The 69334-nt window shown below is 39.1% G+C and overlaps 7 protein-coding genes across 10 annotated transcripts; 4 read left to right on the forward strand and 3 right to left on the reverse strand.

Annotated features, from left to right (window-relative positions):
* Positions 1–2614: 2614 nt before the first annotated feature.
* Positions 2615–6107, reverse strand: LOC140268364 (serine/threonine-protein kinase NIM1-like). The gene is made up of 3 exons (XM_072363179.1): positions 5800–6107; positions 4587–4855; positions 2615–3388 (listed from the first exon to the last, which is right to left on the reverse strand). The coding sequence occupies exons 1-3, from the start codon at positions 6095–6097 to the stop codon at positions 2633–2635; spliced, it is 1323 nt and encodes a 440-aa protein (XP_072219280.1). The 5' UTR covers positions 6098–6107; the 3' UTR covers positions 2615–2632.
* A 2583-nt stretch (positions 6108–8690) lies between these two features.
* On the forward strand, positions 8691–14306 carry pnhd (pinhead). Its single transcript, XM_072364188.1, has 7 exons — positions 8691–8718; positions 10681–10776; positions 10888–11024; positions 11351–11627; positions 12145–12326; positions 13256–13314; positions 14021–14306. Exons 1-7 carry the CDS (start codon positions 8691–8693, stop codon positions 14169–14171), a joined length of 930 nt encoding a protein of 309 aa, XP_072220289.1. The 3' UTR covers positions 14172–14306.
* A 1567-nt stretch (positions 14307–15873) lies between these two features.
* Positions 15874–17623, forward strand: admp (anti-dorsalizing morphogenic protein). The gene is made up of 5 exons (XM_072364463.1): positions 15874–16168; positions 16259–16395; positions 16501–16623; positions 16713–16902; positions 17199–17623. The coding sequence occupies exons 1-5, from the start codon at positions 15874–15876 to the stop codon at positions 17621–17623; spliced, it is 1170 nt and encodes a 389-aa protein (XP_072220564.1).
* Positions 17624–21262: 3639 nt separating this feature from the next.
* cib3 (calcium and integrin binding family member 3) lies at positions 21263–25138 on the forward strand. Its single transcript, XM_072363896.1, has 6 exons — positions 21263–21363; positions 22157–22191; positions 22631–22742; positions 23192–23339; positions 24717–24912; positions 24987–25138. Exons 1-6 carry the CDS (start codon positions 21313–21315, stop codon positions 25006–25008), a joined length of 564 nt encoding a protein of 187 aa, XP_072219997.1. The 5' UTR covers positions 21263–21312; the 3' UTR covers positions 25009–25138.
* Positions 25139–25561: 423 nt separating this feature from the next.
* Positions 25562–31039, reverse strand: LOC140268562 (ras-related protein Rab-8A). The gene is made up of 8 exons (XM_072363473.1): positions 30863–31039; positions 30265–30325; positions 29885–29945; positions 29691–29768; positions 29489–29578; positions 29293–29358; positions 28402–28452; positions 25562–28285 (listed from the first exon to the last, which is right to left on the reverse strand). The coding sequence occupies exons 1-8, from the start codon at positions 30984–30986 to the stop codon at positions 28196–28198; spliced, it is 621 nt and encodes a 206-aa protein (XP_072219574.1). The 5' UTR covers positions 30987–31039; the 3' UTR covers positions 25562–28195.
* A 1152-nt stretch (positions 31040–32191) lies between these two features.
* On the reverse strand, positions 32192–42289 carry LOC140268354 (tropomyosin alpha-1 chain-like). 4 transcript variants are annotated; one of them, XM_072363167.1, is made up of 9 exons: positions 41970–42289; positions 39095–39220; positions 34750–34883; positions 33900–34017; positions 33716–33786; positions 33552–33627; positions 33283–33345; positions 33131–33200; positions 32192–32538 (listed from the first exon to the last, which is right to left on the reverse strand). In XM_072363167.1, exons 1-9 carry the CDS (start codon positions 42081–42083, stop codon positions 32456–32458), a joined length of 855 nt encoding a protein of 284 aa, XP_072219268.1. In that variant the 5' UTR covers positions 42084–42289; the 3' UTR covers positions 32192–32455. The 4 variants fall into 4 exon arrangements, with proteins under 4 accessions (XP_072219268.1, XP_072219270.1, XP_072219267.1 ...); XM_072363166.1 differs by lacking the exon at positions 32192–32538 and adding an exon at positions 32712–32941 and having other exon boundaries at positions 41970–42288; XM_072363169.1 differs by lacking the exons at positions 39095–39220; positions 41970–42289 and adding an exon at positions 36540–37079.
* A 3433-nt stretch (positions 42290–45722) lies between these two features.
* Positions 45723–60785, forward strand: ap1m1 (adaptor related protein complex 1 subunit mu 1). The gene is made up of 12 exons (XM_072363469.1): positions 45723–45915; positions 47020–47176; positions 47285–47352; positions 47469–47599; positions 49037–49184; positions 49387–49513; positions 49724–49866; positions 53701–53772; positions 54077–54235; positions 54431–54556; positions 59484–59559; positions 59963–60785. The coding sequence occupies exons 1-12, from the start codon at positions 45874–45876 to the stop codon at positions 59983–59985; spliced, it is 1272 nt and encodes a 423-aa protein (XP_072219570.1). The 5' UTR covers positions 45723–45873; the 3' UTR covers positions 59986–60785.
* The last annotated feature ends 8549 nt before the right edge of the window (positions 60786–69334 follow it).

Genomic DNA, 69334 nt, shown 5'->3' on the forward strand with positions numbered 1-69334 from the left:
TACAGGTACCGTTTTGCAAACAGCAAGATGGCGCAAAGATACAGTATTTTTCAATGGAAAAAAGTGAGGCCCTACAGGCCCGTGCTGTAATGTATTATAGTTGTAATGTTTGCCAACAAAAGGCAAGATAGGAACCCTTTTCAGCCCCTGCCAGCTCTTCTCTGCTTATGCTCACATGAGAAACAGGTTGGAGAAAAAGTTGTTTCTTTTAAAAACAGCTTAAATGTAGTCCAATTAAGATTTAAAAGCACAGAATCTTCGACACGCAGCTGAAATGTTTGTTTGAATATGTTGCCAACTTAGCTCAGAGGCAAAGGTGATGGATAGCCTAACAAATACAAGATAATTACCATTGCATTAACTGCTTATAGAATGTTGATGGACATCCAAAATTACATTGAGTATGACTAATAGATGTACCACCCTCGTAGGTTCAAGAATTAAGTTGCATCTTGAAAAGGATTGTGGTGCCAAGGCTTTGCTTGTTCTTGTTTAAATCGCAGTGATGTTGAAAAAGAATTTGCTGTCTGGCAACATGAGCAGAAATTTAACCCTTTTTTTTTTTAATCTGCGAAAGAAAAGTTTGAAAACAAAATCTAGAGATGCCTATTTACCCTAAAAGAAGTGTGGTGCATTATAACAAATGAGATATTTGAACACATACTGGAAACTGAAAAGCTGTGAACATGATGAAATCAATCATTACAGGCCTGAAAAATAGCAATAAAAAGTCAGAGTACACATTTGGCCTCTTTATTCTATAAAAATGCATGCTAGTTTGGTGCCAAGCATCAACATGTTTAATAGAGATATAAATCATGATTCCTTTGAAAGTTTAGCAAAGTGAAATGAGTAAAAACAAAGATGAAAGCAGCATAAAATATTGCACAACACAAAGTTATTTAGAAATGACGTCATATTTATTGGAATAATATTTTGTGTGAACACTAACATGTCATGACATCTACTGTCTTTCATTCTGTAAATCATATATACTGAGCTAATATGTGCTAATATTTATAGTCCTCATCTGTGAAGGTGGTCTAAAACTTGGGAGCAAAGTTAATACACTTTAGCTTTAGTTTCAGAAAGATGCTTGAGATAAAAATCAAAGTAGTATAAAGTGCACGGATATATCACACAGACAGCATACATTATGAGGGACAGACGGTCCTTGTCAGAATTATTGGCACCCCTTCATTTCAATACATTTTAAGCACATAACCGTAAATATCTTCAGACATAAATCAAAATGAACCAATTTTGTTCAATCATAATATATTTCAATTAAATATTCTAATTTACAGTACAAAAAAGCTTCCATTATTACCATGAAAGGTTTATTTACAGAACCATTAGCAAAGGTAGTGATGTTTCCATAAATGTTTGTAATTGCATTTTGAAATAGCAAATTCAAGAAACTCAAGAAAAAAAAGCTAAATTTGAGGGAACGTTTTACAAATGGAAATCCTTGGTGAAATATTCACAAAGAATGATGTTACTTACATGACTGATTATATTAAGAATCAGCTGTTTCTGCTTCGAGAAAATAAAGTCGCATTGACATAAAGGAAAAATAACTACACGTCCAACCGAAACTTATTTCTGAAGACCCCTCTCTCTTTTTGCTTTCGTATGGCCAAGGCAGCGGGATTTTATGTATAGTAACAAAATCTATTAATCTATGTAGGTACTTTTCTGGCAAAACCCATGTCTTACAGTCATGCAAAGTGGCCAATACCAGCCTCTTCTGACGACATTACAAAGCCTAATTCGTTCTCTTTAAACCAGGTAATAGGTAAAAAATTCCTTATGTGCATTCTTGACGTGATATTTCAAAAGTTATCTTCAAAATTCCCTTGACAATTGAATGGAAATGTTGCTAATAATGGTATTGCTTTAGCTGCTTGTTCGAAAGGCTATTTTCCCATATTAATTTTCTACAAATAATTGCTGTTCTAAATTAATCTCAAATAGTTATGGATCCATAAGGATATCTAGTTTCAAGAAAAGATTAATAGAAATAATAGTCTACAACAAAAGTTATCTAAACATTGTTTAGATTTTCTCCTGCATACATAGAATACAATAACCTTGTGCAAAACCAAACCAAAACAAAAAATACCACACTTTTGATTCCTTTTTCACATTTTTTGAGTAACTTTCACAGACTTATGAATAAAAAACCCTCACGTGGTTTGGATGTTCCTACATTCTTGTTACCGTGTGCTGAAGCGACTCAGTGGGTCACTGGTTGCTCTCAAGAAATTTCTGTTACGTTTTGTTGTTTTTTTACAGCTTACATTGCAAAAAATTAGGATGTTATTTCTGTGGCCAAAGAAGTGCCAAGTACGTTCATGGAGTTTGCCACTGTGTACACCTGCATACACAGAAGCCCCGTGAGAAAGGAGGACAACATTGTAAAAAATACCCCTCCCACTGGAGTCACAGGTTTGGTTTCTATACTTCTGTTTGTGTATGAATTAAACAATAGAATGCAGGTATGAAGTGCATCCTAAAGGTGATATAAAACCCACATTATACTGTATGCACAGAGATTCTGTCATTCATCTGTTAGAAATGAGGAACAAATACTTTTCAAATCTTTGGATGATTCTTGTGAGAAGTTAGCCTACATAATGTTACAGACCACAGAGTGGCGCTTGAGCAGCATGCCATCTGAGCCTGCTCTCCGTCTGAGTCTGTTCCGGGATTCTCTTGTGTATGCCTGACTGAAACCCACAGCCTCCACAGTTCTCCTCTTCTGGATTCGATGGAGCAAAATTCGATAGGTCCCAGTGATGGGGCTTCTCAAGTCATGGCTGTTGTTGAGAAGATGAGCCTTTGTGATGCCAAGATCCTCCAGGCTTGCCTTCATGTTCAGTTCATCTGTAGTGAGTGCATAGTTGGAATCGACAAGGTGGGAGGGAGTAGTTCTATAAGGTGTGTATGCCTGAGGGTATTCAATGCCCTTCATCCAGTTGCTAGCCATAACCTTTGCTATACTGAGGCGGTCCACCGGAACTGGCCTGAGGAGGCCCTTAATAGTATCCTGGCAAGATAGGGAAACATAGGTAGGGATGGCATATGAGCCCTGCAGGATACAACACTTCAGCCTGCTTGTGGTTGTAGCTTTGAATGGCATAGTGCCAGTCACCATAAAGTACAACAAAATACCCAATGCCCAAATATCTACATACTGTCCAATGTATCCTTTATCTTTAAAGAGTTCTGGGGCTGCGTAAGGTGGAGAGCCACAGAATGTGTGAAGTATATCAGTGGAGCAGCAAGACGTGCTAAAACCAAAGTCCCCCACTTTAATGCAGTATGTGTTGGTATAGAACACATTCTCAGCCTTCAGGTCCCTGTGGATAATATTATTATCATGCTGGAAAAGGAGAAAACAAAGACGTGTTATTGTAAGTATGAGAATTGTAAATATAAGTCACAAGTCATTTCATCCTTCATTCAAAAGCTCTAAAATGAACATATTAATCTAATAAAGGTTTAGCCAATCTGATCTCATGACAGAAGTGAAGTAGCTACATTGGTCCACAGCACAATGTTCTACAGTGTCACAAAAATTGCTCAAATATTTGTAGAATTACTATGTTTTCGTTAATCTGTTTACAACTCACTTAAGGCTGAGGTTTTGATTGACATCATATATCTCCATAAGTGTTCCTACATCTTGCTTGTATTCACTTGGTAACAAATTATCAAAAAGAGAAAGAAGGGGATGGGTGAAGGTACTAATCCAATGTAAGACTCTGTGTTTATTATTGTAAGACTCTGGTTTGAGAATACTGGTGTGAAGCTCACCTTGAACAACTTTTTTCAAAGTTATTGCTACTTGTTAGTTACCTTGAGCTTGTAATTCCTATCTTTTCTATCATGTACTTTGAAAGTATAGAGTTAGGATTATAATTTTTGTGCATGGTAGGTTTACATGTTTAAAAATATATAGGTAGCTAGTTATACAGTTACAAAAATCTACAGTTACAGCCCACACATTTTTTTATTCATACACTGCAGTTCTCAGTGTGGGGTTCTCAGTTCTCTCAGTTCTCGAATCATGTGAAAGCTGCCAGACAAAAACAGCAACGTGGAGATACTTTCTTGTCTTATAACTTACAAACATGAATTGTGACACTGCACCATATTAGACAAGTGGACAAATGTACCTCTTACATATTTTTTGGTTAGTCTTGGTTGGTTCAGAGAGTGTGGAATAGTGACATCGAGTGGCTTAGATGCAGATTGCATTGAAGTGATAGCCTCCTGCCTCAATCTTACCCCCAAGCAGGCGTGAGAAAACTACGGTGGCTGCGGAAAACATGAAAAACCTCCTTTCGAGAGTTTGGCTTGTCTCTTATGGGTTAATGTAGAAACATGGTGTTTCAACATGGGGGACTGTAAGGAGGAGCATCCACAACATTTGTAAATATGAAAGGATTCTTCTTATACAATAAAAAAATTAAAGGTTTTACAAACTCTAGTTGTCTTTGCTCAGGGTTTTATTCTTTGTGATTTTTTTCATCTAAATAATTCTGACATTATCAACCCTAAATCTGGTTTTCACTCACCATATGCTTGACTGCAGACAGGACCTGTGAAAACACAAGTTTGCTCTCCAGATCCGACAGGCGTCCCCTGGTGCTGATATGGGAAAAAAGCTCCCCTCCGCTTGCATACTCCATCATCAGGTAGAGCCGCTTGTATGTTTCCACCACTTCATACAAGCGCACTATATTGGGGTGAGCAAGCCTCTCCATGCAAGTGATTTCAGAGGTAAAAAGGGCTTGTGAGCATTTGTCCAGACGCTCTTTATCCAGGACTTTTACTGCCACTCTTTCTATTGGGTGAAGACAGAGAAAGGCAGTGGAGTTAACTTGGAGTTGAACCTTTCCTATTAATAAATCTTCCTTTTGTTATCATGTAATGTTTGTTTTGGCCTTCTTGTATGTGTTTATCTAGACCTGTATTCATACCACTGAAGGTCTGTGTATTAGCATCACTGCCAAGCTACACAAAAGCTGAGAAGGCTGAAAATATAAAGGATTAGTATGTGGCTGTCTGATGAGATTAGCCATGTCTTCTGACACCTGGAATTGTCCAGACAGACTGAGTTGTGTCCCATGAGCTGATGTGAGTACATTCATTTTAAAGCTGACATTTTACAATGAACTGGGCAAAAAAAACATCAGGCAAAAAAAATCTTCAGCACAAGCCACAGAGAGAAATAGAATAGCAATATGTTTTATGCTGTAAAATAAAATTTGCAAAAATATATTTGACAATCAAAACTTGAATGCATATAAAGTGGAACACCTGTTTAACAAATTAGCAAAATTGCATGTAGCCATACTACATCGTCAAGGCCTCATTTGGTATATTTGTATTATGCATCTTAATTTGTTTTCATTATACTTAAACAGAAAATGTGATTTAATATGAAGGCTTACGTCTCATATAAATTGTTTAACATATTCTAATATATTCAGCTTTAGCAAGTTATCTCAATCTGTTTTCATTGGCAGTGTTTGCAGTGGTGCCTCTAATGTTATACCTTTGAGAAGTGAAAAGGATCTGATCTTTTCAGTGCAATTTGTCATCACTCTTTTATGTCAATAAAATGCACTTAACTCCTCCTTTAAAGTAATGTATAACACTGATACTAATGAAGCAACATTAGCATCAGCATAAGTAACATTTAAAACCTTTCTTCATATGTCCTACCTGATCACCAAAGCAGTGAATATGAGGAGCTTACAAAAGGCAAAGCATCCAAAATCTCACCTTTGGTCAGGTCATGTATTCCCAATCTAACGTGGGAGAAGTTGCCAGAGCCAATCTCCCCTCTCAGCTCATAAAACCCCACTCGCCGTCCACATATCAAATCATTCATCACCCTCTCTGAATGGGTCAGATCATGCAAGGCCTTCCCGATAGCTGTGTGCTGTATCGCCTCCTCAACTTCTGTCGCCTTCTTGTTTGTGTCCACCTTTGTGTTCTCCTTTTGGAGCGTCAGGATGACCATTTCTTCCATGTTGGGATTTGTCTTTGAGTGAGCCCCTGACATGGAAAAAGAAATCATGTTAGTATTATGCTCTTGGATGTCTTATAATGCCAATTATTTGGAATGATTACTTTTCTGAATTAGACAGGGTTTAATCATGGTGTGCTCACGCAATAAAACTGCATAATTCAAATAATGTGGTGTATCTGTCCTTACATGTTTTCCCTTTTATGTTCCTCTTGCACTTCTCTGTGCTGATGGTATTCTTTCTGTTGTTTAAATACATAGTTTCTAGTCAGCACCACCAACAGTCACTTTGTTCTTCTGTCCTCTTGCAGGTTTTTAGAAAATTGAAGGTTTGGCAAACTTCCAACAAGAAGAATTTTCATCTAAAACTACAATATAAAACTATTTGCATGCATCAGAAAAAAATCCTCCTCAACGATGTTTCTTGAATCATCAGCTGCTTATCCAGATGCTGCTGTTGTACTGTTGCTCTCTCTGTGTGCAGCAGAGATGTCCCATGGTGTGTAATCCAGAACTACTACATAATGCCCTGTAATCCCAGAGTGTTGGACTCCTCCCATGCAGACAGACAAAAGACAAGCCTTAGAGGCTTCTTTAACCCCCAGACATAAACATACCACCTGATGCAGGTCCTTGAACAAGACATTGAAGGGATTATCTTTACAATGCTGTGCATGCTACATTTATTATAGTTTGTAGTCAGCAAGTTGGAGTAAGGATATAAAGTCTCCTGTGATTTAAACCTCTGATGAAGGTAAACATGGGCTGCATTTCTATGTTATAAATTAAACATGATTGCTGACTAAGTCTATGCGGAAATGCAAATGGCCAAAAGAAAAATGTTATTCTCTCCTCACTTTAGGTCTGCCAAAAGCTAAATGAAGTGATCAGGTGGGGGGCTAAGTGCCGCCTTGTAACTGGGTAACACAATGGCACAGTGACCCAGACACTGACCATGACACCAGACAGGCCATACAAACACACTCACACTGTTCCCCATCAGTCTCGCCAACCTCTGATACCCGGACTGGACACAGGGATTGTCTAACAGCCATAATGTATAAGCGGCTTGTTCAAGTCACAGATGAGTCATTATAAAGCAGGTCTTAATGAAAGTCTCAGCACGTGCATCGCAGAACAGAGACAACAGAATCTTTTCACAGGCCATTTTCAAAGACTGTTAACAGTACCACTGCTAGGAAATTCATGGTACATTATTCACCCATGCACAAGAATCTATGATTAAAGATTAGTTGTACAGTGTTAAATATTATATGCTCCCCACAGAGATATCAATGTAAAATATGCACAAAGTTGTTTGAACAAACCCGTAGTCAGTAGGTCCACTCTCATTAAGGGAAAAAAATGCATTGTGGTTCAGATTCATGTCTTAGCTAAAATTCAAATTAATTTAAAAAGTGGATGAAATACACAACAATAAAGACACTTTCTTGACCTTGAAAACAGCAGCTAGCAAAACAATCCCACTATAAGGTCCATAGCAGTTGTTCTATAGTTTTTTCCATGTGGCATTTTTTCCTCAAAATGGAAAAACAAAATAGATTGTTACATTTACATACATTTTTATAATAAGTAGGCAAAGGTGATCTGCTGTGAAAGCTCGAAACCTTTAAATTTAGTAGGAGACATCAGCAATGATCTAAGAGAAGAAATTACTGCACCTCGTCATAGAATGTGTCTCATCACTATGGTATCTAATCCTAAGGATGCATTTAAATTTGAGTGTCAATAACCTTGTAATAATAATAATAACTGACTTTTATTTCACTGCAGACAGAGCAAACTTTTTTTGTCATCAACTCTATTTAATTAGTTAATATAAATCACCTTTTGTTATTCAAATTAGGTAAACATTCCAAAAAAAGTTGGGACAATTAGGTAAAAGCAAGTAATTCATATCAACAGTCTGTGTAAACATGATTTGTCACAAAAGCAATATCCATCAGATGAGTCTTTGAGGAGCAAAGATGAACAGCAGATCCTCAGTTTTTCTTTAAACGAGTGAGAAAATCATTCAAATGTTTGAAAACAATATTCTTAAAAAAACTATTTTAAAAGATTTCTCACTCTACTGTTGCAACAGTTTTGGGATTATGGAAGGAATACTGTGTTTACAGTTTACAATCTAATGTTTTCCATATCAGGACAAAATAAAGACTTATCTGATCATCATCACAATTACATAAATCAAACCTCAGGTGATCAACAAAGCATGATGAGTCTATCTAACAAAAACTAAGCCAAAATACAGAAAAAACACACCCTTAAAAAGTGTGGCCTTTTTGTTTAAATAGACGTTAACAGTGTAAGTAGCAGCCAGGTGCTGCTAATCAAACACATTTGATTAACTGATCATCAGGAAGTGTGATCACCTCTGAAAAAGCAGAAGTTTTTTGTATTTTCGTGGTCTGGAGAATTAAAGTGTGTTTACACATTGTCAAGAAAAGCAGACATCAGCAACGATCTCAGAGAAGTTGCTCATGTCGCAACTTGTTGCAATTGTTGCTGCTCGTCCACCTAGGAAGGGTCAGAAGCCCATTTCCAAATAATTTCATAATAATTCCAGTGAGAAAGGTTGTTCACAAGGAGAAAAAAAATAAGATTGTTGCCAGTCTTCCCAGGAATGGCTGTCCCAGGAAGTTCACTCCAAGGTGAGACTATTTTATGCTCAGACAGACTGCAAAAAAATCTAATCTGTACAGTTAAAAAAGGCTTGACAAGTATGGCTGGTTCAAAAACGTTTTCCAGGAGAATCTATGTTAATGGCAGTATGGTTCAGCTCTGCAAAGTCACAACTGAACAAACCTCGTGTGGAAAAGACGTGTGGAACAGTGTCCTCAACTTCCCTGCCTGCAGTCCCCGTGTGTCCCCAACAGAGTATATGTGGAGAATTTTGAGAGTAAAAAATGCACCAGTAATAAAACAAACTGGGACAAACTAGCACCCGAGACGATTAATCACACAGCATCCTCAATGTCAGAATGTCTTCTCGGTGTTTTGAGAAAGATTTGCAGCATGAAAAACTGAAAGTCTGGCAGGCCTTCTAATCAAAATTGAGGGCATATTGATAGATTGATAGACATGGACTAAACATTGAATGTTTTCGGTTTATATTGCCTGCAATTACCTAAAAGTCAGAGTAAATTTAGGAATTTCCCATACCATCTCCATTTTCTCTGATTTGATCACAATTGGATTTAGCAGTTATTATGATTAACTGCGGGTTTTTACCAGAATCATTGGAGACTATAACATTTGTTGTAAAATTGCTGTAGGGTGTCGGATGTCACTTTAATCAAGGTGTCTGATGGGTCTCTGAACGATGATCCATTGATCCTGGTGAAAATGAGGAGATCACATCAGCACATCAAAGTAGGGCAACCTAATTAGACATGAAACATGCTTGGATTACAATGCTGCCACAAGTTTTTCCTTCTGTTAAAAAAATACTTTTTAGACCACAATGTCTGAAAAGAGAACATGACTGATGAACATTATCTTCTCAGATCATACTATGAGTGTGAGAATATAAGTTGGATTCTTGATTTATTTATTTTTTTTACTATTAAACTTTATTATTACTCTTGGTAAATGTAACATCAAACGATATGAATGACATGCTGGGAAACCTGAGTAATATCCAACATTTTACTCTGGTACTTAATCTTTTCTTTCTGTGAAGAGAAAAAGAGAGCAGAGATTTGAAGAGCAGGTCTGAGGGGGTCTGGCCATTTGGTGTCATGTTGAATAAACACAAAGGTGCTGGAGGGGAGGCTCGGAGCCCCCATGCTGATCCTGTTTATGTGTTTGGACCAGGTTTTGTTTTAAGTCAGAGGTGCTAAATACCACCCCCCTGAGATAAAAGATGATTAATGCCTTTGTGAGAGCGACACTTTAATGACTCAAGCCTACTTAAGCTCTTCATTAGTGTGAACACGGGTCCGCTCAACACATTTGAGCCACCGATTCCCTTTGCTGCAGATTCAGAGCCGCTAGGGAGATTTACTTTGAAGTGGCCCCTGCCAGTAAAGAATTCAACATGGAAATTTGATTAACTCTCCCTTTTTTTTTTACTCCACACCAGTTTGAGCCCTTGCTTTTGGGTGACATTTGGGAAGCTTGATCCTATATAAATATCTGAGGCATCAGTGAGCAGAGGGGTACTCAGGATCTGACGCTGAGGAGCAGATTCAGACAAAAGTCATGGATATACCCCAACATTTCCCCATCTTTCTGTGTATACTCATCCTGACCTGTAAGTACTGATCACTTATTTTGTTCTACTGAAGCTGTGACGTGTATTTGTTGGAGTGTCATAAATCTCTGCTAGTATATATAAGCTAACGCAAATTGGTAAATATATGTATTAGAATGCAGTGATGCTAAGATACCCATTCATTCTCTAAACTTCAAAGCAGAGTTAATTCACTTTCCATTCAACCAAACATTGAAAGTTTCAGGGCAAGTCATGAACTGATCAAGAGTGATTTTTTTTATGGGAAAATTAGTCACGCCACCTGTTTGGGGTTGCATGTCTTCTAATCACTGCTTCATTCACAAATGATCTGTGAGTCACTGATGGCACAGATGCATACTTGTCTGGTGTTTTCTAGTGTGTGGAGTGTTGAGCAAACACGTTGACCACAGAAACCTGTTCACACAGCGAGTGTGCTGCAGGAGGCAGAGCCACTTTGTGTACATTGGGCAAGGTAAGGCAACACATGTTCAAGAAGGATTCCTTCTTTAATAATAAAGTTAAAACATTTTTTGCTTGACTTATCGATTGATTTTATTTTATTTTTTTGTCTCTCCCTTCTCAGATATTTCTGGGAGTCCAGTCAGTGTAGATGTGGGACTGTGTAGGTCGCACTGTGGGGCAATAAGACCATCCCATGAAGCAAGCCAGCAGGAATACTCAAAACATTCCTCAATGCTGGAATTTCTCAGGAGCAAAAAGGTAGATTGAAGAGATGTTACAGTTTCCTACATTAGCCACAAGGGCGCGCTGTGACTTTGTGATTACTTCACAAGGCTTCCACAGTGAACACTGTATTATCATAAAAAACAACTACTTCAGTTTAATATATGAAACGATGTGAAAGTGAACTGATATAAAAATGTTATTTTGAAAGATTAGAAACGTTTATTTTCTATTTTGTATAAACGGTGAAATAAACGCTTCCAATCAAAAATAATTTCAACCATAGTTCTTAAACGCACAAGAACACGTTTTGAACTTTCTTAAAAGTAAAATAATAACCAATTGCTCTTGGATTGCCAAAGCTGAGGACGCGCGGAGCCGCTGCCACAGAGATCGCGGAGCCGCTGAACCAGCTGCCCTCCTGCGGGATGAACCAGGTGTGCCAGCCGACTGGGATGCGCGTGGACCGGATGCTTCTGTTCGAGGGACCCCGGGAGGTGGAGGTCATCGAGGAGTGCCATTGTGAGATAAAACTGACACAGTGCATCCGCGTCCCAGCATTGAAGACTTATTATTCTGAAACACCATATGAGACAGTCATAGACGTGGGAGGATGTTCACGGTCCAAAGGATCCCCAGGTGTGTGCATGTGTGTGTGTTCGTGTGTCATTTTTAAAATAAGAAATGGGGTAGAGGTGACTACGTGAGCATGGGTCAGCCAGTCAAATGCAAAACTATTTATTGGGGGGGCGGCATGTTCAGCTATATTTGGCCTGGACCAGCACTGATTTAAAAAAAACTTTATATTTTGATTAAATCTTTGTCCTAATGCACATTAAGGAGTGTCTATTTGTTGCATTATACAGGGAGGGTACTTCATTATTATTATGGGGAGTGAGCTTTCAAATGTGGGAGAAAACAGTTTTGTGAATGTTGAACCACTTCATTTAGATCAAATTTGACATTCATTAGGGTGCATTCTAGTACTCACTCATGTGTTTATATTTCACTAACTTAAAACAGCATTAAACTTAGTTTAGTCCACGGGGTGACTTGAGTCCTGTATTTTAAGCATGGCTGTTTGAAATTTTTGTTTCAAATTGGATCACAGGTTATAATTGAGTTATTGGTCTTTACCTTTTTCCATCATTCGCAGAGGGATTCTCCTGTGTCCCCACTAAGTTTGACTCAGCGTGGGTGGAAACTCCCAACAAAGTGGATTTGATCCAGACAGTGACAGCCTGTGAGCTAAAGGAAAGCTGCTACAGGGTCTCATATATAGAGTATTACTATGAAATAGTCCAACATGCAGAGGGCGTCAAAGAGGAGAGGCTCAAAGTAAGTGTAATCAAGAAGCTATTTCTCCAAACAGTTCTTCCACATGTTTTATTTTCAGACTTTTTTCGGTGAGATAATTTTTATTCGATTAGCATTGGACATTTAACATTAGAAGACTGATTAATTTGTGATGCACAACTCTTGTGATTCACACTCTTTTGTCATGAAGCTCAGAGGAAATTGGGCTTTAGCTGGGTGCCAGACATTAATGAAGTGCCTTTATTCATTAGAGACTTGTGGAAGACGGCACTCAATTAAACTATTCCAAAGGCTGGCACCGCACATCCTGGATGTGCAAAACTTCAAGATGTGTTGCATTCTTGTTCATACACAAGCACATGCTGATTTTAGTACAACAACATATACTTCTATGAAGTATAAGATAGGGGAAACAAGCCTCGGGAAGTCGAAACTTCTCCTTAATATATGTAATTTTATTCAACATTTGTAAGGACATTTTTTTTCTTTCCATTACTTAACAAATATCTATTTCCCAGATGTGCTCCTTTTTTGCTAAAAGACAATGTTTAACATAAATTAAAATAGCTTTTCCACTATATCTGAAGCAAAGAGGGATTTAAACTGAATAAAAATAATTTCTAATTTCTAAATACGCCCTTAAAATTAACGGCAAAACCAACTTCCCCAAACTACAAAAGAAAGCCTCCGTTTTTTAAATCTTAACATAAACCTTCAATTAAATCACTACGTGGAAATTAAAACTAAATCCCTCTGCTTCAGTCTAGGTTATCTGCTGTGTCGTAGCACCAAAAGTGCAGTTTAAGTGCAAACACAAATGGCCCCTGCAGTTGTTGAATCACAGCTGTTAACATGCTAAACAGAAGCTGACCCCCCCAACTCAACTGAGTCAATATTTGTGAGCAGCTGAAAGCTGATTTCCCTCCCTCTGTGTTGCTAATTTTCTCCAGGAAATAGATGTGGGCAGATGTTTGGGAGGTTGCACTGCAGGAAACCGATGCCTTCTCAGGTAAGTACGAACACAGCTGCTACACACATCTTCAGATACACCTCCTCTGCTCCCCACTTGTAACAATTGCCTGTGAGCTCTGACACCTTCTGTGCTCAAGGTGTTGACTTCATTTGAATGCCAGTACCAAATGTCCTTTTTATATTGCCAGCCTTAGTTTGACACTGCAGCATGGACAGAGCCTTATCTGTTTATCTAAATATCATGAAAAGCAGAGGATTTTCCACATTCAAAAACAATTGTTTTCTTATGCCATCATTGTATTGCAATTTATTGTCTGTAAAAGCAGAAATGCTTAACAGAGTTAAGTTAACCCAGTACTAAATCCATTCATGCACGTTTCCTTTGGATAACTTGTTTTATAAGACATTGGGCCATGCATATTGTATCGCATAAATGTGAAATATTTATTTTCTTGTTCACCAGCAACATGCTGTCATTTAGAGAAGTTATCCTAGTTGAAATTACGAGTAAAACATCCATAATTACACAGAAGAGTGATTAATAGCACTAAACAAAAAGAACTTCCACAATTGTTGCTGCAAATGGAATGAAAATTAGCGACATAAAATTCGATAGATTAAATATTTATTGTATATTTTCCAACCAAAATATTTATTTTAGGACATGCACAGCCCTAAAAGGTGGGCTCTTGTGGTGATAACGTGATTTTTTATATTCTTTTGTGTGTATGTCTCTACTCAAGAAGTTCAACTGATCCGGAAAACTGCCACTTGTGGTCTGAAAGACAGTCCAGCTCATGCGTTCCTCAAGGTTATGAGAGCCACAGCTTCCTCAACCAGCATGGGCAGATTCGCACCGTCCTCTCCATCACTTCCTGCCTCTGCCAGAACTAAAAGCAGCGCCCCCTTGTGGCAAACAACTCCAACGACCTCCGGTGGCCCTCCCAAAGATACAGATAGTTTACCCTGAACAAAATACTGTCAACAATTTGCTACCTTAAAGAATTATTGTATTATATGTAATATATGTAGAAATGATAATTTTGTAAATAAATTTAATACAACAATTACAGTAGTTGTTATATGAAACACGATGACAGGTTTACCAGATGGCCTGCATGTAAAATGTGTAAGAAGAACAAATTGTGTGCGTGTATGGCCCCTTTTCTTTTTCTGTATGAATATTACTCTCATCATTTGAGTTAAAAACATAAACCTTTTGTTGCATATAATAATTATTTAAAAAGCAAAGACGCCAGAGTAGCATAAAATCAGTCAGTTCTTACGTATCAGTTAAAAATCAAACATGACACTTGGACTTACTTAGTTGCGCCACAAATCAGTACATCTCTACAGCTTTAAGATGGTCTGAACGAAGCTTTGAAGAAATAATTGAGGGGGAGATCAAACGAAAATAATTGCTGTTTTAAGAAAACACACGTGCAAGTAGTTAATACCTCCTTATTTTGATATCGACGTGCGAAACAACACTTTTCTGTCATAGGTTTCTGTTTAATCTAAGGGGAAACGTTTTATGGCTTGTCTGCAAGGTGTCATGGAGTCAAAAAAAACTTTGATCTCTTAAACGTTTATTACAGTGGAAGAGACTGACTTTTTCAGGCTCTGTATGTCATTTTGCTCGTGCGTAATCGTGCGTAAAGATCAAAGGAGACAGATAGCGTAGAGTTTCCTTGTAAGTAACCTTGCTGACTTCCAAGAATCCTCGAAAATACGCGAATTTAAGTAATGAATTCCATCTAAGTCCACCATCTAGACGAGCAATTGGTAACATCAGAGATTTTAATAAATAGCACAGTGGTAATCTGAAATCACAATCGCCCAGTTTAAGACTGTGTTGTGGGATATTCTGAGTTTAAGAAAATTAATCTGACCGATCTGACTGTAACTTTAACAAGAACTCTGCCAGGGAAGTGGATTAGCTCAGCTGGGCTTTGGGAGCTCTTAAAAAAAACAGAGCCCCAAACTTAGCGATTATCCAGCTGCAACTGGATAAACAACTATGTAAATCACACGAAGTGCAGCGAGTGACACTCGTGACTTTCTCGAAGTAATTGGTTTCCACCTATAACAGTGTGCCCATTACCCCGAACGAATGGATTAATTTAGGCTCCACTGACCTCCCACTGCGAGTGCTTGTTCTCAAGATATCAAGCTTAAACTTTTTCCACAGGAAACAGGACATTTTATTTGCCTTTTACGATTTCATAAAGAAAATCTAAATATGTTTTCCATAGCAGCAGGCTGTGATTGATAAGAGCACCGCTTTTGAAAGGCCAGTTTTTGTTTATTTGAACATTTATTGCCAGACATGGAGACAATGGGCTTGAATAAAATCTCCAATCGGGGTCACACCTTCTTAACATCGCCATTAGTCTCCCTTTACATTCGCTGATTGGTGATTTACATTTGCGGCCAAATAGCATCTTTACTGCTGTTTACCAAAGGTTTGGGGGCACTGGAGAGGAAACAGGGGCATTTGATATAAAAAGTCGAGCTTCCAGGACTCAACCGTCACTCCAACACCAAGCTGCGTTCTAGGACACCGATGCACCAGGAGCCTATTCACACTTCAGGGATGATGATGTTTGTGATCAGCTTGGCCACTTATTTGTGCATCGCAACTGCACGGCCTTCAGTCAGCGACCAGGAGAATCATTTTATCGCTGAAAATGAGTCAGAGGAGGTCCGCTCAGCAGCCATCAAAAGACTTTTGGAAGTTTTTGGGATGGAGGACCCCCCTGCTATCCATGGTCACAAACAGCCACCTCAGTACATGCTTGATCTGTACAACACGGTAGCTGATGTGGACGGTGTAACCAAGGACCCGTATCTTCTGGAGGGGAATACAGTGCGCAGTTTCTTTGACAAATGTAAGATCTGGTTTGTGTCTGCATGCGTTTGAAAAGTGGATCATACTTAGTGTCTGTTCTGGTCTCTAATGGTGTAATTTTCAATTGCAGTGCACAGTGAGCAGGTGGAGTTCAGGTTCAATTTGTCTACAGTTGCAAGAACCGAGAAGATTCTCACAGCGGAGCTCCATCTTTTCAAGCTACGTCCTCAGGGGACGCACACATTAAGCAGACATCACTTCTGTCAGGTTTGTAAACTAAGAAAACTAGAGCAAACCGTTTTGGTTAATTGTTAAGATTATATGCACTCTTTGCCTTTATAACACTGACTACATTCATTCTGTGCCATTTAGGTCAGTGTCTATCAGCTGCTGGACAGCATCAAAACCAACAACACACAGGAGAAGAAGCTGTTATCTTCTCGACTCATTCCAGTCCACTCTACAGGTTGGGAAGTGTTCACAATCACACAAGCAGTAAGTGTTTCACTCTTTAAGAACCCTACACTAACTGCTTTCAGAACAGTTTTAAGAACAGTTTTAACTGACTGATGGATTTGCTGAAGGTTCGGTCCTGGATGTTAGATGAAGGCAGTAACCTGGGGCTCCAGGTGGTGGTCCGGACACTAGGAGGAAGCCTGATTGATCTCAAACTGATCCGCTTTGCTTCAGGGCGCCACCACCATCAGAGCAAGCAACCCATGTTGGTTCTCTTCACGGATGATGGCCGCCACTCTGCTACACTTGAGAGCACAGGTTAGATTTGTGTCATGACTGCTGAATTATATTATCATTGTTACTCAGTTATATACAATTCTTACACTCTGCAAAGATATTTCTAAACATATTTCTAAAGAAAACTTGTTCAAAATCTGGTTGGTGAATGGATAAATGTTCCAAACATTTCAGACATTTAGCCACTTTTGTCACAGCTCACCTCAAACCATTTAAAAGGACCTCTTATTCCCTGCCTTCACTTTGTGTACAGAAATGTTACTTATCACTTTAAACACTATAACTGCTAATACAGAAACTCTATTTTCTTCCACCAGATCCACAAGAGGCAACTGCCACCTTCCTCATGCCTCAGGCTCCTCTGCCAGACCCACCTTCCCGCACCGCTCGCTCCCTGGACTATAGTGACGAAGAAGGCATGTCTAAGCCCTGCCAGCGCCTGCCACTGTATGTAGACTTTGAAGAGATCGGCTGGTCAGGCTGGATTGTATCTCCCAGGGGTTACAATGCTTATCACTGCAAGGGGTCCTGCCCCTTCCCTCTGGGTCAGAACATGAGACCAACCAACCACGCCACCGTCCAGTCCATCATCAATGCCCTGAAGCTCATCAAAGGCATTGAGACACCATGTTGTGTGCCCGACAAGCTCTTTTCCATCAATTTGCTCTACTTTGATGATGATGAGAACGTGGTGTTGAAACAGTATAATGACATGGTGGCTGGAAGCTGTGGCTGCCACTGACAATCGTTTCTTGGGTGTTGGACTGCACAGATACTCAGATCCCAGTTAAAGATTCAGAATGTAAATTAGATGTTTATACTCACACAGCCAGCTGCCCTTTATCCCCTAACTAATGAGTAATGTGCCAAGTCTGACAAGAGACAATGTTACATATGTAAATATCCATAAATTATAATATATGATCGTGATAGAAGTGATATCCAATGAATTATGTAAATGTGTATATCTTCTGCTTTCTGTTGTGAATGATTACACAGTAAGAATAAATGGTGTACATAAAAGGAAATAAATGGAGTTTGTTTGATTATATCCCATACAAAACATGACATTATTCAAGGATTATACTTTGATAATGAAACCAAACAAAAACTCCTTCATCAATTTAATTTAGATAATTGCTCTAGTGCTGTAGTATTTCTGTATAGAAAATGTCAAATTGGGCTGCAAGGTGGTTCAGTGGTTAGCACTGTAAGAAGATTCCTGCAGCATGTGACGATACATGTGGGACTCCTCTCCTCCATCCAAAAACATGCGCGTTAGGTAAGTTGGTGATTCTAGGAGCGAATGTGAGTGTACATGGTTGTTTTGTGTTGGCTCTGTGATGGACTGACAGTCCTTCCAGATTATTCCCCACCTCTGGCTCCATGGCAGCACGGATAGGCTCCAGCCACCATGTAACCCCAAACTGGATTAAGTGGGTACAGAAAATGGATGAAAAATGTCAAAGTGTGGTCTTCTCAAATGACAATTTTCTGCTACCAACAACTTTCCATTTGAAAATGACGGATTATGTTGTACCAATGGATTTTAAAGGGAGTCAAGTTCACAGTAAGAAGCAATAAATGTTATTATTTCAATTTAGTCTAAAACATCTCTGAAAAAAACTCAACACTGTGCTGAGATTGAATAGTTAGAAATGAGTGACTAAATACAGCAACTCAGCATCACAACTGATCCTATACCAAAGGTTTGATTGTACAAACTCCTCATTAGAATAAGTTTTTTTTACTTTCCAAATGTATTTGCACAAAGCTGGTCTATTTCCTCTGTTTCTGTAACATCTGTGATGAAGGAGACAGCTAAACCATTTGAGGCACAGTAAAAACACAGTCCTCAAGTGTTATACGACAGTGAAAGATATTTCAATCAAACATGCTAAAGTCTGAAACCTTGACTTATTGTGGGAAGGTGTTAATAAGGCTGCACATTGGTTTCATCCCAACTAGACTCTCTATTTTACTCTACCAAGCATGCTTCTGCAGGAGAGACACTACACCCACACTTTTATGTTGCCCAGCGTGTTGGTGGGTGCTGGTACAATCCATTCCTGTCAACAAAGTTACATTAATCTCACCAGATCCCAGACACGTGTGAAATGAACGCTGAATTACATTTTGCACAAGCATGACATTACCATAACCTACACACTGAGAACATGCTTTAGATTATATGTTAGAGTTAGTGCCAGTTTGTTCAACATGGAAATAAAAGCAAAGAAGAAAAAAAAGATTCAATTAAAAACAAGATTAAAAGTTTATAAGATGAATGCATATATCAATAAGTTAAACCAACTTAAATTCATGAATAAATGGACAAAAAATAATTGAAACCCAAGTAGAAGCCCAAATCGGTTGCTCTTGAATATGCTTTTAGAAACACCATCTGTGCTGTCCTTTCATATGACTTGTTTTTATCTGACTGAACCAACGTATGTCACTCATGTTTCCAGTGGATTTATCGTCCAACCTGCATTGCATGTCTTTCACCACAAGATGGCACTGTTGTGTTCCATAGTGAATCTCCAGGTTTGACAACAACAATAACAGAGCTGGAAAAGGGGTGGTTGTGCAAAAAGATGGCGACTCTCATTTTATAAGAAAAGTTATGGCACTGTCATATTTGGATGTATATATCAATCCAATAGGCTCAAAACCTGACAACCAATTCAACTTTATGAAGTGTAATATATTTATGTTTAGGTCATTGATAATGTTAGTTTTTAACAATGTTTACAGCATTATGTTTTGAGAATTCATCTTATAATGCAACTTATGCAGGATTTACTCTAGCTATGAATAGTTTTAAAGCATTAAATTGGCAGGATAGTAAATAAGGATAGTAAATTTGACAAAAAAACTCTGAATCTGAATGTGGTTTTAAAAAAGGAAAGAAAACAGAAACAAGTCCAGAAGAATCTGATTTATTTTTATATTTAGCAAAACTCCAAAGCAAAAGTTTATTATTAATCATTTATAATACCAGCACAGTTATTCAACAAAGCTATTACTTGCTACTTCATTTGGATTAGTTGTTGATTTCTACTTTTCCTGTTGCTGTGTCCTGTCAACAGCCTCAGATGACCTTAGACAACATGGGGTTTCCAACCTGACTGTCTGTCATGATCATTAAAATGTTTTTTTTTTTCGCTACATTGAATGTTAGCCTTTAAAACTCTTGCTTCCCTCTGTATTTGTACAAGGCAAAACTGTATTTCTACTGGATACATTACAAAAGAACATATATAGACATATACATATACAAAAAAGGATATCACATTGATAGTAAATTCACATCTTATGGAAAGGTATTTTCAAATCTTAGAATGAAATCAAATTTGGGAAAATATTTTGTAAACTTCCATATTCAGTAAGTCTAAACAAAAACCACATGTGAATACCTGAATAACTACCTGAATAATATAAGCACCACTTTTCTATGGGCTGACATCTGTTAATAGTGAATCTGGAGAGACGCAAAAACACTGAATATGTGAAATACATGTGAAAATGTTTGAATATTCAGTTCAAACTGTATCATGTCAGCTCATGTTGGGCAAATTAAAAAGGCAAAAAGCAGGACATGACTGCTCCTTGGGTTCTCGAGTATCTCCCAAGTCAACTGAAACTTTTTTTTTTTATTCAAGAGTTGAAAAACCTGTGGAAAAATTCTAAATAGAAAAAGGAAATACACTTTTTTACTTCAGGTTTGTGATGGGAAACAAGCTCACATTTGTGCACCCACATTCACTGTTGCAGCCTTACATTTCAACTGCAGTTCGTTTGTCATGTCTGCTTTTCTTTCTTTTATAAAACATAAACTGAACATTTTATTGCATACTCTTTGTTTTTGTGTCTAAAATCATTGGTTCTCAGCTCAAATATGTATCCTAAGTGGAATAAACTGAGGTAAAGGTGCAACAAATGGAGATAAATGTTGCTACTGTGCATATGAAAGAATAAACAGTAAAGTTTCGTTTCAAGCCTTGGCTCAGGTATGCGACACGAAACTTACACACAACAACCGAGTCCTCAGTTGAAACACAACTTGTCTCCCATCAAAAACTCTTTTTGCACATTACAAAACCCAGTCTCTAAAGGATGTAACCTGAGCTGTGAACGAGGCGTTGGTCATAGAGTGGCACTAAAGGGGGTTGAAACCACTTGGCACGTTGCTGGATGACAGCCGTTATTCATTGTCAGAGGGGCTGCTATTCACAATGGAGAAAACGATGAAATGCTGCCATTATAGTGGCGACCAAAGGGCCCGGTTGTGGCCCGACACCTGATCTCCTCATTGGCTCTTGCCTCCTTTTGTCCCAGTATTTCATATCTGACTTACCCACCCTAAAAAAAAAGCACCCAATGCTGGAGCAGCGATGGACCTGAAGCTTGGAGCTTGTGCACTCAGACATGGGGAATAAACAGACCATCTTCACAGCGCAGCAGCTCGATGCCTATCAGGTTGGTGTCACCCCCGTTCCTGTCTGAATAGGACCATTCAGTTCTCGCTTGCAACAATTCTTAACATGGTTGATGGTGCTGTGGTGCAGCTCTTCATGTGCGGTGGTGTACTTGCTCAGTGCATCCCTGACGGCGTTTGTTGATTTGATTTTGTCTCATCCTCTAAAACCACAGTTTGCAGGAATCTGTCTTCAAGGATTTTAGAGTAAAACCAAAGTCAGCTTTAGGATACCTGGATGAAATGATTGTTCAGAACAAATGATTGAAGTTTTGACATATGCAGAATAAATCTTGAGATGATAGATAAATAAGTCAACTTACTCTGAAACTTGGAATGATTTGCCTGCTGTGTACTTAATGCTACTTTTAAAGTGAGACATTGATGGTCTGACATGGATATCTACACTCAAAACAAAGGTTAATCATTGACTATTTAAGGAATAATTCTAAATCACACTTGCATAGACACTTTCCAAAGGTACACTGTTTAAAGTAGATAAAATAAAGCTCACCCCGACAGACTACAACATAGTAGTTCAGAAATAATAATCAAATAACACAGTGCAGACAGATGACCTTAGGAGTAACAGAGTACGTTTACTTTTAATAACACTTTCAGTAAACTTCTGCACTTAAACACAACCTTTGCTGTTAGAACAGTACAGCATTACTATTACTAATTAAGGAAATGGTCTGAGTACTTCTTCTATAACAGTGCAACACAAGCTTAAGGACTGCGAGTGTAGCACAAAAACAACAGTTTCCCAACAGAATGATCTCTTTGTATTTGCAGGACTGCACATATTTCACGAGGAAGGAAATTCTCAGGTGAGCATCCAAATTTTTCGGCTGTGTGCCCTGTTTTATTGCTCTTTCCTCTGGTGCAGAATAACTATGTTGCACTACTCAAATCCCATTACTTTCTGCGCCATTTTTAAATGAAGCACAGCTTGATTTTGTTCAGTTCTGCACAATACCGAACTGTAACTCTAGACTACACGACCAGGAGACTTGTCCTGCTGTGGGGCGGCCAGGCTACCACTCAGATCGCAAGCTATTTTAACTCTTGCTTTTGAAAATTTTGAACATGAAAACCTTTTTCATGTTTGCAATATCTTATCATTGCTGGTGATTTAAGAAAAAAAAAGAAAAAGAAGCAACTTCTTTGTTTTTCGTTAGCAGCGGCCCTTTCAAAATGCAAATGCGCATGACATCAAATATATCTCGTAATTCAATATTGAAAGTGAATTTTTTAAAACGTTCCTAGACTGTTCTACCGCTACCGGGATTTGGCACCGCAGCTCGTTCCCCTCGACTACACCAACCACCCAGATGTGAAGTTACCATATGAGCTGATTGGCAGCATGCCAGAGCTGAAGGTAGACCCACTGCTCCACACACAGCCTGCAGACCCGCTCTCTCCCTCTGTTCCCAATCCATAATTAATGGCCAACTAATCGACAGAATTCTTAGAGAGGTTATATGTTACCTGACTCCTTTAAACTTGAAGAACACTGCTGGGTTCCAGAGTGCACACTTGTTGGAAATGGGTAATTATATGCCTCTTTACGCAATGACAGTAAGGTAAATAGGTGTGTCAGCCCGTTGTTTACTGACAGAGACCGGGACTGGGAGAGTTGGTTCTATGAATTTCTTTCTTCCAAACTGTGGCAATTTCATAGCTATTTTGGATTTTCAAAAATCAAAAAACGATATATGAGTCTAAGTTGACTGTCTGTGGCGCAGGACTCCAACAAGCACGAGGTTGCAGTTTCCTGCGTTTACCTTATGACATTTTATCAGACTGTCTGGTGTGTCCTCTGTTCAGGACAACCCCTTTCGCCAGAGGATCGCTGAGGTTTTCTCTGAGGATGGTGAGGGAAACATGACACTGGACGACTTCTTGGACATGTTTTCAGTCCTCAGTGAGATGGCCCCTCGTGACCTTAAGGCCTACTATGCTTTCAAAATTTATGGTAAATTTTCATATGAAACCAGGAGTTCTGCTTTTCAAAGCCTCGTTTTCAGTCAAGTTAGATTAAAGAAAAACAAACAAAATTAAATAAGAATAGCAGTCTGAACGTGGTTAAAAGCCAGATATCGTATGAAAGCACACACTCAATGATAATCCAAAAAGATACTGATAAAAATGATTTATTAAATAACTAAACAATACATGTTTGCAAAGATTTGCACAAATGTTGAAGTAAAATAAACCAAAATATTTCGTTCAGTCTGAGAATAAATTTGACTTTCAAAGTCTAGGTTGAACTGAAACTACCAAAGTTGGCACCCATTACATCACTGCCTCCTACAAACTGCTTCTGTCTTGTGCCTGTAAAACAAATTTTCCTCCAGAAGTGGTTTTAGTCATGTTTCAGAAAAGGAAACACTTTTAGCACATACACTTTCTAAAGATTCCAAAGAAACGTACATGCTTTCAGTTCACAGGAAATTCTCCTAAAATCTGGAAACGAGATATGCTGAGAAATCAATGGAATAATTTTAAAGAACTTTGAATTAGCCAAGAAGTAAACTCTCGATTTTTAATTACACATGTACTGTAACTACAGCCTTTCAAGTAGCACCTTGTTTTCAAAGTTGGCCACTAATGGCATGAAAACTTGGGAATCATTCATTTCAAAACCGAATGACCATGTGATTAAGGAGCATGAAAGAGAAAGGCTTTCGGAAATGTGTGCAGAACAGATGGAACGTTTTAATGATCAACCAGCTCATAGGAGAGGAGCCTGTTCAAGCTCAGCGTGTGATTTGCTCCTGCATCATCCCTAATGTGGTTAGGCAAAAAATGGCCAGTTATTGGTTAAGGAAACTTTTAGTTAATTATTCAAATTAAAACAGATGAAAAAGAGGGGAAGGTGAAAAAGCATCAGCATGGCTGCACCATGAATAGGACAGATGACTCTAACAAAGCCACAGAGTGTGTGTGTGTGTGTGTGTGTGTGTGTGTGTGTGTGTGTGTGTGTGTGTGTGTGTGTGTGTGTGTGTGTGTGTGTGTGTGTGTGTGTGTGTGTGTGTGTGTGTGTGTGTGTGTGTGTGTGTGTGTGTGTGTGTGTGTGTTGGGTGGACATGTTAAATCAGGTCTAAGATTTTCAATCGATCGCTAACACACTAACACTGTAGAATATCAGCAATTTGGACTGTCAATTTACCAGAATTATTGTTTGGCCATAAAACAACACAATTTTCCTTGTTTTTTTTCCAGCCACATGAGTCACAAACCAAAGTTCCACTGTCAAAAGACAAAAAAAAAATAGATAAAATCGCATCACATTTGACAAGCAGGAGGCAAAAACAGATGTTTATGTTTTGTTTGTTTTTTTTCTTCAAAGATTTCAACAATGACGATTTCATCTGCAAATCAGACCTGGAGAAGACACTGAACAAGCTGACCCGTAACGAGCTGACCGAAGACGAGGTGAGGATGGTGTGCGAGAAGGTTATGGATGAGGCTGACCTGGACAACGATGGCCGTCTGTCACTCGAGGATTTCCAACACATGATTGTCAGGGCTCCAGATTTCCTCAGGTAAAGCAGCTGTGACAAGACGTGTCAGTGACTGTATTCATACACGGTGACCGTTTGTTTCTGTTTGTTCGCAGTACCTTCCACATAAGGATATAAGGATTTTGATCAATAGTTTTCATTTCATACTTGGAAAAAGCCCGGCTGGATGAACTGAAACACAGCAGAACATCTGGAAAGATAAGAAATGAAATCTTCACCAACAACAACAAAAAAAAAAAACATATCTTGTGAATGTCTTATATTTTTTTAAACTATGTAAAAAAGAAAAAAATATTTTTTGTTAGTAATCTAAAACAAAATTTACTGTAAACAGCCTGAAAGCATATCAATAACGCCCACATCCAGCATTTTGTTTGTTATCGCAGCGACAGAAATAAAATCCATCCACGGTGTATCAGCAGGCGGAGCACGAGCAATCCATCAAGACAAGGCTCATTAATTATGACCATCAACAGTAGATTTGTTTTGTATCTGAAGGGGTTTGGTTACACTGAGCTATAAAAGAAGCACATGCCAGAATATTCCAGCGGCTCTCGGTGGGCCAATGAGGGGAGAGCCATTTGTCATGAAAGCAGTCAAGCTTCAGCATGGCGTCAGCCGATAGCTGCTCCCTTTGACATTTAAAAACACTCACACAAAAACAGAAGTAGACTTTTATCTTATTTTATTAAAACAAAAGTACACATATCTACAAATTGTAGATATATTTTTAGATGGGTATAGAAAGTACAGTACAATTTAAGTAGATCTCTTTTTTTCTTCTTCCATGTGATATTTACAATGTTCAAACCCCACTTTTTTTTTTCTTTTCCTTTTTCTAAATCCGTTATTCTCATCGTCAACTTCACAGCAGATGGAACGAAGATATGGCTGTTAAAAGGGATGTTCGGTTTATCAGGACACGTGATAGGAATCTTACGATAAAGAAAAGATATGATGATGAAATATCAAAAAGGATGCATCATTCCAGCAAAAAAAAAAAAAAAGGAAAAGGATACAGTTTGAGTCCCACACGCCTGCTCCCTGTGTTTCTGTCTCCGACTTAAAGCTACAGCATCGTTCGACCGAGAGAACAGCACCGACGACACATTCCAGACAACTCCTGCTCAACAAAGCCCCGTGAGGCTGGAAGTTGACCAGCGTTTTAAAAGGGTTTTTTTGGCTCAGTGAACGACACAAAACAAAAATAACAAAAAGCCCATACATTTAACTGCACAGGTCTGTAAGGATGTCTGAAAAGTACATTTCACAAATATGCACAGGTCCAAGATTCACAATGCATAGCTCACCTATGACACAACTGAGTACTAGCGGTTAAGACAAATGGTCAAGATGATCGTGAGGTCCCAAATTATTTGATATCAAAAAGGTGCAGGTAAGCAAAGATACTCCCTCTCAATATTTGTGCATACAGGAACCTGATTTTCAGACAAACAACGACTGTGGGGACACAAACATGAGGTAATATGGAAGAGAAGTGAGATTCGAGAGTAAATATTCAAATCACGCATTTCAAATGAGCCGTGGCTTGTGTTCTCAATAAAATACTGACTCAAATTTGAGTTTGGGAGGCCACCGAAGATGCATTTTGCACCTGTGGCGCCACCCACCTGTCAAACTAAGTGGCTATAGTTAAACATCAACATGGGAATACTTCAAACGAGCCGAGGTCAAGCCTGCTTTCATGTTAACCAAAGAAAATACCACTTTTAAACTACATATTTCAGGCAGTAGCTTGGACACAGAGGCTTAAAAGTTTTATATTCTATATCTAAATACTGTATATAGCGGTTTACATAAATTACAGATGAAGTAAGCATATGTTTCAAAGTCAACAGATATCAGGACAGTTGACATCTAGCAGTGAAAGAGCATTGGAGATCAAGTCATTTTCAAGAAGGTTGTGTAAAATGTTGATATCTTATGTCTGTTCTTTAACCAAGACTCCCAAGATCAAAACCGTAATGTTGGGTTGCAAACATATCACTTGGCACAGACTACACACAAAACACGATTTACTGTTAAAGTGCTGGGAGAGCTGCATGGATAGCAAGGGGGGGGGGGCTTACAGTGTGAACCTTCAGGTCAGCTTTAATTGCTTATCAAATAACCAGAGACATCATTTAGCTTGACAGTGAATCAGAGCTGATAGGAAAACTTTCAAAATGAAAGGCTTAAATGGCTAATCGGTGAACTCAATTAATGAATCTCCATCTTTAGGATAATCAATTGCTTTAAGCCTATTTTCAAGTGGGAAACGTACCAGCTTCCTCTCAAATCAGAGATTTTGCTGCTTTTGTCCCATGTGAATGTTTTTAAGACTTCAGGGCTTCTCCTTGGACGTATAGGAAATTCTAACTGGCATTTTTACCTTCAAATTACAGGAGTTATGCAGTAAAATGCTCCAAAACGGCACACTAAATGGGTCACTGCAATAGTCAAATGCTCGACCACTTCAGAGATCCTCAACTGAGACCTTCTAACATGGGTTAGAAGGGCTCCGACCTTTAGAAAGCAGCCCAGGCAAAAACAAAGAATGCAGTCCAAGGTGCCATATAGCAAAACTGCTTTTCAGCACATAAAGACCAGTGCAAAAAGAGTTAAGAGGCAGTGATCAGGGCATGATGAAACACATTTTTAGTCACATCAAATGATTGTCGAGGTCTACATACAAACCAAAGAGAAGAACTCAAGTAAAAAAAACCTTGCAATCAATCTCTGATCTGGACTACACAGTGACTGAGATATGATTCCCAGCTGCTGATGGACAAATGAGAGCCAACACAACTCTGTTTCACTCAAGCCAATCAGCCTCTGGTTGAGCTTGTCACATAAAAAGGGAAAGAGCACTATTAAAAATAGATCTTGATATCACATTTGTATTCCAATCCCAAAAAACTATTACAACAATCAGGCAATTTTTTTTCTCACCACTGGTTGTGCTACCAGCTGTGTGAAATATGAGTGCGTAATACAAAGTTAAGAGCCCATCTTTTGTGTGAAATGCAACATCTGGATCATGCTCTGGTGGGAGTTCTCCACCAGCCAAGCACTATGACCCATGAAGACAGCAGATCTCATGGAAGAGATGCACCCCTGGAAGATTTCAGAAGAGGAAGAGAGGTGGGGAAGGCCTCTGCTTACTGACAATAGTGGTTTACGTGGACCTGGAGAACTGGCCATGGTTGGGGGTGGAAAAAAGAGGAATGGGGAGGAAGTGCTAGGAGCAAGCACAGTCCATGTATGTCCACCAGCATGTAGCCAGTATGGAAGGCTTCAGGACTCAGAGAAGGCTACAGCGGAAGAAGCTGGTCTTCTTCTGAGGCTCAGAGATCTTGACTCCGTGACTGCTGCCCTGCGGCGTGTTGCCCTCCTGCACCAAAGCAGGTCATAAAACAATTAACTCTTGAGTGCTTTTGCACAATAGATATAACATTTTCATATACACATTTTCATGTGAAAAATGTATTACCAAATACTTTTTCTTACCAATTTTGTGTCCATCTTTGATTTGATGTCTCTGGCGAGTGTCAAAAATGCCTACGAGCCCGAACAAATAGACATGTTGTCAATTTTCTGATTGTACACGTTAGGTTAAAATACCCTGGGATTAAAGTCACAAAGTCAGAAATGCTGTCATGTTAAAGGAACAGGAAAAACTAGGGATGGGTATCGGTATTTTGTTGCAACAATCCATAGAAGGATAGCATTCATCCCTGGGCTGTGTAAAAAAATGGGGAAGTATGGGAGAAATCTGAAATTTGATTAAAATTTTGAGTGAGTGTGAAGAAGGACTCCTGTTTTCTTTACTCATGACAGTTTTGTGGCACTTATAAGTGTAGCTGGTTTAGGATAAAAACTTTATCTTTCACTTGTTCTGGACTCACTGTTTCCACTGCTATATTTGCTTTTTGTTGAGCATAATAAGGAAGAAGCTGCACAGTTTTGTTTTTTTTCCTCTCTCATTACCATGGCTCAGGTGCTGTTACAGATACTCGAGTTTTGCTCCTAATAATGGCAGGAAAACCCCCGAGTAGTTAAGTTTGGATGGCAATGTAACCGTTTCCAATTGTGTTAGGATGAACCACGGCGGGGCATGTTGCTACCTGAAAAAGCGCAGTAATGCAATAAACAACTGTCTGATGTCTGATGGTTTAAACATCCCCATAATAGATCCACCTCAAACCACTGACATTTTTGAGGATTGAGTTGTTTTAGATGGTGAAGAATTTACTCTTCTCTCTGGAGTAGCTTCTAGCTTTAATTTGTTCCTCAGAAATTCTTTTGATTCTCCAAGCTGAGAGCTCTCCAACTGCTGCAGGTAAGTCACAGACTACAACCCCACTGAAATATCCCTTTGAGGAGGAATTGGCTGCTTACATTTTCCACATTGATGTTGGACTTTGCACTGGTCTCCATGAACTTGATTCCATACTCTAGTGCGAGCTGAAAGAAAATGCGATTAAAAAAACAAAGGTTTATTTGATCGAGTCTGCTTCCATGTTTTACACCACTTTAAATTTGCTTCCATTACATTATTATCACATTTAATTTCCTCTTGAGTACAATTTCTCACCTTCTCTCCCCTATCTTTGGACACCTGCCTCTTGTCATTGATATCACATTTGTTGCCAAGGACCATCTTCTCAACATCAGATGATGCATGCTAGATTGACATTAGAGATATTCAATCAAAACTATTAAATGGTGCCATCGAAGCCTTTAAATAAGAACAGTTGCAAGTATCTAAATGAGGATATATTTAAATCAGTACACACCTCCTCTATGTTCCTTATCCAATTCTTGATATTTTCAAAAGACTTCTCGTTGGTAATGTCGTAGACGAGCATGATGCCCTGCAAGGAACAGCAAATCAAATGTTAAAATAATCATAATAATTGCTGTAGAGCCTCGGCTTCCTTAGTAAATTAAATGAAGGCACTTTTGACTGGTAATATGCGAAGACGCCCACCATTGCTCCTCTGTAGTAGGCTGTTGTGATTGTTCGGAAGCGCTCCTGACCAGCGGTATCCCTGGAAAAAAAAAAACAGTGGGACATAAGATTTAAAAAACAAATGCTCATATACAGAGTTTGGGCAACATATTGTAAGGTTTTCATCTATTTCTCATCACAGAAGAAAAATTATAAAGTTGGATTATCTTGACTAGACTTTATATACAGATCAAATTGAGATTAAAAAACCTGTGACACAAGCATACAGTGAATGCAGTTTATAGGTTAACCTGTGGCTTTAATCATAAATACTATGCATCGATGAAACTTGTACATGTGTTTCACGCCTTTTAAACCTCATCTCACATGCCTAGCATTAAAAATAACAATGACCTTACCATATCTGCAACTTTATCTTCTTTCCGTCAAGTTCTATTGTCCTAATCTTGAAATCAATGCCTGTAGGGATGAAGGGGGATCATGCATGTCAATCATAACGTTAGCTTTTAAGCTTCAGCATAGCCTGTCAATCAAAATATAAAATAACTATAGCATTTAACAACAAAAGACAATAAGACGTGTAGAAACGGAAAACAGCCTTGCCGCAATGCATGTAATTCACAACTATTAGTGGGTTTGCCAGCGCCTTAGAATATAAATGGGCCTAACGGCTAACACTAACGCTATGTGGCTAACCGCTAACATTAGCAAGAAAAAAAAACTCATCCTGCATGATGCTGTAAGGAAACATCTCCTTGCCCGCCCGTACATGCATCTCACGCAAAATGTAACGAGTTTCTTTCCCCTTACTTTACAGTTTTTCTGATTTAATCAAATCAACACAGTTCATACAAATAACAACTTTTTGAAAATTATGTTCAGTCTCCAACGTAGCATCGTCAGCATTCCAGCAAGTAGACGCACCCGCGGATGTAGACCATCTGCGTATTGTAAACACACAGAATGACACAGTCTACATTCTCCCCTAAAACGTACCTATTGTTGAGATAAACGTTGAATTGAAGGCGTCCTCTGAAAACCTGAACAGGACACATGTCTTCCCAACACCAGAATCACCTATTAACAGTAATTTAAACAAATAGTCGTACGTTTTCGCCATACTTGATATTATTGCGGAAATCCCGCCCGGCGAACAAGGGATGTAAAAGTATAGAAATGACGCCCCCTGTTGGCCCGGAATTCACATGCCGCTTAGGACCAGTGGGCGTTTACTGAACGACGGTGTTGGAGCACAGCTGGTGTAGTTTAAAATTTGACACAACTGAATGTTTGAATTTATGAGATATATATTGCAGTTCTTACTCCATAAAAGGTTTAATATGTAAGTTGTAAATCAAATGTTCAGGTATTATCAAAGATCTATTACTGGACATCGACTGCCACACAAAATTAGAAGACATCTGAGTACATAAGTATTTTGTCTTGTTCTTAAGTGAATTTGTACTGTTCATATACAGTCCTGCTCAGAAATACCGACATCCCAAAAAGTAAAATTTAGAAAATCTTCAGAAATAAATGCAAGCCAATTTTGTACAATAAAAATCTTTAATCAAATATATATAAAAAGCACTCTTTGAAGTATTTGGTTGCAGAAATGAGAAGTTTCTTACATCTCTCTGCCTATATACATTTCATTATCCAGGACTCATCTTTGGCCTGCTTAAAACAGCCAATCCTTTCTTTTTCAGCCATTTTTCTAAAACCTATTTATTCGTTTACTTACTCATTTATGTAGTTATTTGGTGCTGTTGGATGAGTACTTCAGGTCTTTTCTGACACTGCATAACACGGTTTGCTCTGTTATGCTTATCTTTTGCTTTAATTTTCTATTTGGTACATTCAGGGCCTCTGGCAAAGCAGCCCTACAAAATAATCCAACGTCCACAAATATTTAAAACAGATTTCAAAATGACACCTGCTTTGATTTCCTTGATTGATAAAGAACAAATCCTGGAAAGACATTCAAGAAAAACATGAGTGTCTACTTTTTGGGCTTTTCTTTACAGTTTTGTGACACGCTTTGCCTTCATCCATGGAATATTAGTCATGTGTAGTATACAGTAGGGGCTGAGTTTTTTAGGACATTACTGTCGTAGGAGCAGACTCCGCAGATAAGAAACACATCAAATTCACTGTCTTAGTGGAGCATACTTAAAACCCAGTGCATGTTCGCACTTGTAAACTGAAGGGTGAGCTCTTCTCATGTCAAGCTTTATAGGTGTGTGTTGAAATTACCCAAAGGACACACACAAACTGAGAACAGTACACTGAAACAAAAGCCACGAACACTCAGACATTTGAGACTAAAATCGTCTTCAGCTTTATTTGTTCCAAGAGTTTGGTCTACACAGCAATTTCTAGCACCAATACTGAAATTGTATGGACCCAAAACCATTTTTAAAAAGGAAAAGAAACATGAGAAACATAAATATATAAAAAGGGGTACATGTGTTTAACAGTCACGGATAAGAGTGAAATTACAAAGAATGGATGGCATGTAGAAAATATCTTTAAAAAAAACAACTTTTTTTAAAACAATTTTTACTGTTGGATGTTCATCTTGGGGGTTTACAAGCTACTGAGCTCCTGCAGTGTTTGGTCCATGACTTGGTGCATTCCTTTGTTTTCCTCTTTCGCATTCGATAGGCTCTCTGCAATAAAACGCAGCAAATATAAAATATACGGGCTAATCAAATTTATCACAAAGTAGCAGATACCCTAGGAAACTAGCACTTTTGTATGATATACGTGATATGTACCGACAAACCTTTGCCTTTTTAAAATTACTGGCCTAAAACAGAGTGAGTCAGTGAAAGACAGAAGACAGGGTAAAAGAGATAAATATCTTTATTGAGATTCAGTTTAATGTGAAACAAGAAAGGTGCAGAGACAGCAAAGATACTTAGAGAGAGCTTCTAAAAAGCCAAAGAGGGACAGAGAAAGTAAAAACATCATAGGCCAGATGCAAGCTTTACAAGGTGTTCATATCATTGAGGGCATGATCCAGCTCCTCACTGATAGCCTTGTATTTGAGCTTCTGAGTGTACAGCTCGTCTGCAGTTCAAAGGGCAGAGAGAAAGCAGGAGGAAGATGCAGAACCATGAAGACCAAGGAGGAGGAAAAAGAGAGAAATCATAGAGACAAGATTAAGGATCAAGTAAATTAAAGATTTAACCCAATGTTCAGTAAAGAGAAGGTGTCGTTTGTGACAAGACTGGAGAGGAGGACTAAAACGAAGCGTACCTTCTAAGTCATCTATGGTCTTTTCCAGCTTAGCCACTGTCCTCTCTGCAAATTCTGCACGGGTTTCCGCCTTTGTAAAACATACAGATATTAATCATCCAGACACAGGTCACCTATGAGAACGTAGGCAGCTCAGACAGATGAGAACTTACCTCCTTAAGTCTGTCATTCAGGACTTTAATCTCCTCTTCGTATTTGTCTTCTTTCACAGAGTACTACAAAAGAAAGAGTTTTGTTCATTTCATTCAGCAAATAAGATGGATGAAAGCAAATGTTTTGAAATGTTTATGATAAAACACATTATCACCCTTGAGCAAACCCAGTGTGCTGAAGCTCCAAAACAACTGCCAAGTGACTGATTTATATGTGTGAAAGTGTGAAGCTGTTTTGAGGTCAAGCAGCAAGCTTCAAGGAAACTCACCTTATCAGACTGAGCCTCCAGAGACTTGAGATTGTTGGTGACATTCTTAAGCTCTTCCTCCAACTCACCACACTTACTGAGGGAGCAGAAATATTTTAACATGTTATCTTAGTAACTTGGTGCCCTCATGAAACTCTTCTTTTATTCACTGAATTTTTGCTTACAGTTCTGCAATTTCTGCCCTCTCCTCCGCCCTCTCCAGCTCCCCCTCAAGGATTACCAGTTTACGGGCGACCTGTTATCAAAAAGAGGGAAAAAATAAAATAAAAATCACAGCTGAGCAAAAGCAGAGACAACGTGGGATCTATTTGATAAAGGGGAACAAATATCTGAGATTTTTGTCTTCACCTCCTCGTATTTGCGGTCGGCCTCCTCTGCAATGTGTTTGGCTTCTTTGAGCTGCATCTCTTGGATCTCCATCTTCTCCTCGTCTTTCATGGCTCTGTTCTCAATCACCTTCATGCCTCTAAAGATGAAGAAGATACTTAAGCATTAGCTCAACAAAGAGACTTCACAGCACAATGTCCCTCAAGTGATACCAGAAGTATAAGACTTGTATCAGCTAGATGTGACTTTCACTTTAAAAAAAAACAAAAAAAAACATGGAATTTTGAGTGGTTATGACTGTATATACTTTGGGTTGTGAATCTGCTTGCTCTTGTGAAGATGATTAAGAAAGTACAAACGAGCCATTGCAAAAGTCAAAATGACGTCTGAAATATTGAAAAGCTTTGATGATCTTGCAGCATTATCCAAGTAATTCTGCAACATTCATGGTCATTGCTAAGCTTTTAAGCTTTAACCTCACAAAAGAGAGTAAATATTTCCAGAACCAGCAGCCTTGAAAATTTGTTTTCTTTAGATGTTTAAGTAATGCTTCATTTTACAGATGTTTTTAATCTCTAAATTGGAAAAAAATCAACTTAAAACACGCAGAGAAACATTGAAAATGTATTTTAAGGACTCTTGGGTTTTTCTCAGCTTAAAGTAAAAGTGAGGGTGGCTAAACCGAGTCAGTTTAGCTCTATTTTCTCTGGTGTTGGTGCCATTTGCTAATTCAGAGTGGCCAACACCTACACACCAATAGCAGTGGATTGTGGCTGGAGTAGTACTTTGGCTCTTGGAATTAAACCCAACATTTTGAAACCTGCGTGATAATAAAAAAATCCTGGATACACAGATCTGTGTAGATCGTCACCTTTCACTCTCATCCGCAGCCTTCTCAGCCTCCTCCAGTTTCTGCAGGGCTGTGGCCAGTCTCTCCTGGGCTCGGTCCAACTCCTCCTCCACCAGCTGGATGCGGCGGTTCAGAGATGCCACATCTCCTTCAGCCTTTAGTCACACAGAGAGAGAGAGAGAGGTCAGAAGTCAGCCAGGAAACATGTAGCTCATTAAACAGGAAAGGATATTGCTTAGGAATAACATTGAAGACAGAGAATATTTTTGAAAATTCTTTATTTTCAAAATTAGCCATATATATCACACTCTTGTGATCAAATGTTCAGATTTTATAACCTATTCACAGATTGTTAGGGCTTGAGCACCAACCTGTGCAAGGAAACTTTTAGAGTTGAGAATTCCTCTTCTCCTATGAAAAGATCACGTTTTTGAAGAGCTAAATATGCCTAAATTCCTATCTGTACCCATCTATTCCTACCTAGAAGTATTGAGAAACATTTCATTGCTTTGGTGCGTGGGTGTGACTCAGCGGTTTCTCTGCCTATGCTCCCAGGCCCACCAAAATGTGATCCTCATGCTAAATTGCCAAACCTGTAAAATCCCAATATCAATACTCAGTGCAAAACAGAAAGTCTTCCAGTTAATATGCCCTAAATTATACAAGTCCATGAACCCGAATCTGACAGCATCTTCAAGTGAGTGTTGAGTCATAGTCATTGCACTGCTTGTTGGTAACAGGAAGTCTGCCTTAAGTGCCAAAAACACCATTGTCTACATCCATTTGGTGTTTTCTATACATGATGTACACAAACTTTACAATTAATGATTGGCTGCTTCCTAACTCTACACAGTGGACACAGGCAGTGAAATACAACTAATTTCTGCAACTTCTTTTCAGAGTACAGCCGTGAGATGTGCCTGCCAGAAAAAAGGCTCCCGTGAAATGTTGTGGTGTTCACAAAGGTGCGTGGGGCCTCATATCTGCTCCGGGAAGCCTTGACTAGTTTTAAACTCCCTCTGGATGAGCAGCCGTTACCGTTTTGTCGTTTCACCTGTGGCATCCGCAATGACTTGTGGACTTTGCAGTCTGACCAGAAACATGCTGACACAGGTTTTAACCCTGAAAATCTGAAACACCTACAGCTGGCTGGCTTCTTTACCGGCTGCTTCCTGTATGGCTGATATCACAGATAAACATGTCTGTTCTCTTCTTCCTGTGAAGAGGAGGAGGAAGGGTTACAGGCTCCTTATTTCTGACAGGCTTTGTGTCAACTGTTATTCAGTTAAAAGGCTCAAAGGGCGAGTGGAACAAAGACTTCTGAATGTCTGACCAAACCAGAGCAAACCGTTTCCTGGTGTCTTAAGCTCTCGCCGGGGAGGAAATCCATACAAACGCTGTAAACCTACAATCTCTTCATGTTTAAACAGCCATTAAGTTAATGTGATACCGAGGAAGGAAGCTCTGTGCATTTCTGGTTGTTTCAGTGGATCTGGGGCGGGTTGATGTTAGGTAACGCAGCCGAACAAAAGTCTGCGGGCGAACGTTGGCACAATAACGCCGCTCAACGACCAAATTGAACTTCAGCCAATAATAAAAAAAAGTAACAACTTTACAGCTAAAATAGTTTTGGATTTCTCTTTAACAAGAAATGTGTCTATGTGTGTCATTATCGCAACTTGCAGTCTAGCACAGACTTACAGAGAGCAGGTAAATGCTTTAGTCCTCAGTAAAAAGATGCTTCACAGGCATGTGCGCGTAACAGAGCAAACTAATGCGTTTGAAGCTGGTCAAAATTATCATTATCTCACTTTTTCGCGCAGTTCCCGTTCTGTGTCCAACTCCCTTTGTACTGCCAGTGCTCGGTCTTCTGCCTCATCAACTTGCAGCTGAAGAGTTTGGATTTTCTTCTTCACCGTCTCCATGATCTCGATTATTTGGTTTCCTCGATCGCAGTGGAAAAAGAGCCCGAAGGACAGCAAGTAATCTCTAACAGCGAGTTATTGATTTGCGCTGAAGCGTCAGGATCCGAGGAAAAGTTTTTTTCTTCTTCTTCTCTCCGGGCAGGAAATCAGGGACGTGCAGGGCTGGGATGGGATGGGTAGAAAAAAAGAGGGTTGGGAGTTTTCAGGAAATTTATGACGAGATCCTCCAATCCTGTGAAGAAGCCTGACTGAGATGACATCACAGGATCCAGGAGGGGAAGGGACTGAGCTTTTCCTCCACAAAAGAGGTGTGTTATGTCACTATTTGTGCGAGTGGAGTTCTGGGTTTTTCTGTTGTGGACTTATATGGCAAACGTAAGGTGTTGCACATTCTGCGTTTTCCTGCTCTGATCAGAGGGAGGGTTCTGTGTGACTCATCTGTTGCTTGAATCATACATTGTCTAACATGTCTAATCAGATTTTTTTGCGTTAAGCATGAAATTGCGAAAAGTGAAAACAGGAGGAACGAGGTACAGCAATCAGAGTTTTTAAGATTTAACTCTAGAGGGAGAGGGTCCACGGTGGGGAGGGGCTGTAATAATCCTGTTCAACTGGGGCTGTTGAGCCCAATGGCTTGGAATGTAAATTGATTTGTTTGCAGACATGACCCCTCGGCGCCTCCTCCTCCTCCTCCTTTCTTCTTCAGCCTGGGTTTATTCTCTCTGTCTGACCTCTTGCATGCGTCAGCATTCCACATAACCAATGAAACACGTCAGAGGAAGAAATAATGGTGGTTATAACCAGAAAAATGCCTTTTATTCTTTGAGGTCTCATCTCGCTTGCTTTCTGTGGGAGCAGAGCTGTACTGGGAGACTTTCACATGCTTTGTCTGCAGTTCAACCGTATCAAACTATTATTGACCATTCAGATTTATACATTTTAAAAAAGAATAATTAAAACATGGGATTTCAGAATCTGCCTGTACCAGTCAAAGGTGAATGATAACGAATGACTTGATCGATTATGTGTCAGAATACAAAATAGACCAGAATTAGTCCAGGTTTCTTTTTTTTTTATTAAAGTGCAATTTGATCACCACCAATAATTACTTTGTTTAACTTTTACTATATCTTTGAAATGAGTTGATTTGATAATTTAGTATCAAATACCAAGTCTGTGACTAGGTATTCATGTGTTTTTTTTCAATGATGATTTGCAGATATTGGAAGAGTTTATAAGCCTACATTTGATACAGAGAATTTGATCTGACCAGCTGTAAATGCTCACTATGATATTTACACAGCAAATGTTAGTTCTTAAAAGGATGTAGTTTTTAAAGGGATAAAGGGGAATACTCTTCATTGTTTATTTTTTTAAGTAATCCAAAGGCATCAGGAAAAGAAAACCTTTTTTCCCTGTAATATAGTTGAACGACTTATACATTGCATAAATGATCATGCACTTTATGTTCAGACACTGACTACATTCCAAATAATCTGGTCTCGCCCTGTCAAAACCTCTACCACAACCAAAGCTTTCTATTTTGGTATCTTATATTGTTCAAATGCATTAAACTATTCTGTCTCCATTTTATTTTATTGACCCTTTTAGACTGATGATAACACCTAGTCAAATCTCACATTTTTATCTAGCTACTTTTTTGTCACTTGAAAAATATGTTTGTATTTTTTATAATCACATCAGTTAGATGTAGGTGCTATTTAAAGGCCACCATTGCACATGGTCTGCGTATGCACTGTAAGCCCAAACAGAGGAGAGTATAATATCTCTGTTCCAAAAAAGGCCAAAGCATTGATTTCATTAGACACTGCAGTGTGGGGTTCTCTGTTTGCTTTAGCTGCATTCCTGGGATTCCTGGTCGGCTACAGGCCGGCCAAGTTTTGTCTGTGCTTGAGAAAAAGTTCAGTTACAGACCTCAATGAGCAACCGGTAACTTCGTGAGTCTCAACACTGTCTCGGTTAAAGGATATAAGTTAGTCTTTCTGTGATTCATTTCGGGTTTATTAGTTATTTAGGGGATGAATAGCAGCGCAAAAGACAAATTCTTCATAACTATAATTCTGATTGCATTCTTTTGATAATTTGTTGTATTGTAAATTCAGTTAAGTGGACAATCTTGCTACCCCCGTCACTTTAAACAACCAAACGTTGCGAGTCCAGACATTTCCGTTTTGGTTTGTATAAGCAGGAGAAGTAACGTTAAGTGAGTGCAGCCAGCATTTCATTCAGTGATTTTGTTTAAACTAATTTTGTTAGAGAAGAGCCTCTGTTACGCATCTTCTTCCTGTCGTGGACAGATATCTAGTTAAGTCCGTCTGTAAGAGAGGACATTGATACTCTATAGGAGAGAAGCATAAAAGTTGTGGTGGCACTGTAATGTGAATAATGTGTTTCAGATGACATCTTTGTGGTTAACTCACATCTGTGGCCTTCTTCTCCGACAGTTCCAGTTTCTCCTGAGCATCCTTCAGGGCCTCGGAGTACTTGTCTAGCTCGTCTTCTGTTCCCTTCAGTTTCTTCTGCAGAGCGAGCAGCTCATCCTCCAGCTGACAGACAACAAAACAGACAGAAAGTCAGTAACCATAGTTATGAATGAAAATTGGCTTGAGAAACTCGATAATATACTTTCTCGTGCACTTGTTGATGATTTTGAATATTCTCAGTTTGTGTTTTATTCAGCAAAAAATGATATATCGCTCAATAGTATTAGGAGGATCTGGGAAAAGAAAATCAATTTTGTGTTGTCTGATAGACTTTGGCAATGTGCTCTTTCCATTAGACATAAATGAAACGTAGATCAATTCAAAGATTCAGATTTTCATCTTGGTTTATAGCATGAGATTCTTGTTTCTGATAAATAGTAAGCTCTTTTTGAACGCTCTGAAGGGTCTTCAACCCTTTTCTCACATATCCAAACAGCTGTTTTCACAGGTACAGCGCTTGCAAAGAAACTGAATCTGATTCAGTTGAAACTCAAACGCATCAAGTTTGTAAAGAAATGTCTGTAAGACCTTATCTCTGTTGTTTATATGAAGACGGTCTGATTATATGATTCAAAAAGAATGTTGAGTCCATTTTTACAAAGTTTGAATTAATAATTAATTAAATTAACTAAATTAATTATTTGTTTGCTGCCTTTTTTTTGTTTCTGCCTCTTGTTGCTTGTTTTTTTTTATCCTTCTAGTCTTGCTATGCTGGGTTTCTTGGAAAACTTATGTGGATGAATTCCATAACTAGGTGCTATTTGTGCTTAAGATTAGATGAGGCGTAATGGTGTTCACCCCTATCAGAAATGCAGGGGTGGGTGGTTGGCTTTGAGAGTGTCTATGTTGTTGTATTGTGTTTGCTGTGCTATTAAAACAAAGAAAGACAACAGTAAAACATGCTTTCCAACTATAGATAACTAGTCATTTTCATCTGTGATGCTCAAATGTAAGCTTCATATTATGGATATAATGACTCCAAGTAGTCCCTGTGATGGACTGTCGACCTGTTCAGGGTGTACCTCGCCTCTCACACGATGACTGCTGGGATAGGCTCCAGCCCCCCCACGACCCAACCAACGGATTAACGGATGTATGAATGACTCCAAGTATATTAGTTTGTACTAAGTGAATAATAAATGCAAATAAAAAGCTTTTTTGTTTAGCTCTCATTGAGTTAATTTGATTAGTTGGTTCCTCTGTATATGAAAGGTCTGTGTTTAATTTGGACTCATCCTCTGATATCTATAAATATCTTTATAAATTTTGATGTCTCTCAAGGTGTTGTTTATGGTGCCTGGAAAAAAATTCAAAGATTTACCACAGCTTCCTTTTATGATCTATCATTCTTCGAAGAGTTTTAATCAACACTTCATCAGTAGAAACTAGCTTATGTAAAGTATGTAAAGTATTCACTACAAAGTCTGTGAATTATTAGGAGTAAATGGGACATTCCTTCTGAAAACAGCCCCTGAATTTTTGGAATTCTTTTGTAATTTGAGCGACTTGGTCCCCTAATTGCTGCTGAAGCCCGAGCCTGATGTTCTGTTATAGATTTTGAAATTGTATATTGGTCTTTTGTGTATTTTCAGAGCCTCCCGTCAGCCTAACTGCACTCTGGTGTTCAACTGTTCTTGCCAAGAATAGCAAAGAAAGCGTCTCTTAGCACTGCTTGCTCTGCCATCCTAACAAACTAAACAGCGCTGTGTGATCGTCTAGGATTTCATGCTGACTGCTTACTGATGTGGGAGACATGCTGGGGTGCAGCCCATGTGTGCAGTGTCAGTGATGACTGTCACTCCTTGTGCTCTCTGAGGGTTTTAGGACATTAGCCACAAGTAGGATGATTCTTTCCACTTGCTTCTATGTAGATCCTGGCTTTGTTTTCAATTCCCTGCTCTATAGCATTCCTCCAGTACCACCACAAAGATGACACCACCTCCTACTGTGCAATAATCGCCTCCATTAACAAACCTCAAATGTCATATTGTATTTCCAGATTCTATTTGGTTTGTCTCAAGAGGGATAAGTAAGCTATCATTAAGTTAAGATTAGAAATATCAAGCTGTGAGAAGCTCGAGCACTCCAACACCAAATATGGATGTTCTGGATTTGTCATGTTTTCTTTTCAGATGTTAGTTCAGATATGGATGCTTTGCAGCTTAGTTCAAAGAGAACAAAGCAATAACCATTGTAAATTGTGTGTCTGATGCTCATGTGGCTTTATATAATCCCTCTGATTCACAGTCAAGTTTTGTAGCACTTATTTTGTGCTTCTCTGTGGACGTGCCCCACTTTCTCTTGCCTACAACATACCAAGAGACTCAGTATCAGCTGCTCCCTGTAATTTAGCAGTAGGAAAATACTTGACATTTTATGCTCTCCACAATCTGCACATGCATTTTGGAGATGCTGTTTTTTTGTATGTGACCAAATCATATATTAGATTTATTCTAATACACTAATACATATTTCTATATATACATTCTATATACACTAATATCTCAGTTTAATTGCGTTGAATAATCAATTTAAACTATAAAATGTATTATTTAAATGTATTTAATGATAAAAATAAAAAGAATCATACTAATATTCTTTGTGACACCTCAGATTTCAGATCACAAAATTAAGTAAAATTACATGTGGCTGAGACAAGATTAGTTTTTGCAGTAACCCATTCATTTATAGTATACACAGTATTTAGTTTGTTCTTTCTTTGGTATGTAAATAGTAAATTCTCATTAAAGTCAATCCTTTTTCAACTTTTAAAGCGCATTCTCTGTCTCTGATGTTATCGGCTACGTCTCACCTGCTTGCATTTATCTTCCGCTGCCTTCTGGTCGGACTCTGCCTGCTCTGCCCTGTCGATGGCGTTTTCCTTGTCCAGCTTCAGCATCTGCATCTTCTTCTTGATGGCCTCCATGGTGACTGTTGGCTTTTAGTGTCTCAATAAATAAAATAAGTTTTGTTTCTTCTTCTTGCTCGGTGGAAGACGTCTCACAGGAGCACTCGTGGAGCAGATGGAGAGTCGAGGAGAGACTCTGTGGGGAGCTCAGAGTGGAGGAGAGTACAGGAGGATGCAAACTGAGAGTCAGTGGAGCTCTGTGTGATTTAAACTTGACTGGAAGTTTGGAGACAGCCCTTTCCCACCCATTCACCCCTCCTAACACTCCCCGCCTTGACTACTTTAGAATTTACTGTGCCCCCCCCCCCCCCCCCCCCCCCCCCCCCCAATTCTCTAATCTAAAATTCACCTCTCATGGACTCCTTGGAGGGACAGCATGATTGTACTTGTTTGTCTTATTTTGTTTGTTTTGAGGGAGCTGGAGAGGAATATCAGACAAGAGGCAGGCGAAAGATCCAGAACCATGGCATCAAAAGGACATTGTTCACATTATTAAAATAAGATCTTTTTTCCCCCTCTTTTTGTACAATCTATATGCCTGTGCTTTTACTTAGGAATGTTCAAATTGATGTTAATACCAGAGTTGGTTAGAAAGGACATAGTTTTCATTCTACCACTGAATGAAAAAGAGCTGGATGGAAAATGATCCAGCCAAAGAAAATTTTGGGGGAAGAGCTGTCTGCTTGGATCTACAGCATGCAGGCGGAGCGCTACAGTCGAGCCACCCAGACACAAACCACAGGTCCACTGCAATTAAGCTCCTCTTAATTACCATTGGTTTGACAGACTTTTATTTAAATCATTTTTCTGACGATTTGTGAGATGAACCATATGAAAAGAGACTGAGAGATTGAACAAAAGAGTAATGCATTGATCTTTGCCACTCTTTAATGGCTGAGTATTGAGTCAGAACCTGAGCTCATATCATTAAAAGATGAAAAGTAAATAGTTAATAGGGGGATCATTTCTGTTTCTGTTTTGCAATTCAGGATTAATGTTGATGTAAGAAGCTCTACGCCTAAACTGATTTGGCAACAAGTCGGAAGTGCTTGTGACTGTGCGTTTGCTGGTGACATGTCGATGATGAACATGTCTGCTTGCCTTCAGCTCTTCTGTGCCAGCTGCCCTAGTTATAAATAAAGATGACAGGGGAACCCAGGGAAGAGTCTGTCGAGTCCTGGCCATTCAAGTCTCTTTTTCATGTTACTTTAACATTAATGAAGTATGTTTCTTCTTATACAGACACCATCCTAACTCTGCTTTGGTGCAGAGGACGCTGTTCAGGCTGGTCAACTTTGAATCAAACCTGACAAATTTGTGCAACTAAATGTACCTTTTAAAAGCTATTTGGATTGTCAGGATAAATGTATTGTCAAAAATCCAAAAGGTTGTTTTCTTTAGTTTAGTCTTAACTGTTTAAGTGAAGATTTTTATTAGGACAACTTTCAAATCACATCAACAGAAAGCTAAAGAAGTACAGTATTATATATACACAGGCACACAAACTCTTGAAAACCTCTTTGTATCTGTGTTATCAATTTGACCTCCCAGAAGTCTCCCTGAAGAAAAATATCAAGTTGAATCTGAAGGAAAAGCTAGATGCAAAAATCTTTCATTCCCCCGAAAGTAAGAGCCTGCCAATACTGTGCGTTGAAGAGGGAACTCTCCTCAGCAAAAGAAGGAGATTCTGGCCTTTTTTGGCAGAAGTTTATGAGAGTAGAGGCTTTGAAATCGCAGGGTTAAAACAAGGTTACATCATGGCATTGAATGATAAGAGTGGGACAGTGGACCTTATTTGGTCAGGATGTTGGCCACACTTTGGGATTTCGAATTTCATGGAGAAGACACAGCCTTTTTTTTTTCCTGGAAGGGTCATTATATGGTGAAATTTTGTTCAGGTTTTGCAGTGAAGAAAAAGGCTGGGGGGTTAGCATAAGCAAAAGAAGAAGGCAAGAGAGGAGTTGAGGCAACAGAGACGAACAGACAGAGGGAATAAGGAGAGGAGTGAGAGAAATCAGAACCCTCCCACAGGAAACCAAGCTGAACTCCTCTTCTCCTTGTATGGTAAAAACTCCCCCAAACACCACAGTATCGCCTTGGGAGTACAGTCAAAGACCTGCTAAGTATAAATCACAAACCTGTGAGAATGGAACAACAGACTGGAGTTTATATGAGCACTACCACGAAGAATACAAACTTGAGTTGGGGTTTTGAATGATAGCAGGAGCGTACATTTTACTTACTGGAAGAGTTCCTCTCAATGTATGTCAGGAGACAATAATGTACATCTAATATTCTAAAAGTCTGCTGTTGCAACAGCTCCACATGTGAGTAACCCAATGTAACACCTGTGTGATGCACTGACTCACCGAGGCAAGCATATTTGTCAACCAAATTAAACATGCCAGCCCTTCTCATTCCCGAGGCTTCTGTATCAACACGTCCATTAAGTGCACAACAACCAAAGTGCAAATGTTGTGTATGGAAGTGTTTTAGGAAAGGGGCAATCTGTTATATTTGGTTCTTTAACTCAGTTGCAGTAATTGACACCTTCCAACAATGTCTTGACCCCTCTTGCCAGCCAAGGGAACAGAGTGGGTCTGTTAAACTGAAATGCAGATTTGCCCATTCACATATCAGATCCCTTAAAGCTGTCACAAAACACACAAGTTGTGTGGGTTAATCTACTTGAGCAGGGACTTTTAAAGTTATTTTAATGATAAGCCTGTACCAACTCAATAATCACTCCAGTGGCTTTGTGTATTATGATACACTGATATATTAATGATGGTTATATTTTTAGATGAATGAAGCAGCATTACTTCTACTTATAACTCAACTCCACTGGGTTTAATGGATGCCGACAGGAATTAGAGCCGGCTCAACATCAGAATCCATGGCTATGAGCGACTACAGATCTAAATAATTGAAATGAAACGATCAGCTTTAGAAATAAAAAATCTATCTAATAGATTTTGAAGGGCAACCACTATGATAGAAATACATCACATTTATTTATTGCATAATTTCACATTTAATCATAACCACTTATACCATTTTAATGTGTAATAATTCTCAATTAATGAAATGGTTCTAGCTTGTGATGGTCATCAAGTGGTAAGAGCAATGATGTCCACAGAAAATCGATGAGTGTAAAACACCCATTTCTCCAGCAGGGAGAGCTACACATTAAAAAATTAAAACAGCGGGTCAGAACTGAAACCATGAGTTATCTCTTCATTTGAACATGTTGATCATTCTAACATCTAAACATACACCAAAATAATAACAGACTTTTATTACATAAGACTGACTTTCAAACTTGACTGAGTAAAAACTCATATGAGTATCACAGAACCCTTTGTTTTGAGCAGGTTTATACTCGGTTTTACAATTCAAACTCTTCACTGAACTTTAACCAGCTTAAAGTTTACATATCATATAATAAAATACATTTGATGCTGTTATGCCCTTTTGATTTGACAGTCTATTGACTATTTTATTCAACACGATACTAATGTAGATTATTTTGATCTCATAAAGTTCCTGTTATATTTGATTGATTCTCCAATGTAAAAACAGCCAGCAAGATATGTAAAACAAAGGCGTCTCCTGTAATACTTCCTCCTGATTCACAGGCGGCGCTCGTTAGAGATACGAATGGTGTAACAAAAAGGGAAGAGTCATTTTCTTCTTTACAGTATTATGAATGAATGTTCTTTGATGTTTTTCCTTGAACGTGCGATCATTGAACATTATCAGTGAAATTCATAACGAGCTAAACTAAGCTCATGTAAACTCAGTCAAGATGTCTGCTAGCGCTGTATATGTCTTGGATTTAAAAGGAAAGGTAAGGTAACGGGGCATCGTTGCTAAGCTAATGGTAGCCTTGCTAGCATCCTAGCTAACATATTTTTCGTTGACAGATTATGATGTGGCTTAAACTGCTGCCCAAGACATAACGTGTCCAATTTGTTGCGGAATCACATGTTTGCCTTGTGACTTTAGTCAGTTATTTGCACTTACACATGAAGTTCAAATCCACGTAATTTACTCAGCTAAAGAATATTTAGCAATATAGAAAAGCCAAAGATAGCTGACTAAGAATCAGGTGACCAACTGTTAGCCGCAGGGAATTTAATGAGGGTTCCAAATCTCTACAAAATGTACAGACTTAGGTTTTCCTCCTATAAACAAGTAATTCACTGCTTATTGCCGTGCACAGACGGCCTAATGTGTAATCAAGACTAACATCTGGCTGAAAGTTATCCATCGTCAGGCTTTAAATTCAACCTGTATAGCAGGAAATTCTGCATCCGCCTACAGATTCGTAGCAGGTGCATGTTGCTCACATGAACTCTGCACACAATGAAATATTGCATTGTTATATGCCAAGTTATCGTGTCTATTTTTTTCCAAAAATATAGAGTAACATATTTTGATGATACTTTGCCATTTGGCAGCATTGTGCTATAAGAGAAAAGGATTACTTAAAATTCCTAGGATTACTTAAAATCTTTGTGCCTGATTTGCCAAAGATGTTTCAATATGGTGATGAAGGAATCCTCTGAGTAGCAGTCAATGGGATTCAAATGTCAGTGTGACCTTGCCATAAGTGTGTAACTGATTCAGGCAATACACAAGTATCAACTGAAATGCCAAACACTGTTTCAGCAACCATATCAGTAGTCTTTAAACTGTGTGTTGTTGGTGCCTTGTATTCTGCAGGAAATGATCTAGATCGATGTTTAAAGTGTAAGGAAAGTATAAGTGAACACACATGCAAATACACTTGGTTTTGGCTCAGTTGGTAACTTGCAGTAAGGTAGAATTTTAAGTGTAATATCAAAGTAAGCGATCACGATGGGCCTCGGTTTTTCAGCAGCTCTGCACCAAAGTTTTTCGCTTACATTCTGATATTGCAACCTGCTGATGTGCTTTCTGCTCCTCTCAGGTCCTGGTGTGCCGAAATTATCGGGGAGATGTGGACATGTCAGAGATCGAGCATTTCATGACCCTTCTGATGGACAAAGAGGAGGAGGGAACGCTCTCTCCAATCCTGGCTCACGGAGGAGTCCGTTTCATGTGGATCAAACACAATAATCTTTACTGTATCCTTACTGGTCCCTGCATTGTATTTGTGCTCAAGCATGTTGTCAACACACGGTGTTATACATTTTTTTCTTTTGCTGGATGGGTTTCTTAACTCAACACATCAGTGGTTGCAACATCCAAGAAGAATGCCAGCGTCTCCCTGGTTTTCTCCTTCTTGTACAAAATTGTCCAAGTAAGAATGACAGCGTGACTGACTTTGACTTGAAATAGTTTCAGTTCATCACACTAAGCTGCATATTTATAGCAGCGCGTTAAAAATATTTATAAAGCTATATTTGTGCTCTTCAGGTGTTTTCTGAATATTTCAAAGAGCTGGAGGAAGAGAGCATTAGAGATAACTTTGTTATCATATATGAGCTCATGGATGAGCTGATGGACTTTGGTTATCCTCAGACCACCGACAGCAAGATTCTGCAAGAGTGAGTATGTTTAAGTTATTTTTTTTTATTGTTTTGGACACCAAACCATAAGATCAGGTAAACGAACTGCCAGTAGAAAAGAGCCTTTTAGGATACATTTAGATTCAACTCTGCAGTTGTCTGCAGTCACACTGCACAAATGTTAGATGCATTCATTGGAGATGGATTTGATGAAGAGGTGTTCCATTTTTTTTGTTTTCTCATAAAATCTTCAAAGAAAAAAAGAAAAGAGAATCAAACAGAACTGCTTTTCCATTCCCTATTTTTCTATGTGAATGGCTCATTGAGATAAACAGTAGATGGTGCTATTTATCCTGACTGAACTGCAGAAAAAGAGATGTAGTTAAAAGCGTCAGTCAAACCTCAAACTGATTTGAAAACTGAGTGAAGGTGAGCACACTGGAAATTAAACCGCTAATACTACAGCTTTTCGCTCTGGTATTTGGTCTGTGACCATTTATAGTCATATGATTTCTATATATTACGATTTATTCTTTAAACCTTTTACCAGTTTGCTTAATCACATTTCCCTCAATATACAGAATTTTCCACCTCTACCACAAACTTTTGTGATATTTACGTTTTTTGTTTTTTTTTAAATGTTGTGTTTCTACAGTAGACATGTAAAAGGCACAGGTGGATATGCACACCAAAGAAGTCCAAATAGGGTTTTCTTTGCTGTCATGTTACTGCTTGTGCACTTTACCCTTCTTCAGACTTTCCCTGAGTACAATGCCTGGCCAAGAAAATAAAGAGTCACCACCTGCATATGTCAAAGCAAATGATCAGCGTTTGCTTCAGTTGGTCAGGTCAGCAACAATACGTGCCCAAAAAACACAATAAACAGCGACAGTGCTGTTTACAGTGCACTAGAAACGCCACATGACAGTAAATACAGTCCTGAACTGGAGCTTTTTGGTGTGTGTTTTTCCGATGCCTTACTGTCATCGGATTCAGAACCCAACCCAGTGGATTTGTGGATCTGCTCGTCCTATTTCACACCACCTGTGTGTATGGAAAAACTTCCTTCACACATGGAGGGGGAATGTGATGAAAATTATTGCAAAAGTGCAACTTTGCCGCCAGATGTCCCTTAAACCTAAACAGTGATTCCTTAAGCCAGTCCTTTTCTCTTCCTGTGGTATTCTCCTGTTATTTCTGTGTGTCCTCAAGTCAAACAGAGCTTATTGTCTCCATCATTAAGAACTTTAAATGACCGTTTAACCTTGCAGGACTGTGGTTGAAGCAGATGTGTTTTGCAGGATTCTGGATTTCCCCCCAGTGTTCTCTGAGTACAGCAATAAGTCAGACAATCCTCCCTTGTAACTATGGCAGTCTCGGTTCTTCTTTGATGCTTTCTGGGAACACACCACTGCAGACAGTTAATTTCCTCCTTTCTCAGTTTTGCCTCTGTGTTTACATTTTTTTCCCTCTCAGATACATAACCCAGGAGGGACACAAGCTAGACACTGGTGCCCCGAGACCCCCAGCCACAGTCACCAACGCTGTCTCCTGGAGGTCAGAGGGTATCAAGTACAGGAAAAACGAGGTCTTCCTGGACGTCATTGAGTCAGTCAACCTCCTGGTAGGAACTCCTTGTTTGAAAGGCCTGTGTTGCTTAAGGAATGTCAGTAACAGTGGTTGTAAACTTCCTCCCTGTGTGCGTCACAAGACAGTCAGAGTGTCAAGCTAGTTGATCTTGCAGTTTTCTATACTATGATTTCTCTAAGTGGCTCTGTAAAAGCTTAATCTGTCTCCCTCTGACTCACGATGCCCACGTTTTTCAGGTTAGTGCCAATGGGAACGTTCTGCGGAGTGAGATTGTTGGCTCCATTAAGATGCGCGTTTTCCTGTCTGGAATGCCCGAGTTGCGGCTGGGTCTAAACGACAAGGTTCTGTTTGAAAACACTGGACGTGAGTTCATTTTTCTTCATGAATTACATTAGTTTGGTGATTAACAAATACTGTTTGCAAAGTGTACAAAACACCATTCAGTGGTTACCATTCAAGTGTCGTAACGGCTTCACATTACACTTCAAACCATCCGTAAATATTATTAGAGTTCTTTGTTTTTGTCTGATTTAAGATGATTGAAGCAATTGTCTCTGTGTATGTCTGATGCAGGAGGAAAGAGTAAATCGGTCGAGCTGGAGGATGTAAAGTTTCATCAGTGTGTCCGTCTGTCTCGCTTTGAGAACGACCGCACCATCTCCTTCATTCCTCCTGATGGAGAGTTTGAGCTCATGTCCTATCGCCTCAACACTCATGTGAGTAAAATGATCTAACTACCAGTCGAGTAGGAGAACCCGAGTCCAGACCAGAGAGATGGTCAGATATGATCTGACACTCCCATCTCCAATATATATGGTCATTCATATTTTCAACTTTAAGCGTTTTTCTCACAGACCACTGGTATACTTTAAAAACATACTGCTAACATAGTTGGAAAATAAAACACAGGTTATTTTCACGAGTCCGGCCTGTAACACGTGAGCCTGTTTGCTGCTTTAAAGATTCAGTGTATAGGATGTCTTTCTATCGGTAATGCAGCAACACGAAGTCTCCATCTCTGTGCCTGAAGCAGAGAAGAGCAGCGTGAGGGACAGATAGTCTTGGATAGAAAGCATTTCAGGTTAGTTTTTGACTGGGTGCTTTTTTTGCAAATATTTACTCCCAAGATTCTGAAAAGTGATCTCAAAGTTGCTAAACCATTGTGTCTGGACCCTAATCTGAGCCACACTAGAGATTGGATCACCCAGTGTCCTCCTCAGCCTAATTTTCTTTACATTTTTTTTATTGATTGAATTCCTTTTAGAGTTGAATCACATTCAAACATTTAAGGAAACCTACTATAAGTTGTTTAAGTTTATTAAATGCATACTGTGAAGTAGTATTTACCATAATAATCACGATTAAAACTTTAACCGTAATCGAAACAATTTAGTTTATTTAGGTCTTTCCAAAAAGTGGAATAAAATGCTTTATATGTGTTAGAATATTGGACTTTTGGCTGAAAATGATAGTTAAAAAAAAACATTGTTACGATGTTGTGGAAAATGAATAAGTGTTTAATAATACTGCTGCAGAATCGGTCACTTGTTTTTCAGAAGGTTCATCAGCAACAGCCAGCGGCTTAATCCCGTTCATCATCATTGTTTTAGATAATTATGATAATAGCAAGTGAACCATGACCACACTCTCTAGCACTGGGTCTGTAATCGTGACTCATGGGCACATTGTAGCCAATGTGTTTTTTATATTCGATCACAGCAGCTTACCAGATAAACACAGACTAATATTTTCCAGAAATGGTCAGTGCATCAACAGTGTATTCAAAAAAAAAAAAAAAAAACTGGTCTAAACCGGCCATTGGTCCAACCATGGAGAACAGCGTTCATCAGCATTCAGGCCAGGAGAGTAAACAGCAAAATCAGCCCCTTTCCTGACATGTTGTATGTCACATTTCTGTCTTCAGCAATCTTCTGATATGTCGAGATCCACATAGTATCCATGTAAGAGATGCAGAGCCATGACGATACACATGCCATATTTGCCATTCACAGGATATTGAGCAAAGGTTTTGCTCTCCAACTGTTGTGGTACACATAAGAGTCCTTGGACAAAATACTGACCGTAACATTAGCACCGACGTGTTCCTCAGTCGAAAGTGGCCATGGGTAAAAGTATCCGCTAAATGGTCTACAATGCAGCAGGCCACTTTCTTACTGCAGTATGTCAGGTAGGTATGTAAGAAAATATTAGCCTAACAAGTGTGTGATTGTATAAAAGGTTCCAGTAGTCCACCGGAGCGGTTGACGTGTCCTCTGATCAACTGATGCATGAACGCATCTTTAAAGTTACTGGATAGGAGTTGTGATGGAGGACTATTTGCATTTTTTCTCACAAAGTGAACAGAAGCCTCTCTGTTGTCATCTGTGTGTGTGTGTGTGTGTGTGTGTCAAAGAGGAGTGACTACAGCATTACCAGAAGAGACCAGAATAGGGTAGAAAATATTAACTTAGTTTTTATTTCTGTTTGTTTAACTTGTTTAAACTTGGTAGGGAAGCCATGATTGAGGACGTTTGGACAGTCGTTGAGATTGCATGCTCCTCAGGTTTGTGCTGTGTTGAGAGTGACTCCTGAACATTACTAGCTCTGAAACAGTAAGGTTTCACTGGGTCTGTCAGACACAAAGACGACAGGTTTATATATCTCCGTCCTAATTATTTGTGCTTATCGCAGTCATTCTGCTTAATTCTTTGCATAGTTTTCATTCACTTCTATAAAAAAACATTCAAAATAAGGTAACAAAAACGTCATATTTGATCACTATTGCCACACCAAACTCCTTCCAGTCAACCAATTCAAGCATTTTGTCAGATTTTCAGGAAAATGTGCTGCCAATGGCGACAACGTCACAGATCTTAAATACAAAAGTGGCCCAAAACAAGTGGCAGAAATGATTTGTAATTTCACATCCAGTTGTTGTCAGATCAGTGGAAAGGAAGGCACGTCAGAAAGTGACTACAGTCATGAGAAGAAGTCAAAAATAACATATATGATGAGTGATACTGTCTCAATGCATTCTTGATGCCTGTAGGTGTTCTGGAAGGGAAGTAGGGGTATGGAGCAAAGGTCTTTCATGTGTTGCTACGTGCAACTACACTGTACAATGTTGACAGTGACTTATCAACACATACAGTCAGAAACTTATAATCCAAGAAATGACTCCGTAAAACTAGTCACACATTAACCAGTCAGATGTTGACTCATGTAACTGGTGGGGAAATGTTCTTTTCTTTATAAGTCTTTAAGGAAGACTTTCTGGTTACTTTATTGAACTTTTAGCTTTTTTATTCTGCATTTATACATTTATTTTGAATTAGATGTATCAACTTTCTTCCCCCCTGCATAATATTAAAAATAGAATAAAAGATGAACATTGAGTCCTTTGGGAGTGTCGGGTAGCTCAACTGGTTGAGCAGGTGCTGCATGTGCAGAGGTTGAAGGACTGTGGTGCCACGCTGCATGTCATAGCCTCTCTGCCCACTTCCATCTCTCAGAAATAAAACGTTTAGCCAGTTAAACACTTTTTTTAGTGTATGTATTGATATTTTGAAAATGTGCTGACAATCCTATAAAAGCTTGAATTTTGATGTGTATTCAGGATGTGAAAAGTGTTTGAATTCGGGACATAGTGTCTGAAAACGGCTTGAAACTGTAGCTGCAGCGCTTTCATAATATATCGCTATTTGATCGCTATTTAGAGGAAGAAATGGAATCAAGCCCGAATGTATTGCCCCAGTCAGCTTGTGTTAACTGGGGGAATTTAAGCCACTGTAAGTACAGTGGAGGCAGCCACTGGCGTAGTGACAGACATCGCCTCTGCTGCCACCCCCTGTCGTTTTGGCCCTTTTTGTAATCTGTTAGGTGCAGTGTATTTGTTGTTTTGTTTTTTTTTTGTTAAAAAAAGGCAACACCTCTTGTAGAATGAACCTTTGTTATGTTTATCTTTCATTCGTTACCCTTCCGTGGAATGCTATCACACAACGGATTTTTGATTCCTTGTAACATCACAGTATCTGATTTACTGTTAACGAACAAGAGAAACGATCATTTCGACTATATTTACACTACTTCAGCATTTGCAATCTATCACCTTGTCGGGGTGCTGGAAGATCTTGAAAATTTACCTTGAAAATGCGTGAAAAGTGAAAGGTGTAAGTACCTTGTGCCTTTTGAATGGATAAATTAAGAATCATGTTACATAATCACATTGTGTCAAGTGCCTCCCACATTTTGTGCAATGTGTGCATTTCCCTGAATTTCTGCTGCAACACTGAGTTTACTCAACACAGATTCCACTCTGTTCAAATGGCAGCCTTTCACTGTTTTCTTTGTTGTTTGCTGTTGGACATAAAGCTAATTTATGTGCTTTCCATAGGTGTTTCTGTTGCTGTTTTATGTTGTAGTCTTAGGTGTTACCCACTAGGTGGTGACAGTGGCATGTTTTCTTGTTTAAATGTGGCATGTTCTCACAAATGGAAAAAAGTGGAATCTCTGGGCTCATTGTTGAATGCCATGTCTTCTTTGTGTCATAGGTAAAGCCCTTGATCTGGATTGAGTCGGTTATTGAGAAGCACTCTCACAGTCGGATCGAGTACATGATTAAGGTAGGTCGCTTTTTTCAGAAGGGACATTCGTTACTGTGTCACGTGTAGCCAGACTGCTCCTGTCTAATCCTGGTCCCATGGCTCCTATTAAGAAAACAAAAAGATGACAAATGAGTTGGCCGGTGTGGCTTAAAGTGTTCTCATTGTCATAGCAAAGCATACTGTAACAATTATGTTATTTATCTTATGAAGCATGCCAATCCTGACAGCCCAACACTTGTATAAAACGTTCATTAAATCCTGGTTATTAACCTGTTGAGGCTGCACATCATGTCGAACTTGACCTGCTCGTCTTGTTTCCTAGGCAAAGAGCCAGTTCAAGAGGCGGTCCACAGCCAACAACGTGGAAATTCACATTCCTGTGCCAACGGATGCTGACTCGCCCAAATTCAAGACCACAGTGGGCAGCGTGAAATGGGTGCCTGAGAACAGTGAGATCGTCTGGTCAATCAAGTCTTTCCCTGTGAGCACAAAGAGTGACTCATGAGTTATAAATTGACAGTTGCAAATTACTTTGTAATCTTATGACTTGGCTGTCCGAACTTTTGCCATGCACTAAATTAACTTTGTATTATTTATTTTTAGCTTTAAGAAGGAAGTTAAAACAATAACTCTATAATTACCTATATCAAAAAGTGTGTGTTTGAACTTGTCACAGGGAGGGAAGGAGTATTTAATGCGAGCCCACTTCGGACTGCCGAGTGTGGAGGCTGAAGACAAAGAGGGGAAGCCACCAATCAGTGTAAAGTTTGAGATCCCGTACTTCACCACCTCAGGGATCCAGGTATGTCCCTCACAACATGAGCTCTGTCAAACAGCAATTCCACAAATAGTTTTGTAAACCTAAACAGAAACGTGTTTACTGCAGGAATATTTACTAAATCTGTTCCACCACTTGAAGTGTATTTAGCATTCCTCCAGTATAAACCATCTGGAAGCTGATGTAAACTAATGCTGCTTATTTTCAGCTGCTGTTTGATCATTATTCAGAATTTAGAGTTGTTGGTATGTACCAATGACCACCATCTATCCTCTCTCTCCAGAGCAGGAATTTGAACAATTTTCATTGCACTTGTATTTGGCCAGAGGGGGCAGTAAGGGAGCACTGTTAAACTTCTTCTGTGGTGAGATAAATTTCTGTTGCTGAACCAGCCAGAAAGCAACTGCTCATCAACTTGAACTTGGCCCTCTGCATTTATTCTAATCACAGTGATAGAAAATGTCATACCCGGGTAACAGGTTAGTGGATTAATTTGATTTTGATTGCAATTCCTATGCAGTAGAGAGCTAAGCTAATGGTTATATTTCATCCATCTCACATGCTGACCACAGACTTACACAGATGCGCTACACTGCATAATCACAGTTGTCCTGTGATTATATGTGTAGCACCACAACATAAAATTACGTTTCCCCGTGTCTTGGTGAGTGGAAACAATGCTAACCTGATTTGAAAATATCATATTATTGCCTCAAAGGAAAACAGTCTTTTTCTCCGCTACACTTATGTAATTAGATTCCCAGTTTTACCTTCATCAAAGGCAATTATATGTTGTAGTTCTTTTTTCCCTTCTTTGTTTGTTGTGGTGCCACACTGCATGTCATAGCCTTGACATGCATTGTTTTGCCTGACATTAGAACTTATACATAATGAATAATGATGTACAGACCAAAGTGATCGTTGTAGTTAAGCTAAAAACTTCTTTCTTTCTTCTTTAGGAATGATTTTTGTCCCTTATCTTATTTTGAAATAATTTGTTAATGTCAGCTTAAGGGGCACTCCCTCAATGATTTCCCTCAAAATTGGAAATAAATGGTGTCCTTTTAAGATAGTGGTGAAGTGTAACCACACGCTGAAATTACAGAGTAATCAGTATAGTCCATTACATCAAATACCCCACATGAAGTATGGATAATTGAATAATATTCCAGCTACTGGTACGTAATTAATCCCGTTTGTGTGTTTGTTGAGGAGTTATTTTGAAGGGTCAGTTGATGTTTTAGTAACAAAGGAGGCATTCACATTGGATGTAAACATCCAGTCTCTAAACTTGAGTCTAAAGGAAGAAGCATATTTTTGGCAGTGAGCTCTGTGATGAACTATAGCCGTTCACTCCTCAGAACTCTAGAACTGACTCTGCCGCTAACACACTCACATTTATATAGGAGCTTTTAATTCTGTATGACTCATTAAAGGAACTAAAAGGTCACATTTTCCAGCGTCCCCACATTTCCTCTGATAGTCAGTAAAACATTATTAAGTTGTAAGGACATTTTGCCTCCCACTCGGAAACAAGAAGTTAATTCAAATGCATGGTGCTTGCAATTTGAGAGGGCAGTATAAGAATTCTTGCCTTTTTCAAAGAAAAGTAAAAAAGAAAGTACATTTTTTTCCCCCTTCCTTTCTTTATCAGTACATGAATGCAAACACACTAATTTCTGCTGCATGAAATCGATACACTGACTAAGGACACGTCTTAGCTAAAATTGTATATTCTTGCCGTCATCATTTACACCCTTAGTAGTTAAAAATAGAAGTTAAAAATAATGTGGTTATTTACTTATCATTTTTAACTGGGTGCCTTGTTTTAATGGAGTTGTGAGAGAATGGAAGCTACTAAAAACATCACACACACCAACATTTAGATTTGCTCACGGAGTTTGTCGGTATTCACACCAGTCAGTGCAATGACCGGTGCAGTCTCTGTAGATGTAGTTCTGACTTGTGTTTTTGGTCATGGATCCTCTTTTTGTGGTTCCATACAAACCTTGATGACTTGTTTCAAACACAAATGTGCTTCCTGTTCACTTCAATTTGGACACACCCTGCAGAAGTGTCATTACTTTTGTGATGAGGGTGGGGTAGTCTGTCTGTGACGGTTATTTTGCTTAAATTTGCTTAAATGGACACTTTAACGTTGCCATATCAACCTGGCACTGCATGATTGTTTCTGGGCAATATTTGTCTCTTATTTAGAAAAAAAAAATTGAAATGCTGCCTTTGATATAAATGAGCATGAACGAGTTTTCTAAACTGAGTGCAAAGTCATTCACTCCATCTAACGTATCTAGCTGCATCATTTTATTCAAGAAGCAAATATCTAACCACATCTGAAATACGCTTTAACCCACTGTTAACAGGCCTTATATCAAGCCTTTTTGCATGTTCTGCTTTTTTTTTTTTAACTTCCTGGAAGGAAACCACCTCAAAAGGTCTGAGACTGAAAACCACACAGCATCCCAGGAATATTTTGACTTTAATGTATTTGAACGAAGTGCTAAAGCTTGCTCAGTTTTTTTGTCAACACCGTAGAAATTCTCAAATTGTGGTCTACCAAGAACTCAATTTGCAGTTGTGATTGCTGATTTTGTGAAAACCATGTGACATTTTAGATTGAGAAGATAAGAGACATGCACACTAGCTTCTAAGTTGATGCCTTCACAGTTCGACTAGTTCTTTCTTTTAGTGACGAAAAGCAAACATTTCCCTTGTCTCCATTTATGGTGCACCCACCGTCTTAGAGACAACCCATCGAGAGCCATATTCCCATCAAACTCTGTGTCAAGCCTGTAACCTTTCCCTTATTATAGGGCAACAGCAGACTGGGTCACAGTCTAATGCAGCCAGTAGCACCACTCTACGTGTGAGAAGAGACTATGAAGTTTAATTAGACACATGTAAATATCAAAGCATGAGAAAGTTTCTCTTAACTCTACCACTAAGTGTAGGGGAGTGCACATGGGAAGTATGTATGATGCACAAAACTCCACTTTACAAGTTTAACTAGAAAATGGTGTAACCCCACACGTCGGCTGAGAGGCAAAAAGAGCGGAGCAGTTGTTATATTTTCACATCTTTCCTCTGTAGGTGAGAGAGCCCAAACAAGTTGGCAGATGGTTTTTGGGCCATAGCATCTACCAAAAGCCTGATAAATCCAGGCCACACATGTAGTCTGTACTTACCAAACGAGATACTACAAACATCCTCTTTTTCCCTTCTCATCTTACAAGCCATAATGATATTTTGCAGAGGTTGGCCTTTGATGCCGTTTTGCTGACTACGTACCCACGGTCAGGCCAACTGCATGTTTGGCTGCAGGGTGCAAGGAGAAGTGCTGTGCCGGCAGACTCGGTGATCCCGCGTCTGTGTGCTTGTCGTCATGTCTCTGGTGACCACGGCGCTCCCCCGCTCTGACCTCACTGAGCAGTGGAAGGTAATAACAAGGCGGCCGGTGCAGAGGCCTAACGGAGCCTTGCCGCCAGTAGACCCACAAATTCCTGCGCCGTCTTTCCTGTTTTCAGATGGAGACTGCCATCATGGAGACACGGCTTGGCGACATTTCTCACCGAGGGGTCATATTGGCTTTACAACGGTTGCGCTTTCAACTCTGCAAGTTGTAACTTCGCAACTTTTTTTTCTACTGAAGAGCTGATGGGAAAGTTTTGACTGCAGAGGCGCACCGAAGCATGAGAAATGTGTCTGTAATGAACTTTTTTGGGCACATTTATTGGCACCATAAGAATTGCAGTATAAGCCATCATTTAGACAACTGAAGTAATATTTCATCATTTTTAAACACCACAAAAGAAAGTTTCCCCAACAGTTTTGTTTCCTCACCTGACGGGGAAAACATTGTGCAATCAAATTGAACAATGGTCAAGATGCCCGCGTATTTTTAGAGTCTTTTCTCGAAATTGAGCTCTGTGGTAACACAACGCTGCTGAAATATTGGTTAATGACTTGTGAAAGATGTATCTTCATTATGCTGATATGCACTTTTTTTTCCTCCCAAGCTTAAAAAAAAATACAGTTATGTAAATGAACAGTTTCCCTTGAAAGCTGCTCTGTAGCTGCTTCTCTCTTCTCAGTTTGACTCATACTACTGCTTCCTCATCAACAACACTACTCTTACTACAACCTAGAGCTTGCCACAGCCTTTTTCAGGTGCATTCTCCTGAATATGTGTATTTTGAAAATGCTGACATATGAAAATCTTTACAGCTTCGGTTAGAATAAATTAAGATTATGGCGCTAGGTTGTCGAAGTTTGCACAAACACTTTCTAAGCAGCCGTCTCTCTTTTGTACTAAATAGACTACTCCAGGAAGAATTTTGACAGTGTACAAGGAGGTAATTGTGAGCACAAAAGTAGCTCTAATGTGAGGTAACTGCTGTGCGTCACATACAAACTATCAGTTTTATTGTGTGCTATTAGCGGCCGGTAAACAAGGAATAAACATAGTTAACTGTTAGTTTGTCAGTAAGATAAGTGCAAAAAAATGCAGAAGCATCTTTATTGCAGCCATACCATCTACATTCCTTTGGGTAAGTTCTGTGCATTGGCACTACATTGAGAAAACATCGTACTAGCAGGTGGATTACAGGTGTTAAACCTCTTAAACATTAAGTTTCACTTCCATCATTCATACCAGGATGTCCTCCAGTCACCCATGACCCTGTACACAATCAGCTAGTTAAACTATAAGTGGAAAACGTGGAAAATTCTGTATTTTCTACCACCTGAAATGACATAATGTCAGCAAATGTCTCATGAAATAAAGTTACACTTTTTAGACTGGAACTGTTGCCCAAAGTATGAACATTTTAGGCAATTCTGTGTTGTAAGGGATTTGATTGGGTGCAAAATAACGTTGTTTCTATTATTTCAGACTTGTTTGGAACATGGTTTTTTCCCTTCTGTTGTCTGGCAGGTGCGTTACCTGAAGATCATTGAGAAGAGTGGATACCAGGCACTGCCGTGGGTGCGCTACATCACCCAAAATGGAGGTAGGTTAAGAGTTCATTAGTACTTGTACAGAGTGCCCATATGTGCAGGTATTAGGCAACAGTTGGGTAATGCAGTGCAATGTGGTGGGAACTAACCTCGAACAGATGCAGTTTTATGAAAAGGGGATACACAGCAGAACATGTGGCAATGTGGCAACGTCCTGCCAAATGTGAGAAAGTGAACTTTCTTTTCTTGAGCTTCCCTGATCTTCACACTAAGATTACCAAGTTTGCACATGTTGGTCTTTTTGCTAATGTTGCCACTAATTGCCAAACATCCTCATCTCATTTCCTTGTATTCCATTCATTCTGGGTGGAAAGCAACAGCTGCCTCCACTTGATTTCTCTCCGATTCCCTCTTTTCTTCATCCATTTGATTAAGTCTTGTCCATTTCCTCCCCAGATTACCAGCTCCGGACTCAGTAGGCAGTGCCTCAGCCGGCAGTAGGCAGGTGGAAATCAAGATGGGGTGGAGTCAAGCCGCTAATGTGCTATCAATAGCAGGTGGCAGTCATGAGACAAGTGGACTGTCAGTATCTACTTTTGTTGTTTAGTTCTGTATTTGTTAAAGCTCTATTCCTTCATGATCAATGCAAATATTAAATGGAGCCTTTAGTTAGGTGAGGTTCAAAAAGATGATTATGTTTCACTGCTGTGTGGCTCCTGATCTGATGGTGAACAAGGAAAGCAGGAGTTATGTTTACATCCACATACACAGAGTGCAGAGTTGTGCTGTTACTATAAAGTTGTTCTATCTCGGTGGGTCAGACGGTTGGAAAGAGTATGTTACAATTCTCCTTTAAAGTTACTGTAATCACCTGCTCACAGGTCAGCGACACACTCATTCAGTCTGAGTATATTTTTTCTATGAAGCTGCTTTGTTCTGCCACAATTCATATTTCTTGACTCTCTGTATATATTTATTAGATGTTAATGAACTCAAATTCAGTGTTATTAGTTCTACAACTGTAAATTGAAAGCAACATTTTTTTTTGTTTTGTATTTTTATGTCCATCTGATGCCATCATTACATGCCAGAGCATTGCCTTCCTGCTTGGTTGTTGCGTGTTTTGTTGTTTCATTTGACTCTTGCTGTTCAGCTTTCCCAAATATATTACACACGTTGAGTTTAAGCTGCACTTGAAGCACCCCAACACCTGCTTTCCTTCTCTCTGTCTGTAACCATGCCATTTTCAATCATTAAATGTCTATTTAGAGAAAACTTCCATCATCTGCTTGCATCATTTCTTGTGTGGTGTCACTATGATCATCAGTGTTACATTTACCACGGACTGTAGAGGACTGTAGTGAATTGAGGGAAAACTGAGGAGAGCAAAGGAGGAGGGGGTTTCCTCTGTCAGGCATGTGGTTGCAGTTACCTAGGATGGTTCTTTCCACCTCATCCTTTAGGTCTTTTCAAACAGTGCAGCTCTTAATACTCAGAGCCCCATGATATCACAGACCGCTGAGTGCAAGCACTCCGTAAACAAGCAGGAGAACTGGAAAGGATGTGACTCAAGCTGTGGTCAACACTCAGACATGTTAGAAAGAAATGTACGATGGCCCAGCACAGACTAGTTATTGTTCATGCCAAGCCAGGCAGCAGTGGTCCTGCATGAGGTCATTGCTTCAGTTTGTCCCATAAGGGGACTGTGATACTCCTAATTCATGTGAGTCACTCGAAGCAGGTGCTGAAAGTTGTGAGAATTTGTCATAATGACATCAAACGTAAGATTGTTCCTAGAACATGCCGGACTTGATTCAATCAGTTATACTCCAGTTTTGTTTTTTTGTTTTCAAACATCTACACAGCAGCAGTACCAAGTCTGGAAACAAAATATGATTCACTTTGTAAAGAAAAAGGTTGTTATCACTCTTCCGATGCTCAAGATAGTCATCGAGATAAAGTCATGCGCTCACCTGACTAACAGTATGCATGTAACTAGATTTATCCTGTTATCGTTCATCTTTTTTCCCTCCAGACATTTTGTTTTGAATAACAGGGACATAAGGTAACATTTTAGTTATTCTAGTTATACCTGATTTGAAGCAGTGTTTCGTTTTGTCTATAAAAGAATGATCAAAACGCATTTGTTAAATCTGCTGCATTTGGGGGGAAAAAAGGTAATCCATGGTTGATGACATACTGAAGTTTTTTTTTACATAATTGCAGTTTTTGCTGCTTTACAGACTTAATCCCTGCAGGAGCAAGTGTAGGAGGTATATTGTTTTGCCTCCGAATGCATGTCTTATCTCGCAGTGATCTGAATGACAGAGATGAGACTCGTAATAACACCTGCTCAGACCAGATTAGGTTTATCTTGTCTACATCAAGCTTTTAAACTGTCTAGGTTTAAGAAGAATCCTGAATTCTATTCTAAAGCGGGAGGGTCTTCTCATTCTGCCGGGATTGCAACTGTTACTTGCATAATAATATAAGCATCTAACTCCTGGCCGACATTTGCTTTCCCTCACTGGGGCACAGTTTCTGTGATGTTTGGCAGCTCGTGTGAGTATAGTATTTGGCACACGATGAGAAAAGCACATTCATGAAGCAAATTCAACCTCTGAGGAGTTAGGGCTGACATACTTTGTGTCAAAATGCGTACACACTAATATTTAATGCAAACCTGTACTCTCTTCATTAACATGGACCGCAGGGTTATCAAAACATGTTGCCAGGTTATGTTCAGGTTTGGTTGTTTCATAAATAAAGATGGTGGAATGTCAGATCTAAACCATAGGATTTCTTTTTCTCTTCTACTTTCCCATTTATATTGTGACATTTGAATTTGCAACTGCATTAACAAGAGTTTTAACTTGCTTCAACATCTCTAGCAGTCTTGTTTTGGATAATGTTATGAACTGTGATTGTAATTATTATTTATATCTCTAAGTGTCATGGAAACTGTAATGTAACTGCAGACTGAAATCATTTTAGCTTTGATCAGGAGCTTAAAAAATGAATTAGCTTAAGAAATGTCTTGCCTGAAGCATGACAACACTAACAGGTCATTATAATGACAACTTCACCTTTCCCCTCAGGTATTATTTGGTTGCCACAACAACATTACACTTCTGACATATTTTATAACAAATATCTTGACATAGTTTCCGGCAGTGGAAAATAACCATGGTGACTTCATGGTGATGAAGCAACAGGTCTGTTAGCGTGGCAGTGTCAACTTCAAACACAGGTGTGCCACGAGGAATCCCTTGTTTATCCACACCGGAAGCCCTGTGCCTAGCAACCGAGGGAATCCTCGTGTCATATCAGAACTCTGATCCTTATGTGACGTCAAAACAAGGTCGTTCCTCTCTCAGGCATGCAAAGCGTCCCTGTAATCATATGTGAAGTCTATCACCCTCGGTTGTGAAATACAAATAGATGGTGAGTCACTTTAAGACAGTAACTAGAAAAAAAGGTATTTCACTATAGGTTAAGCCACGGTATGAGGGGTGCTTCCTCCCACAGAAACCTGAATTAGTTGTTGCACTGGTTGAAAAACACCAGGAGCTCAGTGTGTGGTCCATACTAGCTTTACAGCAGTCTTCCAGTAGAGGGAAATTTCCATCCTCCTGAGTAGACTAGAACAATATTGGTTTTAAGAGCATATAGCTGAGTGTTCAACTGTTTTGACCTTGAGATGTTGCTGTAATCTTCGAAAGTCTCTTGCCCACACATAGCTGAGGCAACCCAGTGTAGTACGTGACAATAAGTAATATGACCTCACATTGGATCCGTTCCTTATAATGTCATTGGGTTAAAGTGTACGTCTGGATAAATATTTGACACAATCGCTATATTTACTTCCTTCAACAGATGTCACGTAACAAGTGTTTTGCTCTCTTTGCCTTGGAAACTGACTCATTAACAGTGGAGTTCAAAGTCTGACAGCTCAGCAAGTATAGTAAAGCACATACAACCCTGTTCATTTCATAGTACACAGACCGTGTTATTATAGAGCAGCACAGTAATGGTTCCAAAGCTGTGGGTGAGACCCCCCAAGTGGTTCTAAGATATATCAGAGGGGTCAGCAGAAGATTAAAGGGAGGTGAACTAACAAAACTTTTACAGAAAAACTGGTTAATTTTGCTCTGAACTTTTCTCTAATATTGCTTTTTCGTGACCCATTACTTTTCTCTGCTCAGCCCACTGACAAGGCAGAGAGCACAAGCAGATTTGTGATCCCAAATCTGGCGACTGTGTTTTAGCATGCTGCTCTGTATGTACTGTATAATGTTCACTCTTTATGATTGTAACATTGTGGCATGATTTCATGGCAATCTAGCCAGTAGTTCGTAAGGAATTTCAGGCTGTAATTAAGTTGTGGGTCAAAGGAGCAACAGATCAGTGCTGCTATATAGCGATGGTGCAAGTATGGCAGAAAATCCTCATAACTCAAGTCCACACCAAGGCCATAACATGTGATAAGGTGTAACAAGTAGACATAGCTTTATTTTAAGTGGCCGCACGCCAGAATACTTGAGTACCGCTGTCTGCTGAGGGTCCTGCCGTCACACTCATATTTCATCTACTTTTGCTGCTTTTATTAACCACAGTCCCAACTATTTCACAAATCAATCACATACTTGTTTAGAATTAGAGGCTGTAACTGTATACATTACTACAGTATCATAAAGTAGGTTCTACAGTTCTCTGACAATAAATGGAGGTCTGACTTCATTATTCATTCCTTTTTTTCCAGCCTGACCAAACTTTCAGAGCTCCGTTGCTTCTCATCCTGGGAAAAAAAACCATGGAAATTATTGTGGCTGCAAGAGGAAAAAAAGACACCAGTAGCTTACTGTCCGTTGAGCTCTGTTTGTTTTGTTAGTTAGTAAATGTGTCCTCCTTTTACTCCTATCCAAACTTAAAGCCAAGACTAGAAACACAGCTTTCTAAAAACGTCCCTATTTGTATTTAAGCTCTCTTTAGTTATACGTTTGTCTTTCATCTATTCTGAGGAGCTCCAGTGCCATGACATGCCCCTCACTGCTGAGAGATTATGTGAAAATGCCAAATCTATAATAATGGTTCCATACAACTATAATGGAGTTTGAATGTTTTCACCCGCGCAGCTCTCCCTGATGGCACCGGAAAACTTTAAAAGTAAATAAACCCCCACTAAACAAATATAGATGTGTCTGCTTTGTATGAGAAGGAAGTTGTGTTTAAAAAAGTAAAGACGTCTTACCCATAAATAGCGCTGGACATAATTTATGTTTTATTACGAAGAAGAGAGTCTTTCATTCTTTTCTGTCACTGAATGAAACCATCAAAATAAATGTGGCTTGAGGCAGCGTGGTAATCGAGACATCTTTTCTTGTTGCACAATAGAGTTTAAAGCCTTTGTCTGCCATCTCTGAGAAAACCCAGGACACCTGGCTGTTGGATTTATGTTCAAAGGCTTGTGAGAGCTTTTAGTAACCTTGTGTACTTGCTTCATATTTGGTTAAAGACAGACAAGTGCACAGGGAGAGAAAAGGCACCTTGCATTCTGATGACAACTGCAGATATTCAGCAGTGCCTCAGTGAACAGACCTCCACTAGTTGTTCTTTAAAACTGCTATTTTAACATGCCTACCAGATCTACATCTGGATATTATCTGGGCAGTAACAGCTGTGATTAACGCTGACACACTCATCAGAAACCCCCTTATTCACTTTGAGTGTCCACCAGAGTGCCTCTTGGTTTCACTCCCTGCTACTGAAAATATTTGTGTTTTCCCTTCTCTTGCTCCTCTGGACATTTGATAGGCCTTGGACGCCATCCGACATACTTTCTGCTGTCTTAACGGCGGCCCATTGCACCAAATGGTATTTTAGCACAAGTGCATGGCAACAGCAAAACAAAGAGGCACAAGATGAATTCTTTGGCCGACCACTTTTTGAATTACTGATCATGTAAAAACCCACTGTGGCTCCCAGATTGCAAACATCAGTCCTTGGAGCCTGCAAGCAAACCAGTCCTCTAAATAGGCTTGTCTATTTCTGTTGGGCTGCGGGGGAAAACATGTGTTTGACATCAGTGTCACTCGCTAGTCGTTTTGCAGCGGGGCTTCATTGCCCCCGTACAGCAGCTCCACTTAGATTAGCGGTTGACAATAGCTGAATTCAAAGAGTGCTTCTAATTACTGTCCAATCAATGAGCTAACATTTGATGACAGCACTGCTTGCTTAGGTTAAATGGTTTTTGGATCCAACATTGTGTCTTGGTTTTATGTGTCTGGGCTGCTGTTTATACTAGCTCTTTGAAAAATCCCTGGATAGACAGCAGCAAAGTAAACACAAAGACAAAGTAAAGCATATCTCGCACCACAACAAACTCTCCAGGACTATCTAGCCATGTACAACAGACACACCATCAAAGGGCACAATTGAAAACAACTTTACTTTGCAGTGTTATTCAGAAACCTGATGCACGGTGACAGTTTGGGCAGGGGGATGTAACTGAGCAGCTCCTGCCTTAAAAACAACCACTGCTGAGGAGTTCATAATCAAAACACCCAAACAGACAGATGCTCCAGCTGTGTTGCCGATGATCCAGTGGAAAGAAAGAGTGAGTGTATTACACGTGTGGAAAGGGAACATCTATTACAAGTATTTTAGCTTGTGGACAATATTAGGTCATATAAAACTCTGACTTATTAAATGTTCTGAAATGAGTGACATTAAAATTCAATCCAAGCAGGAAAAGCCAGATAAACTTCTCCAACACAGAGGGATTATATACGGAAGCTTTAAAAAAACAAATTGTCTCAGAAATAGTCAGATTGTGAGTTTGACTGCAACTTGAGTGTTAGTTTCTTGTGTAATTTTAAGCAAACGCTTTACGCCTGGGCCGTAGCTCTTTTCATTGTACTTTTCAATATATGAAACGGTGATATTTCATTATCTCATCTTATTTACACGACTACAAAAGAACATTTTTCACAAAACAATCACATAGACATCTGTGGTGCTGTTCGTAATGCAGGGGAATGATTTTCTTGTTATATTTGCCAACAACAAACAAATTGGGAATTTAATTGAATTTATTGAAACTGAACTGAATTCAGAAGAGCAGAGACAGATTTAGATAACTAAGCATGTTTACAGGATTTGAGTGTCAAATAGATTATTGTGTTAGTCCATCCAAAACCAGATCAGACTTCAAAATCATATGAAATTGAGCTTCTCAAATCCGGTCTAAAACACCCAGATATTGCAGTTGGGATTCAAATCACTCCTGCATTACTGAAAACAGTAAAGTTTAAGTGTCTATCAAAACAGCTGAATCCCCACTAAAGCTGCTCTCACTCACAATGACAATTTATTTTGTCAGACGACTAAACATTTCAGAAATTGTTATTTGTTATAACGTCTGCTCTGATCTAGTAAAATCTGAATCTAAAAAAAAATCTACCAGGAGATGGAAATACGCACAACATTTTCTTCTATGTAATGTAATGCTGCAGTGGCAAAAAACTAAAAATATTCAAAAGAATTCATAAAGTACTTGATACTGATGTGCTTTGCTATCATCCACTAGAGACTTGGACTGAATGGCTCTGCTGAGAAAGGCTCTGCTGAGAAACAGCTGAATTATACAGCAACTTTTTGAATAAAAGGTTAAAAATAAACAATGGTCAGCTGTAAGGGCAGGTGAAGCATGTGACCATTATCATCCTGAACCAAACCAGTTACCGTTTCCTGGTACCAGAGAAAAGATTGTGTATTTACCCAATCAGCAATGAGAGGCCTGTGTGACACCAGCTCTCTCCCCCTGTAATTTCCGTCCCCATTTTCCACCAAGACCACTCAATCTTACAGCCATATGGCGGTTTACTGCCATAACCATTCACAGCTGAGTAAAAATAAACCTTTGGGATGCATCCTCAGGACAGGGGTTTGAAGACACATTCAGAACAACTTGTGCTTGACTTTGTGCTGGTTATGATAACCTACTGTGACTCATCCTATCTGCAGATGATTCTCTTCATATAATTTGCGCCGGGAGTATGGTCAGGGTATACAATATCATTCAGTTGAAATTCAAGGGTGAGGCAAAAATAGCACTTCAACCACATGAAGAAGCTCAGAGCAGAAATAGCGTGTTTGATGGGTATATATTTCAGTGGTCCAATGATGGGGTCTCTCCACAGAGCTTTAAAAGTACCCCCACCCACCCCCCTCATATATGATTTGGGCTAGGGTGGTTGCACACGTGGTTAGCTCACTGTGTGCTTCTGCATACGACCCAGACACTTAAAGAATTCAAACAACCCACAGCTTTAAAATGCTAACATCTTGAAATGTGAATCACTGATAACTGCACTCCCAAAATAAACACATATGTCAAGAATGCCACTTATTGTTAATCTGAGACTAAATTAATGAGATTAACTAAGGCTCTTTCTTCAGCCTTTCAGCAAACAGTATATGTCTTCACACACAAAATGTCTGATGTAGTAACTGTTGTACATTTGAAGGTGTGGCTGTCGTCTACTGCCTCCCACGTTTAAATTTGCAGACGGGGAGACACAACCTTCACCCACCTCAGAGCAATTAAAGCGATTACTGTCTCTGTAATTAGTGTGACTTATCTATGGCCTTTTAATGTAATGTAACAGCTAGTATTTCACAATGGAAAAAAGTGTTTGGCACAAATATCCTCTTCAACATGTAACATGCTTTTGTGCAGGTTTATATTATCTTAGATTTTCAAATAAAAAATTTTTCTCTTAAACTTTCTCTTAAAGTTTTTGTAACAAAACTGTGGCTTTTAGGTAACTTTGATAAACCTTGTTACAAGTTTTCCAATTCACCATAAGCTAAAACTATATGTCAACTTTTTTTGTCAAGGTTAAAAGGAGGCGTGTCGCCCATTGTAGCAGTTGCATATGAATTTATGCTAGGAAACAACTAGTTTTGGCTAGTTTTCTGGCTAGGAAATCTGACTTATTATTGGTGTTCGTTAATTTTTCCCATTTGGGAAGGGGAAATTCAGATTTTCTATCTGTCACTGAATAAAGCATTACACTGGAACCAGCAAATAAAAGATAAACTTGCAACACTGGCTAAACATTGTCCATTTAAGCAACAGTTCTTAATGTTAGCCTCTGAAAACTTAAAACACTCAAGAATGAAGCAACAGTAATTTCCAGGGTTTATGGAGCATATATTTGATGGAACAATTACAATGTGATTTTTGCCTGGTTCATCTGCCTGGGTATTACATTTTTTGGCTCTCCAATCTGCAGTGCTGTGTTTTTACAAAATGACCCATTTCAACACATGACTCATGTTGAGATTATGCATTAGGAGAATCAGTACCAGCTATTTTGAGAATAACTTTGCCAGTTAAATGTTTTTTCTTTCAGGTTGGTATATGACACTCTAAGATCTGTTTGCTATATATGCTTGTGTGAGTTCTCAAACTGTCTTCTCTTTGCTCTCTCATCCAATAATAATACGCTTCAAGGATTATTGAGTACTACTGATCTCAAAAGATCTCTTTTGAAGAGACACATGAAGTAAGTGTATCGCTGTTAGCCCTATGACATGTCTTTGTGAATAGAGGTGTTGACTCATGGTTGAAGAAATTGGTGCTGTTCTTATTATCTGTCAAAGACATTTCATTAAGACCAATTGTAAAGTGTCTCTTTTAAAGGTGTCTTTTTAGTGATTTCAGCTATTTTTACGTGTTTCGCCCACAAAGAAAGTTAAAAGCGATAGAATGTCTAATATAGTTTCTCACTCAGTCCACAACCTCTTACTGTACCAAAAAGA

This window comes from Leuresthes tenuis, unplaced genomic scaffold (assembly GCF_036924035.1).
Source record: "Leuresthes tenuis unplaced genomic scaffold, fLeuTen1.0.hap1 SCAF_14, whole genome shotgun sequence".
Taxonomy (NCBI): domain Eukaryota; kingdom Metazoa; phylum Chordata; class Actinopteri; order Atheriniformes; family Atherinopsidae; genus Leuresthes; species Leuresthes tenuis.

What these genes read in the sequence shown, in the direction of transcription:
- pnhd (XM_072364188.1), top strand. Translation starts at nt 8,691, where the DNA reads ATGGCTGTCCCAGGAAGTTCACTCCAAG. An exon ending in CTTTGTGTACATTGGGCAAG is followed by an intron (nt 10,777 to 10,887) that starts GTAAGGCAACAC and finishes CTCCCTTCTCAG; the next exon opens with ATATTTCTGGGAGTCCAGTC. An exon ending in GGAAACCGATGCCTTCTCAG is followed by an intron (nt 13,315 to 14,020) that starts GTAAGTACGAAC and finishes TCTCTACTCAAG; the next exon opens with AAGTTCAACTGATCCGGAAA.
- admp (XM_072364463.1), top strand. Translation starts at nt 15,874, where the DNA reads ATGATGATGTTTGTGATCAGCTTGGCCACTTATTTGTGCATCGCAACT. An exon ending in GCGCAGTTTCTTTGACAAAT is followed by an intron (nt 16,169 to 16,258) that starts GTAAGATCTGGT and finishes TTTCAATTGCAG; the next exon opens with TGCACAGTGAGCAGGTGGAG. An exon ending in TGCTACACTTGAGAGCACAG is followed by an intron (nt 16,903 to 17,198) that starts GTTAGATTTGTG and finishes TTCTTCCACCAG; the next exon opens with ATCCACAAGAGGCAACTGCC.
- LOC140268364 (XM_072363179.1), bottom strand. Translation starts at nt 6,097, where the DNA reads ATGATTTCTTTTTCCATGTCAGGGGCTCACTCAAAGACAAATCCCAAC. An exon ending in AATACATGACCTGACCAAAG is followed by an intron (nt 4,856 to 5,799) that starts GTGAGATTTTGG and finishes TTCACCCAATAG; the next exon opens with AAAGAGTGGCAGTAAAAGTC. An exon ending in TGTCTGCAGTCAAGCATATG is followed by an intron (nt 3,389 to 4,586) that starts GTGAGTGAAAAC and finishes CTCCTTTTCCAG; the next exon opens with CATGATAATAATATTATCCA.
- LOC140268562 (XM_072363473.1), bottom strand. Translation starts at nt 30,986, where the DNA reads ATGGCGAAAACGTACGACTATTTGTTTAAATTACTGTTAATAGGTGAT. An exon ending in AAGATAAAGTTGCAGATATG is followed by an intron (nt 29,946 to 30,264) that starts GTAAGGTCATTG and finishes TTTTTTTTCCAG; the next exon opens with GGATACCGCTGGTCAGGAGC. An exon ending in CCAAAGATAGGGGAGAGAAG is followed by an intron (nt 29,359 to 29,488) that starts GTGAGAAATTGT and finishes ATTTTCTTTCAG; the next exon opens with CTCGCACTAGAGTATGGAAT.
- LOC140268354 (XM_072363167.1), bottom strand. Translation starts at nt 42,083, where the DNA reads ATGGAGGCCATCAAGAAGAAGATGCAGATGCTGAAGCTGGACAAGGAA. An exon ending in CGGAAGATAAATGCAAGCAG is followed by an intron (nt 39,221 to 41,969) that starts GTGAGACGTAGC and finishes GTTGTCTGTCAG; the next exon opens with CTGGAGGATGAGCTGCTCGC. An exon ending in AGGGCAGAAATTGCAGAACT is followed by an intron (nt 33,628 to 33,715) that starts GTAAGCAAAAAT and finishes CTGCTCCCTCAG; the next exon opens with TAAGTGTGGTGAGTTGGAGG.
- cib3 (XM_072363896.1), top strand. Translation starts at nt 21,313, where the DNA reads ATGGGGAATAAACAGACCATCTTCACAGCGCAGCAGCTCGATGCCTAT. An exon ending in AGCAGCTCGATGCCTATCAG is followed by an intron (nt 21,364 to 22,156) that starts GTTGGTGTCACC and finishes TTGTATTTGCAG; the next exon opens with GACTGCACATATTTCACGAG. An exon ending in CTATGCTTTCAAAATTTATG is followed by an intron (nt 23,340 to 24,716) that starts GTAAATTTTCAT and finishes TTTTCTTCAAAG; the next exon opens with ATTTCAACAATGACGATTTC.
- ap1m1 (XM_072363469.1), top strand. Translation starts at nt 45,874, where the DNA reads ATGTCTGCTAGCGCTGTATATGTCTTGGATTTAAAAGGAAAG. An exon ending in GACAGCAAGATTCTGCAAGA is followed by an intron (nt 47,600 to 49,036) that starts GTGAGTATGTTT and finishes TTTCCCTCTCAG; the next exon opens with ATACATAACCCAGGAGGGAC. An exon ending in GGATCGAGTACATGATTAAG is followed by an intron (nt 53,773 to 54,076) that starts GTAGGTCGCTTT and finishes CTTGTTTCCTAG; the next exon opens with GCAAAGAGCCAGTTCAAGAG.